This window comes from Arachis stenosperma, chromosome 7 (genome assembly GCF_014773155.1).
Source record: "Arachis stenosperma cultivar V10309 chromosome 7, arast.V10309.gnm1.PFL2, whole genome shotgun sequence".
Classification (NCBI taxonomy): Eukaryota; Viridiplantae; Streptophyta; class Magnoliopsida; order Fabales; family Fabaceae; genus Arachis; species Arachis stenosperma.
Window position 1 is genome coordinate 49,255,823 of NC_080383.1, and position 72,089 is coordinate 49,327,911.

A 72,089-nucleotide genomic window follows, 5' to 3' on the forward strand; every position below is an offset into this window, starting at 1 on the left:
GATTTTCCGGGCTCCGACCTCTTCGGCTAGCTTTAGACCTGCTAGTAGGGCTTCGTATTCGGCTTGGTTGTTTGAAGCTTGGAACTCGAATTTTAGGGATAGTTCTATCCGCGTTCCTTGGTCGCTTTCGAGAATAACCCCGGCTCCACTTCCAGTTTTGTTTGAGGACCCGTCGACATATAGGTTCCATGAGAGTGGGGTTCCAGGGGTCTCAGTGTATTCTGCGATGAAGTCGGCTAGATACTGAGACTTTATGGCAGTCCGGGTTTCATAGTGGAGGTCGAACTCGGACAGTTCCACCGCCCATTGCAGTATTCGTCCTGCCAGGTCTGTTTTTTGGAGGATGTGTCTCATGGGTTGGTTTGTCCGGACTTTGATGGTGTGGGCTTGAAAGTAGGGACGGAGCCTCCGAGCTGTGAACACTAGGGCGTAGGCGAACTTTTCTATCTTCTGATAGTTTAATTCGGCCCCTTGTAGTGCCTTGCTTACAAAGTATATGGGGTGTTGTCCTTGGTCATTTTCTCGTATTAATGCTGAAGCGACTGCTCGATGTCCGACCGAGAGGTATAGTACGAGTTCTTCTCCCTTTAGAGGTCGGGTTAGGATTGGTGGCTGCCCGAGGAATTCCTTGAATTCTTGGAAGGCCTTTTCGCATTCTGGGGTCCATGAGAAGGGTTTCCCTTTCTTTAGGAGTGAGTAGAGAGGCAGTGACTTTATTGCTGATCCTGCCAAGAATCTTGATAGTGCGGCTAGTCTTCCATTCAGTTGTTGTACTTCCTTGACACACGTCGGGCTCTTCATATTGAGTATCGCTTGGCATTTGCCCGGGTTCGCTTCGATGCCCCTTTGAGTCAGCATGAAGCCTAAGAACTTTCCGGCTTCTGCGGCGAAGGTGCACTTCGTCGGGTTAAGTCTCATGTTGTGTTTTCTGAGGGTGCCGAAGACGCTGGTGAGGTCGGTCAGTAAGTTTTTGTCCTCTTGTGTCTTTACCAGCATGTCGTCGACGTACACCTCTAGCTGTAGTCCGATGTGCTCTGAGAACACTTTGTTCATTAGCCTCTGGTAGGTTGCCCCTGCGTTCTTCAGCCCGAAGGGCATTACTACGTAGCAGTAGTTGCCCTTGGGGTTATGAACGAGGTTTTTCTTGGTCGGGTTCGTACATCGGGATTTGATTGTATCCCGAGTATGCATCCATGAAGGAGAGATATCTGTAGCCTGAGGCTGCGTCTACTAAAGCGTCGATGTTTGGTAGTGGATATGGGTCTTTGGGGCAGGCTTTGTTGAGATCTGTGTAATCGACGCACATCCTCCATTTTCCGTTGGGCTTTTTTACCAGGACCACGTTTGCAAGCCATAGGGGGTATTTTACTTCCCTAATGAATCCTGCATCTAGTAGTGCTTGTACTTGTTCTCCTATTGCTTGCATACGCTCGGGTCCGAGCTTCCGACGTCTTTGTTGGACAGGTCGGGATCCCGGGTAAACTGATAGCTTATGGCACATCAGGTCGGATTTATTCCTGGCATGTCGGAGGCTTTCCAGGCGAAGAGGTCGGAGTTTTCCTTTAAGAGGTTTATGAGTTCCTCTTTTAGACCCGTTTTGAGGTTCGCCCCTATGTTTGTGATTTTTTCAGGTGTGTTCCCAATTTGGACTTGTTCGGTTTTCCCTCTGGTTGTGGTCGAAGATCTTCTCGGGACTGAACTCGTCCGAGTTCTATCGTGTTGACCTCTTTCCCTTTCAGGCTCAGGCTTTCGTTATAGCATCGCCGCGCTAGTTTTTGGTCGCCTTTTAGAGTAGCGATTCCTTTTGCGGTAGGGAACTTCATACAGAGGTGTGGGGTCGAGACTATAGCCCCTAGCCTGTTTAGGGTTGGTCGCCCAATGAGGGCATTGTATGCCGAAGTGACGTCGACTATAATGTAGTCGATGCTTAATGTTTTAGATTGTTCGCCTTTTCCAAAGGTAGTGTGTAGCGAGATGTATCCTAAGGGATGGATCGGGGTATCCCCTAGCCCAAATAGGTCGGTAGGATAGGCCTTTAGTTCTTTTTCTTCAAGTCCGAGCTTGTCGAATGCCGATTTGAACAGGATATCTGCTGAGCTTCCCTGGTCAATCAGGGTTCGATGTAAGTTGGCGTTTGCTAGGATAATGGTGACTACCATCGGATCGTCGTGCCCGGGAATTATCCCTTGAGCATCTTCTCGGGTAAATGAGATGGTAGGTAACTCGGGCAGGGGACTGTCTTCTCGGACATGATAGACTTCCTTGAGGTGTCTTTTCGCGAGGATCTGGATGTTCCTCCGCCTGCAAAACCTCCATTTATCATGTGAACGTGTCTATCAGGAGTTCGTGGGTTTTGTTCGGCCCGACCTTCGTTATCTCCCCGCCTTCTCTTCCTGGTTTCTTCTCCTTTCTCTGCTATGTATTGTCGAGTTTTCCTTCTCTGGCCAGCTTTTCTATGACATTTTTTAGGTCGTAGCAGTCGTTAGTAGAATGTCCGTAGAGTTTGTGATATTCACAGTATTCGGACCGATCTCTTCCCGCTCTTGTGTTTTAGCGGTCGGGGCGGTGGGATCTTTTCGGTGTGGCATACTTCTCTATAGACATCTACCAGGGAGACTCGGAGGGGGGTGTAGTTGTGGTACTTCCGGGGCTTGTCCGAGTTGGATTCTTCTTTCTTTTTCTGTTCCCGATCTCGATCTCGGAGTGGGTAGGTTGCTTCCTTCCTAGAGGGGTCTCTTAGCTGGGAGGTTTCCTCCATGTTGATATATTTTTCTGCCCGCTCCTGCACCTCGTATAAGGAGGTCGGGTATCGTTTGGATAGGGATTGGCTAAACGGTCCCTCTTTTAGACCGTTTGCTAGTCCCATGATGGCTGCTTCAGTGGGCAAGTGTTGTATGTCCAGGCAGGCTTTGTTGAATCGCTCCATGTATTCTCGGAGAGTTTCTTGGTTACCCTGTTTGATCCCGAGTAGACTGGGGGCATGTTTTGCCTTGTCCTTTTGAATAGAGAACCTTGTTAGGAATTTTTTGGTTAGGTCTTCGAAGCTGGTGATTGATCTTGGTGGCAGGTTGTCGAACCACTTCATGGCCGACTTGGTGAGAGTGGTGGGGAAGGCTTTGCACCGAATTGCGTCGGAGGCGTCGACTAGGTACATTCGGCTCCTGAAGTTGCTGAGGTGGTGGCTTGGATCGGTGGTGCCGTCGTAGAGATCCATGTCGGGTGGTTTGAAGTTTCGCGGTACCTTCTCCTTCATGATCTCTTGCGTGAAGGGATCATGGTTGCCTTCGTGGGTGGTGCCGCGTTCTGTCCGGTCTTTCAGATTGGCCTCTATTTTCCGCAGTTTTTCTTCTAATTCTCTGCGCTTTCGAGTCTCCCTTCTCAGATCTTGTTCAGTTTCTTTCTGCTTCTTTATGTCCTCTTCAAGTTGTTTCAGCCGGTGTGTTGTTCCCGGACTGTTTCCAGGATTTCCGAGCTCTCCCCTTTTCGGGATTCGGTGGATCTTTGTTTGGGAGTGATGTCTTTGGGCGATTCTGTTTGTTTCCTCCTGGAGTGCGTGGTGATAGAGGGCTGTCCGGTCGTTCTCCGGTGTCAATTTCTTCCTCTTGTTCAGATGCGGCGCGATCATTGTCGTGAGGGTCGTCCGCCATGATAGAGGGATGACTTCCAGGGTCCCCGGCAACGGCGCCAATGTTCCGAGGGTTACCTGAAACGTGTAGCTCGGTCGTCTTGGAGAGGCCCGAGGTGAGGGTTCTGGGACTCGAGCTTGATGTGCCGGGCGGTTGGTGGTTGTACCTGCAATGACACTCCGATGCTTAAGTTAGCATGGGTCCAAGCAGATATGTGTAGAATATGGAATGAATCTCATACCTGGGTGTTCCAGTGTATTTATAGTAGTTGGCTGTGATCTTCCCTGGATAAGATATTCTTATCTTATCTTATCTTTCGGGAGTTTTATCCCTATCTTTGTGGAACCGCCTTCCTTAGGCCTTTTCGGCCTTCAGGTTTTGGGCTGCGCTCCTTCTGATGGGCCTTCCTTGCCTTTAATGTCCGAGGTCCGACCTTTAGGCGTGGGCCTTAGGACGAGGTCGGACCTTTCATGGATTTACCGAGTTGGGGGAGCCCGGTCAGGGTATGAACAGTATACAAACTTCTAAGTTTGGTGTCTTGCATGCATTGTTATTTGATTTTAGTTGCATTTTGATTATCCCTCATCATTAAAAATCCAAAAAAATCTTTTAATTTGTGTCTTTTCAAGTCAATAATACAGAGAATTGAAGATTCAGAACATACAGCAGAGGAATTACACAGAAAAAGCTGGGCGTTCAAAACGCACAGTGAGAAAGGAAAACTGGCGTTTAAACGCCAGCCAGGGTGCCTGGCTGGGCGTTTAACACCCAAAAGGGTAGTGTTTTGGGCGCTAAACGCCAGAATGGATACCATTCTGGGTGTTTAACGCCAAGATGGCACAAGAGGGAAGATTTTGTTTTTAATTCAAATTTTTTCAAGTTTTCAAAAAATTTTCAAAATCAAATCTTTTTCAAATCATATTTTCAATCATATATTTTCAAAACCAATTCTTTCCATTTTCAAAGATACTTGCTAATAATTAATGATTTGAGTCAACATTTCAAGTATGTTGCCTTTTCTGTTGAGAAAGGTTTAATGTTTGAATCATATCTTTTCTTGTTAGCCAAGTCATTAATTTTTAAAAATCAAATCTTTTTAATTGTTTTTCAAATCATATATTCTCAATCATATCTTTTAATCACATCTTTTTCAAAATAGTTTTCAATCATATCTTTTTGATTTCTAATTTCAAAATCTTTTTCAAAAATCACTTGATTTCTTTTCCACTCTTAGTTTTCGAAAATCAATCACTATTTTTCAAAATGTTTTTAAAATCTTTTTAATTTATTTTCAAAAATTTCTTCCCCTCTTCTCACATCCTTCTATTTATGGACTAACACTCCTCTTCAATGCACAATTCGAACTCTATCTTTCCTTGATAAGTTCGAATTTTCTACCTCTTCCTTCTATTTTTCTTTTCCTCTGACACCTCAAGGAATCTCTATACTGTGACATAGAGGATTCCATATTTTCTTGTTCTCTTCTCTTTCATATGAGCAGAAGCAAAGACAAAAGCATTCTTGTTGAGGCTGACCCTGAACCTGAAAGGACCTTGAAGCGAAAGCTAAGAGAAGCTAAGGCACAACTCTCTGTAGAGGACCTAACAGAAATCTTCAAAGAAGAAGAACCCATGGCAGCCGAAAACAACAACAATGCCAACAATGCAAGGAAGGTGCTGGGTGACTTTACTGCACCTACTCCCGACTTCTATGGGAGAAGCATCTCTATCCCTGCCATTGGAGCAAATAACTTTGAGCTTAAGCCTCAATTAGTTTCTCTAATACAACAGAATTGCAAGTTCCATGGACTTTCATTGGAAGATCCTCATCAGTTTTTAGCTGAATTCTTGCAAGTCTGTGACACTGTCAAGACCAATGGGGTTGACCCTGAGGTCTACAGACTTATGCTATTCCCTTTTGCTGTAAGAGACAGAGCTAGGACATGGTTGGACTCACAACCTAAAGAAAGCCTGAACTCTTGGGAAAAGCTAGTCAATGCCTTCTTGGCAAAGTTCATTCCACCTTAAAAATTGAGTAAACTTAGAGTGGAAGTCCAAACCTTCAGACAGAAGGAAGGTGAATCCCTCTATGAAGCTTGGGAAAGATACAAACAATTGATCAGAAAGTGTCCCTCTGACATGCTTTCTGAATAGAGCATCATAGGTATCTTCTATGATGGTATGTCTGAACTGTCTAAGATGTCATTGGACAGCTCTGCTGGAGGATCTCTTCATCTGAAGAAGACGCCTGCAGAAGCTAAAGAACTCATTGAAATGGTTGCAAATAACCAATTCATGTACACTTCTGAAAGGAATCCTGTGAACAATGGGACGAATCAGAAGAAAGGAGTTCTTGAGATTGATACTCTGAATGCCATATTAGCTCAGAACAAAATATTGACTCAGCAAGTCAATATGATTTCTCAAAGTCTGTCTGGAATGCAAGCTGCACCAGGCAGTACTAAGGACGCTTCATCTGAAGAAGAAGCTTATGATCCTGAGAACCCATCAATGGAAGAGGTGAATTACATGGGAGAACCCTATGGAAACACCTATAATTCTTCATGGAGAAATCATCCAAATCTCTCATGGAAGGATCTACAGAGACCTCAACACGGTTTCAACAATAATAATGGTGGAAGAAATAGGTTTAGCAATGGCAAGCCTTTTCCATCATCTTCTCAGCAGCAGATAGAGAATTCTAAGCAGAGCCACTCTGACTTAGCAACCATGGTCTCTGATCTAATCAAAACCACTCAAAGCTTCATGACTGAAACAGGGTCCTCCATTAGAAACTTGGAGGCACAAGTGGGTCAGCTGAGTAAGAAAGTTACTGAACTCCCTCCTAGTACTCTTCCAAGCAATACAGAAGAGAATCCAAAAGGAGAGTGTAAGGCCATCAACATGGCCGAAATTGGAAAGGAGGAAGAGGCAGTGATCGCCACTGAGGAAGACCTCAATGGACGTCCACTAGCCTCCAATGAGTTCCCTAATGAGGAACCATGGGAATCTGAGGCTCACACTGAGACCATAGAGATTCCATTGGATTTACTTCTGCCATTCATGAGCTCTGATGAGTATTCTTCCTCTGAAGAGGATGAAGATGTCACTGAAGAGCAACTTGCCAAGTACCTTGGAGCAATCATGAAGCTAAATGACAAGTTATTTGGTAATGAGACTTGGGAGATCGAACCTCCTTTGCTCACCAAAGAACTGGATGACTTGACTAGGCAGAGATTACCTCATAAGAGATAGGACCCTGGGAAGTTCTAAATACCTTGTACCATAGGCACCATGACCTTTAAGAAGGCTCTGTGTGACCTAGGGTCAAGCATAAACCTTATGCCTCTCTCTGTAATGGAGAAGCTAGGGATCTTTGAGGTACAAGCTGCAAGAATCTCACTAGAGATGGCAGACAATTCCAGAAAACAAGCTTATGGACTTGTAGAGGATGTTTTGGTGAAGGTTGAAGACCATTACATCCCTGCTGATTTCATAGTCCAAGAGACTGAGAATTGCATGGATGAATCCATCATCCTTGGCAGACCCTTCCTAGCCATAGCAAAGGCTGTGATTAATGTTGACAGAGGAGAATTGATCATTCAAGTGAATGAAAAATCCTTTGTGTTTAAGGCTCAAGGATATCCCTCTGTAACCATGGAGAGGAAGCATGAAGAGCTTCTCTCAAAACAGAGTCAAACAGAGCCCCCACAGTCAAACTCTAAGTTTGGTGTTGAACCCCCACATTCAAACTCTAAGTTTGGTGTTGGGAGGTTCCAATATTGCTCTGAACATCTGTGAGGCTCCATGAGAGCCCACTGTCAAGCTATTGACATTAAAGAAGTGCTTGTTGGGAGGCAACCCAATGTTATATTTATCTATTTTCCTTTGTTATTTTATGTTTTCTGTAGGTTGATGATCATGGAAAGTCAAAAAATCAATTGAAAAAGCAAAAACAGAATGAAAAACAGAAAGAAAAATAGCACACCCTGGAGGAAAACCTTGCTGGCGTTTAAACGCCAGTAAGGGCAGCAAATGGGCGTTTAACGCCCAGTCTGGCACCATTCTGGGTGTTTAACGCCAGAAAGGGGCACTAGACTGGCGTTAAACGCCAGGAAAGGGCAAGAAGCTGGCGTTAAATGCCAGAAATGGGCACCAGCCCGGCGTTTAACGCCAGAATTGGCATAAAGAGTATTTCTGCTCGCCACTTGGTGCAGGGATGAATTTTCCTTGACACCTCAGGATCTGTGGACCCCACAGGATCCCCACCTACCCCACCACTCTCTCTCTTCTTCACCCATTCACTAATCACCTCAACACCTCTTCCCTAAAAACCCCTCACCTATCAAATCCCACTATTCTCTTCACTACATACATCCATCCTTCATAAAACCCCACCTACCTCACCATTCAAATTCAAACCACTTTCCCTCCCAAACCCACCCATAATGGCCGAACCATACACCCCCTCTCCACTCCTATATAAACCCATCTTCACTCCTTTATTTTCACACAACCTAAACACTACTTCTCCCCCTTGGCCGAACCACAAAGCCACCTCCATCTCCTCTATTTCTTCTTCTTCTACTCTCTTCTTCCTTCTTTTGCTCGAGGACGAGCAAACCTTCTAAGTTTGGTGTGGTAAAAGCATTGCTTTTTGTTTTTTCCATAACCATTTATGGCATCTAAGGCCGGAGAAACCTCTAGAAAGAGGAAAGGGAAGGCAAAAGCTTCCACCTCCGAGTCATAGGAGATTGAGAGATTCATCTCAAGGGTGCATCAAGACCACTTCTATGAAGTTGTGGCCATGAAGAAGGTGATCCCCGAGGTCCCTTTCAAACTCAAAAAGAGTGAATATCCGGAGATCTGACATGAGATCCAAAGAAGAGGTTGGAAAGTTCTTACCAGCCCCATTCAACAAGTCAGAATCTTAATGGTTCAAGAATTCTATGCCAATGCATGGATCACCAAGAACCATGATCAAAGTGTGAACCCGGACCCAAAGAATTGGCTTACAATGGTTCGGGGGAAATGCTTAGATTTTAGTCCGGAAAATGTAAGGTTGGCATTCAACTTGCCCATGATGCAAGGAGATGAATACCCTTACACTAGAAGGGTCAACTTTGATCAAAGGTTGGGCCAAGTCCTCATAGACATTTGTGAAGAGGGCGCTCAATGGAAGAGAGATTCAAGAGGGAAGCCGGTTCAACTGAGAAGGCATGACCTCAAGCCCGTGGCTAGGGGACGGTTGGAGTTTATCCAATGCTCAATCATTCCCATTAGCAACCAGTCTGAAGTTACTATAGACCGGGCCATCATGATTCATAGCATCATGATTGGAGAGGAAGTAGAAGTTCATGAGGTTATAGCCCAAGAATTTTATAAGGTGGCGGACAAGTCCTCTACCTCGGCAAGGTTAGCCTTTCGTCATCTCATTTGTCACCTCTGTTATTCAGTTGGAATTGACATAGAGGGAGACATCCTCATTGATGAGGACAACCCATCACTAAGAAAAGGATGGAGCAAACAAGAGATCCCACTCATCATGAAATCCCTGAGATACCTCAAGGGATGCCCTTTCCTCCACAAAACTATTGGAGCAAATCAACACCTCCCTAGGAGAATTGAGTTCCAACATGGGACAACTAAGGGTGGAGCACCAAGAACATTCCATCCTCCTCCATGAAATTAGAGAAGATCAAAGAATCATGAGAGAGGAGCAACAAAGGCAAGGAAGAGACATTAAGGAGCTCAAGCACTCCATAAGATCTTCAAGAGGAAGAACAAGCCGCCATCACTAAGGTGGACCCGTTCTTTAATTTCCTTGTTCTTTATTTTCCCATTTTTTGAATTTTCATGCTTATGTTTATCTATGTTTGTGTCTTATGATCATTAGTGTCTTAGTGTCTATGCCTTAAAGTTATGAATGTCCTATGAATCCATCACCTTTCTTAAATGAAAAATGTTCTTAATTGAAAAAGAGAAGAATTGCATGAATTTTGAATTTTATAACAGATTAATTATTTTGATGTGGTGGCAATATTTTGACTTCTGAATGTATGCTTGAACAATGCATATGTCTTTTGAATTTGTTGTTCATGAATGTTGGCTCTTGAAAGAATGATGAAAAAGGAGACATGTTACTGAGGATCTGAAAAATCATAAAAATGATTCTTGAAGCAAGAAAAAGTAGTAAATACAAAAAAAAGAATAGAAAAACGAAAAAAGAGAGAAAAAGAAAAAGAAAAAAATAAAGTCGTGATCCAAGGCAAAAAGAGTGTGCTTAAGAACCCTGGACACCTCTAATTGGGGACTCTAGCAAAGCTGAGTCACAATCTGAAAAGGTTCACCCAGTTATGTGTCTGTGGCATGTATGTATCCAGTGGTAATACTGGAAGACAGAGTGCTTTGGGCCACGGCCAAGACTCATAAAGTAGCCGAGTTCAAGAATCATCATACTTAACTAGGAGAATCAATAACACTATGTGGATTCTGAGTTCCTATAGAAGCCAATCATTCTGAATTTCAAAGGATAGAGTGAGATGCCAAAACTGTTCAGAGGCAAAAAGCTAAAAGCCCCGCTCATCTAATTAATACTGATCTTCATTGATGTTTTAGGAATTCATTGCATATTCTCTTCTTTTTATCTTATTTGATTTTCAGTTTCTTGGGGACAAGAAATAATTTAAGTTTGGTGTTGTGATGAGCGGATAATTTACACGCTTTTTGGCATTGTTTTTAGTATATTTTAGTTAGTTTTTATTATGTTTTTATTAGTTTTTAGTTAAAATTCACTTTTCTGGACTTTACTATGAGTTTGTGTGTTTTTCTATGATTTCAGGTATTTTCTGGCTGAAATTGAGGGACCTGAGCAAAAATCTGATTCAGAGGCTGAAAAGGACTGCAGATGCTGTTGGATTCTGACCTCCCTGCACTCTAAGTGGATTTTCTTGAGCTACAGAAGCCCAATTGGCGCGCTCTCAACTGCGTTGAAAAGTAGACATCCTGGGCTTTCCAGCAATGTATAATATTCCATACTTTTCCCGAGATTTGATGGCCAAAATCGGCGTTCCAAATCAGCTCAAAACTGCCCGGCGTTAAACGCCGGAACTGGCACAAGAATGGGAGTTAAACGCCCAAACTGGCACAAAAGCTGGCGTTTAACTCCAAGAAAAGTCTCTACACATAGAAGCTTCAATGCTCAGCCCAAGCACACACCAAGTGGGCCCGGAAGTGGATTTTTATGTCATTTACTCATCTTTGTAAACCCTAGGCTACTAGCTCTCTACATATAGGATCTTTTACTATTGTATTTTCATCTGGGTAGCTATCTTTAGTCTTATGCTATCTTAGATCATGGGGCTGGCCTCACGGCCATGCCTAGACCTTGTTCTTATGTATTTTCAACAGTGGATTTTCTACACATCATAGATTAAGGTGTGGAGCTCTGCTGTACCTCGAGTATTAATGCAATTACTATTGTTCTTCTATTCAATTTAGCTTATTCTTGTTCTAAGATACTCATTCACACCCAAGAACATGATGAATGTGATGATTATGTGACGCTCATCATCATTCTCACCTATGAACGCATGCCTGACAACCACTCCCGTTCTACAAGCAAACAAGGCTTGAATGTTTATCTCTTGGATTCCTTAATCAGAATCTTCGTGGTATAAGCTAGAATTGATGGCGGCATTCAAGAGAATCCAGAAGGTCTAAACCTTGTATGTGGTATTCTGAGTAGGATTCAATGATTGAATGACTGTGACGAGCTTCAAACTCCTGAAGGCTGGGCGTTAGTGACAGACGCAAAAGAATCATTAGATTCTATTCCAACCTGATTGAGAACCGACAGATGATTAGCCGTGCTATGACAGAGCGCGTTGAACTTTTTCACTGAGAGGACGGCACTGTAGCCACTGACAATGATGATGCCCAACATACAGTTTGCCATGGAAAGGAGTAAGAAGGACTGGATGAAGACAGTAGGAAAGCAGAGAGACGGAAGGGACAAAACATCTCCATACGCTTATCTGAAATTCTCACCAATGAATTACATAAGTATCTCTATCTTTATTTTATGCTTTATTCATAAATCCTCCATAACCATTTGAATATGCCAGACTGAGATTTACAAGATGACCATAGCTTGCTTCATACCAACAATCTCCGTGGGATCGACCCTTACTTGCGTAAGGTTTATTACTTGGACGACCCAGTGCACTTGCTGGTTAGTTGTGCGAAGTTGTGGTAAAGAGTTGAGATTGCAATTGAGCGTACCATGTTGATGGCGCCATTGATGATCACAATTTCGTGCACCAGGCATCTAATGGAATCAAAAGTGAATTAAAATTACCAATTTTAAGGCCTAAAAAGCATGTTTTTACACTTAAGGACAAATTAAGAGAGAATTACAAAATCATGCTATTTCATTGAATAAATGTGGAAAAAAGTGATAAAACCCCGAAAATTAAGCATAAGATAAACCACAAAATTGGAGTTTATCAATGAGCCAAAAATTTAATACACTCGTAGATTGACAAGTGCACCAAATCGCTCTAAGTAATACCACGGTGAGTGGATATCGTTCCCACGAGGATTAAGGATTGAATCAAGTAACGTCTAATTAGATCATTGAAATGTTGGCAATAGAATTGTGGATTTTGAAGTAGAATCTTGAAATAGAAAAAAATAGTGAAGAGAGTGTTTGTTTGTGAATGAGAGAATGCTTTTGAATTTGAAAAAGTAGTCAGTGAGAGAGATGTTAAAGGCTTCAGAGATGTTTAACTTTTAGAAAACATAATGCTTATGTTTTCTTACTTTAACTCATGCAAAAATATTTTCATGACAAATAATATATAACCAAATTCTAATTTCTTGACAATTCAATTTCTCTTAACTTAATTAATTACCAATTTCTTGGTCAACTAATTATGAGAAGAGTTTAAGCACGGTTTCGATTTAAAACCGCACAACTTTCAAAATACTATTCCTAGTCAAGTTGAACATCATGACAAAGAATTTCAATCTAATTTCGATATTAAATTTTTCAAAGTAATAACAAAATCCAAAAAATAATTATAATATATGATACTCGTGATAGGTTTAGTTACTCATGATACTCTAAAACTACTTAGGAGCTAGATGAATCCAGTTATGACACGATGATTGATCACTAACTGATGATTTGTGAACCATACATTCACTTATTTATATTCTACTTTTAACCTAGAATTCAAATTCAAAAACTAAATCTAATATTATCTTCTGAAGTATAAGATAGGAAAAAAAACAATTCAAATCTAATCTAAAACTAAATCTTAACAGCCAAATCTTATCTTTCTAGAAGAAGATAATGCTAACTAATCATTTAAATCTTGAATCTTCGGTTGAATTTAGAGTTTTCTGGGAGCGGACATTGGATTTGATGCTAGGTTCAGGGATTAGCATTGGGCATTTTGATTAATTATGGATCCTTGAGAGTTGGAAAATCACTTGAAGTCTAGCTCTGAAATTGGATACTGGATAATTAGTGTGTTAAATTAAATTTGGGTGGCGCTGGGTGTCACTTTTCAAAGTTGGATACCAGCCTATTTTGGGCCCTTCTGGATTCACGAAGGCACCGGGCTTTGGGTGAGTGAAGTTTGGTGCACAACTGGGCACTGGGCTAGGAAGTTTGGGCACGCAGCTTGGTGTCCTAGAGCTAGACTTAAAATTTGTCTCGGGGCTTGGAGCACTGGAGCTAGGTGCCAGTACTAGGCGCTAGGCTTATTATTGCTGGCACTGGACTTAAATCCTTGAAGTCTGGGCCAACTTTTTTTCCTTTTTTGGGAGTGTATTTTTGTGTTTTTTTATTAATTTTATCCTGATTACTTTAAATTAAATTTTGAAAATACAATCATCCCAAAACACTCATAATTTTTATTTTCTTAAAATTTATATTTTTACTCAAAGTGATAGATTGACGTCGGGATTTTTGCCAGTAAAGAATTTCACAAAAATAGTCACGTTGTAGATATAGTTTCTAAACAGACAGAAATCCCTTCGTACAAACGTTTGGGTGTCACAAGTAACAAACCCCTTTAAAAATTGTTAACCGAGTATTCAACCTCGGGTCGTCTTCTCAAGGAACTGCAAGGGAGTATGTTCTTATTATTGGCTATAAAGGTTGTAATCGGGGTTTAGAAGATGAGAAGCAAGTGATTTAAATGACAATTAATTTAAATGGCGATTAAAAGTAATTAATAACTGTAAAAACAACTTTTGGCATGGTAAGAGAAGTTGGAAGTCCAACTTGGTGATCTCTCTCAACAATAATGAAAGTTGTATCTAAATTCCACTTGGTCAACTTTTACCAGGGCAAAGGAAAGTCAAGGGACTAATTAAATTGACCTTTGAATCCTAATTATTTCTTAAGAAAAGGTTGGGATTATTTAAGTTCAGCTCAATTAGCAAGATAACGATTATCAATTGTGTTGAGTTTAATAACTGTTGAGTTACTGAATTCTTAACCAGGACCAAAAGAGGAAAAAGTAAATTGCTAGAATAAAATATCTTCAAATCGTAAACAATGATAATCATAAATTAACAAGAGCAATAATAAACTGAAAATACCTCAATATCATTAATTCAAATAATAGTCTGTAACATGGAATAATTCATAAATTAAATTATAAAAGTAAATGATCAATTCAAATGCTGGAATAAATAATTATAGAACTAAAATAAAAGAACATTTAAACCTGGATCCAGAGTTACTCCTAAAACAAGAAGTCCTAAATCCTCAGAGAGAGAGAATCTCTCTCTAGACTAAATCTAAATCATAGAAAACTAAAAATTGGCGCGCTCCCCTTGAATGGATGCTTTCCCTCACTTCATAACCTCTGGTCTATGCTTTTTGGACTTGGATTTGGGCCAAAAAGGGCTTTAGAACTCGCTGGGGCGTGTTCTGTTATTTTCTGGTGCGTGGCCTCTGTCATGCGTCCGCGTGGGTCACGCGGTCGCATCATTCAGAGCTTTTCCTTGCCACGCGGTCGCGTCAGTCATGCGACCGCGTCATGTGCGTTCTGCTTAAGGCGCGCGGTCGCGTCAGTCATGCGGTCGCGTCGCTGAATCTTCGCTTCTGGCACGCGATCGCGTCGTCCATGCGATCGCGTGAACACCAGTTTCCTTAAAGCTCCGTTTTGCTTTCTCCTTCCATTTTTGTATGTTTCCTTTTCCATCCTCTATGTCATTCTGCCTTAAAAAATCTGAAACTACTCAACATACTAATCACGGCATCGAATGGAAATAAAGGTAATTAAAATAATTAATTTTTAAAGCTTAGGAAACATGTTTTTCACAATACGACATAATAAGGAAGGGAAAGTAAAACCATGCAATTAATGTGAATAAGTAGGTGAAGGATTATATAAATCACTCAAATTAAGCACAAAAGAACTCACGAAATATGGGTTTATCAACCTCCCCACACTTAAACACTAGCATGTCCTCATGCTAAATCCAAGGTAAATAAATGAGGTTATAGTGATGGAATGTCATGCAATGCAACCTAATTTAAATGCAACAACCTAATGGGTCATGCATCATGCAACTCTAATTTATTCACTCATATATAAAGCTTACTTGTAGCTAAGTTAATTCACATTCCCAAGGAGTTATGTGTGTATATAATAAAGCATTTTAGCAAATGAGATGGGGAAAGAAAACATTGTACAAACTCGCAAAACAATTAGTAAATTTTAAGCATAGATATATGTTGATGAGTGATTGAACCCTCACTGGATTTTGTGTTTACTCTCTAGTCACTCAGTGTTTATTGGGTTTATTCACTCTATTTTTTTATTTTTATTCTTACTTTCTTATAGCTTTGTTTTTCATCTAACCAATCGACAATTATAGAATATAGTCGCACCAAAAAAATCATGAGGTCTTAATTAAGGTTGTAATGGGGCCAAGGTAAAGGTAAGGATTTATGTATAGGGTCAAGTGAGCTAATAAGTGAATCCTTAATTAGACTAAGATCTCACCTAACATACATGTTCAGCAAGATAAAACTTCTTTACCTATTTTCCATATTATCTCACTTATTGTTTACATGCTCATGTTTCACTTTTTATTTTTATCCCATGTGCATTGTTTTCATTGGGGAATTTCTTTTTGTATCCCCTTTTATTTAGATGCTGAAATTTTTTTTTAATGCACATGGTAATTGAATAACTTTGATTTTCTCATGAGCATGCTTCCCAAATTTATTTTTAATTCTTTTTAATCTTCCTAACCCTTTGTTCCTATCACTCATGTTCCCACAAGGTTTCCCACATTTAACTCTATTCATGATTTTCTATCTTAAGCTAACCAAGGATTCACTTGGGGTTTTCTTTTGTTTTTCTGCTTAAGGCTAGTAATTTGGCTAAATAGAATAAAGGGGTTTTAAAAGGCTCAAGGGGGCTAACAAGGGTGATGTAAAAGGTAGGCTAATTTGGGGTAAGTGAGCTAAAATCAAATGATGGCCTCAATCATTCTCTTGGTATGTATCTATTCTATATTCTATAATTGGACATATAGATTAAAGCAAAGGAAAGAACATCAGAATAAAAAGAAATGTAACACACAGAAATAAAATTATGGTTTGAATGCAACCATACAATTAAGCTCAATACTCACAGGCTGTGTGTTCTCTAACTCAACATCATATATCATTTATATATTGTATGCAGGTTTAGTTAAAAATTCCCATTATTCTCATAAAAAAATTATTTAGGGTAGCTTTTAAAGTTTTAATGTTCCTCCTTGATGAAATGTTGTCAGCTTAACTACATCATGTAATGCTATATACAAGGTTTATGGATTTAAATCTGATATGTTCAATTTCCTAGCTTACTTCCTTTTTATATTTTTTTTCTATTTAAACTATACTATCTTATGCTAAAAAGGGTAAACTATACTAATTAATCCACTAATAAATCAGAATTGCAAACTAAACTAAATAACTAAAATAAACTAAATGGCTAAACTATGAACTAAAGATGCAAAATGCAGAAAATAGAGTAAAAATACATAAAAGCAATGTATAAGTACTCAGAGAATAACAGTAAAAAGAAAAATACAGAAAAATATCCAAAATAAAAGAAAAAGTATGTAGTGGTTCACCAAAATAAAAATGCCAGAGATGGCGACCTCCCCACACTTAAAATGAAGCATCGTCCCCGATGCACAATCAAGCCGGGTGTGAAAGGGTGTCATCACTGGTTGGGATGGCAGCTGGAGTCTCAGTGGTGGTGGGCTGGGAGTCTGGGTGCTGTAGAGGTGAGGCTGACTGTATCGGGATCTCTGGATCTGCAGCCTCTATCTGGGGCATAACCTCCTGATGCGGGGCAGCCTGCTCTGTGGCGGCCTGCTGATGGGTCTCCTCCTGGAAATGAGTCGCTACCTGGGAATGGGGCTCCTCCTCGTGCTCATCCTCCTCCTCCTCTGATTGCTCTGATGGAGTGTCGGGCTCGGAGGGGATGTCGGCACCCTGTCTGATCATCAGCTTCAGATGGGAATAGTGTCGCTTGCTGCGGCGCTCTAATCTCTCATACCGGCGCCTGTTACGGCGCTCCATCTGATCAAGCTGGCGGAATAGACGGTGCATGAGGCGATAAACTGGCTCAGAGGCGGGTGGAGGTACAGTGGTGGCAGCAGGGGCAGCTGTGGATGAAGAGGGTCCAGCAGACGGTGGGGCTGTCTCATCAGTAGCAGTGAAGGGTGGTGGTCTGTAGCCCAAAGCTAGGAAGTTCCTGCTGTGTGAAGTTCTTCTCCCGCCATGAGGAATCGTGCATTAGAGCAATGATGGACTGGGAGGAAGCTCCTCTCTTGCGCTTGCCAGTAGCCTTGTCTTTGCCTTTCCTTTGTGAGGCAGACATCTTGAAAAACAGAAAACCAGGGAATGGATAAAATAGGAAAGCAAATAGGCAATTTAAACAAAGGAAACTCAAAGCGCCAAGGGAGAATAAGGAAAATGAGGAAATGAAATGTGTTGGAATTTATGTTAAATGGATAAAAAATCAATATGCCATGGTTAGAAAGTTAGAGGAAAGTGAAAATAATCAGAAAAGAGATCAAAACGGTTAGTATGGTTAGAATTTTGAAAAAGAAATTAGTAAATTAAAATTAGTGAGTTAGTAAAGTGCGGGTTAAAGTAAGTGGCATGGAAAAATTCCATATAACAGTGATTCACAAGTAAGAATAGAAGTACTCATAATCGAACAAGAGAAACAGGGTGATGCTGATTCGAAAAGAAATAAAAAAAAGCAAAAGTTGGAATCAGTGAATCACAAATGCAGTTTATGAACCAGGAAATCAAAGAGGATAAGAAAGTGTGCCATAGCATTCATGAAATGGTCTGGGTAAAGCAGAGTAAAACAGAGTTCAGAAATGCCAAACCAAAACATGAATGAAAATAATTTTCAAAAAATTTGGGCAGCATTCCGGCTAAAATTGGATTGTCCCGGAAAATAAACAGCAATCATATCAGTTCATATGAATTAAAAGAAAGCAGGCTGCATGTACATAGATATAAAATAAACATAAAAACTCAATGTAAACAGCAGCAACATACAAGAAAGCAGCATATGAATCATGAATATAGCAGCAGCAGATTTGCACATAGGATAAAACAGAAGTAAGAACAGCGCAAGTAAACAGACCTAGATCCACGAACCACAGCCTAAGCTACCTAACAACCTAAAAATCCACTACAACATGCAAGTCTAGCTATCCTAATTATGAACATAAACAGAAAAGTGACGAATGGACAAAATGGGTGCGTGTTGCGGAACCTGGTAAGCGGAAGGAGTGGAACAGGGGAGAAGGTGACTGCGGCGGCGTCCGGCGCGGTGGTGGTGCACAGCGTCGCGGTGGCGGAGGAGGGGGTATTAGGGTTAGTGAGAGAGGAAGAGGATAGGTGAAGGGAGGGTGGTGGTTGTTGCTGGCTGAAGGGGGTAGGTGGCGGAGAGGGGGGCGCGGTGGGTTGGCCGGCGGTGGAGGGCGGTGGCTGCGGTTGGCAGTGGTGGAGAGGGGGGAAGAGAGGAAGAAGGAAGAAGAGAGAAGGGGAGGGGGTGGTATGGCGGTGGCGGCTGGGCGGCGGCGGCGTCGGGGTGGTGGCGTGCGGGAAGAAGAGGAGAGAAGGGGGAGAGGGTTAGGGGTGAAGGGAGGGTTGCGCGACTGATAGGGTTCGCGTGGCTGGGGGGGTTATATTATCGAATCCACGCGGCCGCGTGGAGCACGGGATCGCGTGGTTGGGATGAAAATGGGGATGATGCGATCGCGTGGGTCGCGCGATCGCATGAGAGGGGGAAAAGAGGAGTGACGCGATCGCGTGGGTCTCGCGATCGCATCGCTGGAATTTGTGCTAAACGCACGACTCCAGCGCCGTTTCAGCGCAACTCTCTGTCTCTATTTGGGGTGATATGTAATCTATGCGACGCGATCGCGTCGCTCACGCGGTCGCGTGGTATTGGGATTGGGTAAGTGACGCGATCGCATGGGGCATGCGATCGCGTGGGCCAATTTGTGCGAAACGCACAAGAGCCGCACGATTCCAGCCCAACTTTCTGTTCGTTGGATCCTTACGCCGATATGTATTTCATGCGGTCGCGTGGATCACGCGGTCGCATGGGTGGTGTTTTTCGCGATATGACGCGATCGCATGGGGAATGCGGTCGCGTCGTGCAACCCTTTTTATATATATATATATATGCATGAAAAATGCAGAATGCAATGATTAACATGAATGCTATGCATGATTCCAGGTTTAATAGATTAAAATGAAGAAGGAAAAAGGAAAGCAATCAACAAGAAATAAATTGAAAAAGAAGCGACCATACCATGGTGGGTTGTCTCCCACCTAGCACTTTTAGTTAAAGTCCTTAAGTTGGACATTCGAGGAGTATCCTGTTATGGTGGTTTATGTTTAAATTCGTCCAAAAATTTGCACCAGTGCTTGGAATGCCAATAGCCTCCGGGGTCCCAAACTAGGCATGTGAAGCTTCTGAGCAGCTTTAAATATATTGTTCGGCTCCCGGGACGACAAATGTCAGAATAAACTCCGGAAATCAAGCCTTGCTTTTAAATCCGCCTCCGTCTTGATCTACATGTCTCCATCCGGGCGGTTTAAAAAGTAGAATCTCACCGTGGTGACCAAACGTTCTCCGTGATCCATGCAATTGAGCATGATACCAATCCGTGTACTTCGAGGTGAAGCGTGAAACCTTATTGAACCTTGTGCACCAGCTCTGAGTACGAGCCATTTCCCTCTTACTCTTAAAGCCGCAGAGAGCTCTAAGCTAGCCATCTGTTTCGAGCAAACCATATTCAAGTGAATAAGTGAAGTTATAAGTTAAGGATTGTACCCACTTGAAGCTTGTATTAGGTGGTAATGGCCTTGGGATAGGTGTTTTTGGTGGTTTTGCAAGTTCTGTTTCCTTGTGCTCTTCTGTGAATTCCTCCACTTCTTTGCAAAGATCTTCAATTGTATCTGTATCCTGGTCAAATTTTTCTATGTCTTCCTCATCACTCAAGTCATAGATTGGAGGTTGAGAGAAATCTACCTCCGCATCATCTTCATATTCACTTGGGGAAGATTCTTCGATCTCAGAGAATTCACTTGCGGACACAAGTTCATCACCAAGAGAGCTAGACTTGTGAATATCATCATCAAGGGAATTTGCTTCTCGGATTATTCCATCTAATTCCTCATAAACGACTTGCCTTGGAGATTGTACAGTATCTTCCTTAGCATCAACTGTAGCATCCTGGACGGAGTTTTCCTCAATTCTGGATTCCCATGGAGGTTCAGCATCGCCTAGATCTTCAACCAACTCTTCTTTTTGAACAATGACAATTTCTTCTACTTGTTCTAGTACGAATTCATTCTCTGCCTTGTCCACTGGAGTCTCTAGTATTTCTTTCATGCTACGCTCTTCATCGGGTTGTCCACATGGAGCTGTGGTTGATCCTTGTATATTTGAGCGCTTAGTGGCCCATTGGATTAGTGCGTGCTCCAGTTGCTGAATGGTTGTTTGAAATTTAATTACTGTTTCTTTTAGGCGATCCTCTGCTTCACGGTTTGTTGGACTTAGACATGATACATAGGGAAGTGGTGATGACTGGGAACGATTGGATTGGTATTGAGGTAAGGAAGGATCATATGATGGCGAATGGTGAAGAGAAGCTTGTGAGTGTGGTGGTTCGAGGTTATGTTGAAGGGATGGTTCATATGCACGGGGTGGGGCTTGTTGGTAGTTACAAGGTTGTCCACCATGTCTTTCAGCTGGGTATGCGCGGTAGAATGGTCTTTGTCCAGGATATCTCGGAGGGTGTTGCTGCCAAAAGGGTTGATTAGATCCTCTTGGTTCCATCCATCCTTGATTGGTCTGACCTTGATGCACATTCCTGCTGTAACTTCTATTTCCTTTAACAATATTAGAACCAAACTCAAAGCGAGAGGGGTGAGAGTTCATAGTAGCAAATAAAGAAAAAAAAGGAAAAACGAAAATAAATAAACAAGCAAAAGAAAGAAAAAAAATATTTACAATAGCCAATAATAAGGCACACGTTAGTAGTTCCCCGGCAACGGCGCCATTTTGACGTCGGGATTTTTGCCAGTAAAGAATTTCATAAAAACAGTCGCGTTGTAGATATAGTTTCTAAACCGACAGAAATCCCTTCGTACAAACGTTTGGGTGTCACAAGTAACAAACCCCTTTAAAAATTGTTAACCGAGTATTCAATCTCGGGTCGTCTTCTCAAGGAACTGCAAGGGAGTATGTTCTTATTATTGGCTATAAAGGTTGTAATCGGGGTTTAGAAGATGAGAAGCAAGTGATTTAAATGACAATTAATTTAAATGGCGATTAAAAGTAATTAATAACTGTAAAAACAACTTTTGGCAAGGTAAGAGAAATTGGAAGTCTAACTTGGTGATCTCTCTCAACAATAATGAAAGTTGTATCTAAATTCCACTTGGTCAACCTTTACCAGGGCAAAGGAAAGTCAAGGGACTAATTAAATTGACCTTTGAATCCTAATTATTTCTTAAGAAAAGGTTGGGATTATTTAAGTTCAGCTCAATTAGCAAGATAACGATTATCAATTGTATTGAGTTTAATAACTGTTGAGTTACTGAATTCTTAACCAGGACCAAAAGAGGAAAAAGTAAATTGCTAGAATAAAATATCTTCAAATCGTAAACAATGATAATCATAAATTAACAAGAGCAATAATAAACTGAAAATACCTCAATATCATTAATTCAAATAATAATCTGTAACATGAAATAATTCATAAATTAAATTATAAAAGTAAATGATCAATTCAAATGCTGGAATAAATAATTATAGAACTAAAATAAAAGAACATTTAAACCTGGATCCAGAGTTACTCCCAAAACAAGAAGAAGTCCTAAATCCTCAGAGAGAGAGAATCTCTCTCTAGACTAAATCTAAATCATAGAAAACTAAAAATTGGCGAGCTCCCCTTGAATGGATGCTTTCCCTCACTTCATAACCTCTGGTCTATGCTTTCTGGACTTGGATTTGGGCCAAAAAGGGCTTTAGAACTCGTTGGGGCGTGTTCTGTAATTTTCTAGTGCGTGGCCTCTGTCACGCGTCTGTGTGGGTCACGCGGTCGCGTCATTCGGAGCTTTTCCTTGCCACGTGGTCGCATCAGTCATGTGCGTTCTGCTTAAGGCGCGCGGTCGCGTCAGTCATGCGGCCGCGTCGCTGAATCTTCACTTCTGGCACGCGATCGCGTCGTCTATGCGATCGCATGAACACCAGTTTCCTTAAAGCTCCGTTTTGCTTTCTCCTTCCATTTTTGTATGTTTCCTTTTCTATCCTCTAAGTCATTCTGCCTTAGAAAATCTGAAACTACTCAACATACTAATCACGGCATCGAATGGAAATAAAGGTAATTAAAATAATTAATTTTTAAAGCTTAGGAAACATGTTTTTCACAATACGACATAATAAGGAAGGGAAAGTAAAACCATGCAATTAATGTGGTTAAGTAGGTGAAGGATTATATAAATCACTCAAATTAAGCACAAAAGAACTCACGAAATATAACTTTATTATAGATAAAAGTAAATAACAAAGAAGAAAACTCTAACCATTGTGGCCAAAAGAATAACCAACAAAATTATTAATAATAACATTATGACCTTATGGCTACTGTTTGAAAATATTCAATTTTCAATTAAATTTCTTATGAATCATTTTATTCATATCGTGCGATGTTTTTCAAAAGTATTTTATTTCAAAATAAAATTAAAAGAAAATTCATTATTCATTCGAAATCAATATGAGAATAAATGCTTTCTTCTTTGACAATCAAAGGAAGATTCCTTCCAATAAAGTGTAAAACCGATTGTGATACACAAAATGCTCATTTAGTAATCTATAATCTCTCAACTCTCATTATATTGCAAATCCGTCCAATTTTGCATATATAAATATGTCCCACCATTAGTAAAGATTGACCAGACCTCACTTAATAAGCCAATTAAACCAATACACGATTTTTAAATTGGTGGTAAAATCTACTATAAGACAACACAAATCTACATGATTAAGACAATTCATGCCTTCTGTATTCCTCTCTTAGATACTTATTCGAGTTCTTATTAATCAATGATTTGGTAACTGTCCATTTATCTATTAATCTATATACAACCATTAAGTCTTATCACCTCTATGGGATTTGGTGCTAGCCAGAAAGTAGTGAAAAAGAAACATAACTTTAGAATATCGATCGACCGAGTGACAATATATATATTTCTTAGAATATAGATAAATAATATATATACTTCCACTAGTTTTAAAAAGTTGAAAATATTAATGATTATTTGTTTGCACATTAATTAAACACAAAAATCCAAGGCTTTGTTTTTATCTCTAAAATTTTGAAGTGGATTCATTCTTTTCTAGTATTGTCCTTGGTTTATAAAATTTTTAATCTTAATTAGTTCTTTAGTTTTGATTAAAAAACGAAATGAAAAAATATCAACGTAAAATTATGATGTTTATGGTGTTCGATTAGTAGAGATTATTTGTGTTGCGATTCTTCAAAAAAACTTCTGTATAGATTAGACCTTAAAAGGAAAAGATTAATTGAGCTCAGAGGATTTAAACTAAAGAGAAAAATCTGATTTTTTCGACCACAAAATATGAATGAACACTACAAAAAAACATTCATTTAGGTACACTTGAAAAGTATAGTCAATAGTGAAAAAAAAAATGATGTCTTAGACTAAGGTTATGCTTTTCAGGCTACGGAGATGCTTTAGTGAAGGATGTCTATTTGGCCCTTGCCTATTCTCAAAGGTTACGCTTTTCTACACCAAGGGCTATGTTTTTGGCGTTTGGGAATAGGGTGCGTGATGAGCGGATAATTTATACGTTTTTTGGCATTGTTTTTAGGTAGTTTTTAGTATGTTTTAGTTACTTTTTAGTATATTTTTATTAGTTTTTTATGCAAAAATCAAATTTCTGGACTTTACTATGAGTTTGTGTGTTTTTCTGTGATTTCAGATATTTTCTGGCTGAAATTGAGGGACCTGAGCAAAAATCTGATTCAAAGGCTGAGAAAGGACTGCAAATGCTGTTGGATTCTGACCTCCCTGCACTCGAAATGGATTTTCTGGATCTACAAAAGCCCAATTGGCGCGCTCTCAATTGATTTGGAAAGTCGATATCTTGGGCTTTCCAGCAATGTGTAATAGTCTATACTTTGTCCGAGACTTGATGGCCCAAACTGGCGTCCAAACGCCCACCATAGACCTTTTTCTGGAGTAAAACGCCAGAACTGGCACCAAAGCTGGAGTTAAACACCCAAACTGGCACCCAAGCTGGCATTTAACTCCAAGGATGGCCTATGCACGTGAAAGCTTCAAAGCTCAGCCCAAACACACACCAAGTGGGCCCCGAAAGTGGATTTCTGCACTATCTACTCATTTTCTGTAAATCTAGGTTACTAGTCTAATATAAATAGCACTTTTTACTATTGTATTTGTGGTCTTCTTTGGAACCCTTGAGCTTTATGATCATCTTTGGGGAGGCTGGCCATTCGGCCATGCCTAGACCTTTTTCTCTTATGTATTTTCAACGGTGGAGTTTCTACACCTCATAGATTAAGGTGAGGAGCTCTGCTGTTTCTCATGAATTAATGCAAGTACTATTGTTTTTCCTTCAATTCACACCTACTTCTTCTCCAAGATATACTCTTGTACTTAATTCAGTTAAGTCAGACTGAAGGGGTGACCTGTGACAATCACCCACTATCTTCAATACTCGCTTAGCCAAGATTCGCGTGCCTGACAACCACAAAGCGGTCTACATGATGTTCAATGTAGTCATTGGACGCCAGCCGGAGTATATTCTCTTGGGTCTCTAATCCATGGATTCGCATCGTCTCTCCTGACAACAGAGCATCCAACCCCGTGATTAGGATCTTCGTGGTATAGGCTAGAATCAATAGACAACATTCCTAAGATCCGAAAAGTCTAAACCTTGTCTGTGGTATTCCGAGTAGGATCTGGGAAGGGATGACTGTGAGGAGCTTCAAACTCGCGAATGTTGGGCGCAGTGACAGTGTGCAAAAGGATCAATGGATCTTATTTCGACACAAGTGAGAACTGATAGATGATTAGCCCTACGGTAGCTATGCCTGGTATTTTTTATCCGAGACGAAAAATCCGACAGTTGATTAGCCGTACAGAGACCATAGCTGGACCATTTTCACTGAGAGGATCATACAGCTTGCCATGGAAAGGAGGATGCATGATTGGATGAAGACAATAAGAAAGTAGAGGTTCAGAAGCAATAAAGCATCTCCAAACGCTTATCTGAAATTTCCACCAATGAATTACATAAGTATCTCTATGTTATTTTCCGCTTTATTTATCTTTTAATTATCAAATCCTCATAACCATTTGAATTCGCCTGATTAAGATTTACAAGATGACCATAACTTGCTTCAAGCCGTCAATCTCCGTGGGATCGACCCTTACTCACGTAAGGTATTACTTGGACGACCCAGTGCACTTGCTGGTTAGTTGTGCGGAGTTGTGAAAAGTGTGATCACAATTTCGTGCACCAGTGAACTTTTCAAGTGATGCTGTCTAGGATCAAAGGCTACGCTTTTCAATGCTACTGCATCACCTTTGAAGCGTAGCCACATTTTATACCATGGCAACCGTTTATAAGAGTAGCCGTATATATATATATATATATATATATATATATATATATATATATATATATATACCAATAATTATTAATACAACATAATATTTGGTAATATGATTACATGTATAATAATTCTACATTTTTAATTAAATGAATTAAATATTATAAAATAAAAATAAATACCTAATTTTACTAAATAATTTTTTAAATAATAAAAATTATCTCTAACCAAAATATATTTATAATAATGATCCAAAAGTACTAGAATGAAGTTAATTGTGAGTATTCATATTTACATAAGTATCTTCTAATAAAAAACATTAGTTGTCAACCATACATGTATCCATTTCCAATATTACTCTATCTTAGCCAATAAATCACAATAATAATCAGCTTAATCTTCATTATCATCCCCAACATTATCCTGCATAATTATATGGAAAATTAATTATTAAAAAAATATTTATAATGACATTTACAATTATAGAAATTAACAAATCAAACTCAAAACTATCAATGACTGATATCATTAATTCACATCTGCCTTCTTTGTTCTTTACTAAATGCTGGTCACACTTGCAAAGATATATAAGAACATGGTAATTGAAGAACGGAAGATTGTTGGTTGAGAAGTTAAAATAAATTCTCGTTGCAAGTATAGTTTCTAAACCAAGCAATCAACCTTTTTTACAAACGTTTTGGTTGTCACAAGTAACAAACCCAGTAAAATTTATAAACTGAAGTATTCAAACCTCGGGTCGTCTTCTCAAGAAATTGCAGGGAAGTATGAATTATTATGGGTTGTGCAAAACAGTGTTTTTGGGTTTTGAAAAAGGTTTTAAACAAGAGAAATAAATTGCAGGAATTAATAAATTAATAACTAATAAAACTCTTGGCAAGGTATGAAAACTGGAAGTCTTATCCTAGTTACCCTTATCAATGGTGATGAGAATTATATTTCTGCTACCACTAAGTCAACCTCTAACTATGAAAGTCAGTTAAGTGGATAAATTAATTTAACACCTAAAGTCCTAGTCAACTACTTAAGGAAAGACTAGTTATAGGAATCTAAATTAATCAACAAGAATAATAATTATCAATCACGATGAGTTTGATAACTCAAGAGTTACCAATTAATCAACCAAAGCCAATAGTAAATAATCTAAATTAAAAAATAAGGAAAAGCAATCATGAATCTGAAATACCTCAATTTATATCAAATAAAGAAAATCCTAACATGAATGGTTTATAGGCCAAATAAGCAAAATAAGTAATACAAGCATTAAAGTATCTGAAGTAAAAGAGAAATATAAAGTAAAAAGAATATTGAACCTGATGAAGAGTAGAAATCCTAAATCCTTTAAGAGGAATCCTAATCCTAGAACCTAAGAGAGAGGAGAGAGCCTCTCTTTCTAAAAACTACATCTAAATTATGAAAAGTGAATAACTGGAGATCTCAAGTGATGTCTTGAGTCTCTGCATGTTTCCTGACTTTAATCTGTGTTTCTGGGCCAAAAATTGGGTTGAAATGCGGCCCAGAATCTGTGCTAGCGACTTCTGTAATTTTGGAGATTGTGCACATCATGCGGCCGCGTCGTCCATGCATTCGCGTCACTCAGCGTTTCTCGTACCACGCGTGCGCGTCGTCCACACATTCGCGTCATTCGTGCAGCTTCCAATCCGCACGGTCGCGTTAGACACGCGAGCGCGTCACTGTGATTTCTTCCATTTCGCGCGGTCGCGTGAGCCATGCGACCGCGTGACTTCTCGCTGGTCATCTCCTCAATTCTTTGTGTTCCTTCCACTTTTGCACGCTTCCTCTATATTCCTTATGCCATTCCTGCCCTATGAAGCCTGAAACACTTAGCACACAGATCACGGTATTGAATTGTAATAAGAGAGGATTATGACTAGCTAAATTAAGACCAAAGAAGCATGTTTTCAATCATAGAACTAAACTAGGAAAGAATTGTAAAATCATGCAAATCATATGAATAAGTGGGTGAAAAGCTTGATAAAACCACTCAATTAAATACAATATAAACCATAAAATAGTGGTTCATCAGTAATCAAATCACACAAATCAGAATCAAGAATTGCACCATCCAAACTATCTATGCTAGCGAATGTTCTATATCTTCTAATTTTTGATTTTTCAAAATTTCAATAAATTTTCCTTTGGAGATATGAGAGTTAAGAGTTAACCTTCATAAGAGGGATTTATCAGTGCTTCATATATTAAATTAACAATGTCATCCAAATGAATCCAGGAAAACCTGTACAAAAAGAAAGAAAAATAACTTAATTATGGCGCCTTTCTAAAATTAAGACATAGCCGGGAACCAATCAATAACAACTAGAAGATGCGGGACATACCATTATTTTCCAGAGCCTATAGGTCCACCAGTAAACATCTTGAAGAGAGGTATCATTTTAGCTATAAAAGATTAAACACACAAAAATATAATGAATTTTAGGAACTTCAGATAATATTTGATGTTGAATCATAAATTCAAGCAGTTACAAGCTAATACCTAGTGCTCCACCATCTTTACCAAGAACAACACCAATGCGAATTAGAGCTACTCTAACATCCCCGTTTACTTTTAAAGCTGTTGATTCCCATTCTCGACATACCTGAAAAGATAAGACAGCATCCATCAATGTGACCTACAACACAAGAGATGGTATATATAGCGAAATGCTTCATTAATTTGAATAACAACTGATGTGCTGATCAGTTAGTATTCAAGTTTAATAGCATTTCAGGTGAAAATGTAAATGACAGTATATCTTCATAAAACCTGCTGAGTAACACTCAGAATATTCTTTTGAGGTTCTATAATTTTAATATCTTGCATTCTCTACAATAGTATCAACAAACATCTGTTCTTACCTCGGCCAAGTAATAATTTCCTGATGGACTTTGTTCATCAAACACGTGTTTCACTGGTGCCTGAACAGTGAAAAAAAGTGAAAGACATTTTATATGTAAAATCATGCATACTTCTCTATCAATTCAAGTGATTCTAAAGAGTGCACCAAAGAAGTTAACAACCAATAATCAAGAAAATAATCGACCAGTGGAGAAGAAGATTTGGCATATGAACATACCATAGTAATCAATAGCTGTTGCACTAACGAAAACTTTAGGTTGAATATCCTCTGGCGCACTATTTATCAATTCTACAACCTTTGCTATTGAATGGATAGGTCAGAGGAAGAATAAGCAATTTCTTGTAAGTAAAACTTGCTTAACTTGATGTTCCTATATTTGTCATATGCTTACTTTTGATGTTACTCTAATCTTGCTCTGCTTGATTTCTGTTTTTATCTGCAGAATTAAAATGAGCGTTGAGAAGATGTCTATTATCTCTTAATAACCAAAACTCTATGAATCTTTTAAGTTAATACAATCCAATAATGACAGTGATAGGAACAAGGCAATAACCTCCGAAGACCATCTGGTACTTATGGGCATTCCAGCCAAGTTAACCACCCCTGTTGAGCCCTGAATGCTATTTTTTCATTCCGACTCCTCCGCAATCTTAATTCTTGGAAAGTCTTTCACTGGAAGGACAAGGCAAAGTTAACCAATGAATCCAAAGTGCATGATCTGTCTATCTTTTATATTTATTTAAAAGGAGGATAAATGTAGACTTTCAATAGTGAAGGGATCTGAATTAGGTATGAATTTAAACCAAATGCAGCATAATAAGCTTAAGAATGATTATGATTTATGAAATAGCACTTCACATGGTAGAGTTATATAACTTATATCTAATGGGAAGTCAACCCCAACCCCAACCCCAACTTGTTATGATACTATTAATCAAATCTCAATAAAGTCCAAATTACTGTCTGCATTCTCACATCAAAACATGGAATTGATTTATCACGTTATATTCCTTTTGGTTAAAGGTTGTCACACTTAAATTTACAAATTTAGTCCCCAAATTGAGCTTACGGCATTACCACCAAATTCTTAAAAGTTTACAAGCTGAGTTTTACTATTCAAATTTACAAAATTTATCCTCCAAGACAGAAACTTGTATTTTCTTGCACTTCCAAAAAGTGAGGCTAGGAAATATCCTATTCTTTCTCTATCTCTATAGAAAAAATTCCTAACAGTGTTTAAGCGTTCCATTAAAATCCAATACTTAGTTTCAAATTATTGAAGTTAGTTCATATTTTACTATAACCATCATTACATGCCAATTTTTTTCTTGAGCTTTTTGATATCTAACTGAAAAAGATTTTAACTGAGAACCCTAAAATACTACACATCTTCATCAACAATAGCATGCATGTTATCAAATCACAGTTCACAAACCTATAGTTTCGCAGATTAAAACTCCCAAATTAAAATCCCTAAAATCGGAACCCTAAACCTTTGAAAATTCAGAACCAAATAGAAATCAATACATACATATTCAACGATGTGAGCACAGAGAAGACGATGATGAGAAGCACAGAGATGACGATGGTGACGGTGGCGCAGCAACGGCAATGGTCAGAACAGTGATGGTCATCAGTGTTTAGGGCACGGAGAAGACGATTAGTGTAGACCGGAGAAGAAGAGCGATGGTCAGTGCAGCAACAGCGACGGTTATCAGCGACAGTGAGAATGGCGAAGGTGAGGGTTGTGCGCGACAGGGTTGTCGAAGGTGAGAAGCGCAGAGATGAGGGCGAACAGGAGTGATGGTCTGTGGTGAGTGGTGATGAGTGGGTTTTTTCGTGATGGTGAGAAGGTTTCTGCACGATGGTGAGTGGTCAGTGGTAATGGTGAGTGGTGAGAGGGTTTCTTCACGATCAGTGCAGGGATGAAAGCGCTTTGGAAGTGAGTGATGACTTTGGAGGGAATTTACAAAAATTTCACTAAGGGTAAGTTTTCTTTCGGGAAAAAGAGGAAAAAAAGTTACCAAGTCTCATGTTTTTGTCTCTAGATACATTAGACTTCACTTTTTAAGTGTACCTACAACTTAACAAATAGGCTACCTTCTAAAAGCATTTTCTTTGATACGAAAAGTGAACCCGTAGATATCAATCTAGGACTACGCTTTATAAGTGATTTCTATAATACCTAAGACTACACTTTTTAAATGATGCCACAAATTGTGTATCCTTTTCTCTCATAAAAGGGCAACATGGAGAAAAGCACAGTCTATTCATAGATTAGGTTACGCTTTGCAAATGTAGTTTAAAAAAAGTCTGACTGAATGGATATTTTTCTTGTACTGGAAAACGTTTAATTACCCAATGACCACAATTTGACATTCATAAAGTGTTTCTTGTTTTATTTTATGAACAAAACATAAAAGGAAAGCAAGTGATTGTAGAGAGAAAAATTACAATACCAACAAGGCTTTGTTCCATTAGGTGGGATTTGATTATATGAATCAAATGATACTATTATATTCTATTATATATCATGTCTATAATCAAGTTATTGATATATAAATTCTTTTTAACTATTTTATGTACGTTCTTTTTAAGTCTGAGTTAATACTCAAAATCATCCCTAAAAGATACCCCGATCTCCATATTAGTCCCCGGAAGATAAAGTTAATCAAAAGAGTCCCCGAAAGTTACACGAGTTAGTCACGTTTGTCCTTCCGTTAACTCTGTTGGTGACCTGGCTAACTGTTGCTGATGTGTGTGGTTAGCTTGCAACGTGGAAGAGGCCCACGTGTCATGACCTATTGCTGACAAGGAGAGTTTGAGAAAACAGTTCAAATAGGTCGCCTTCATCAATCAGATGGCCATATGCCTGGGTTCGTGTTCGAATTGGTGGTTTTGGGTGACGATGGAGGCCGGAAATGGAAATGGAGGCCGTGGTGGAGGTGTGTCGTTGTTCTCGAATGGCAGTAATGGTTCCAGCGCCTCAATGCGAAGCAGGAGGAAACCCCATGAGGAATCATGTTTCTGTGGGTTGAAGGCTGCAATAAGAAAGTCTGGGACAGCGGAGAACCCAGATAGACTATTCCGTGCATGTCCAAGGTACCGGGTGCGTGTTGTGTAAGATTTTAATGGTTTTTGATGTTGTTTTGTGTGTTGGGATTGTGTTTAATTTTTTATTTTCTGATTTCTGAATTTTCAGAAGGGCAGTCACTGCAACTACTTTAAGTGGGTTGAGGATGATGAGTATGAAGGGATGGGCCAAGGTGGAACGAAGAAAGATTATGGGGCTGAGCTGCAGGTTGATAGTGACTGTGATGAATGGAGGTTGAAGGTGGCATGGAGACTGGCCGACTTGGAAGCTGAAGTAAAAGCACTGAAAATGTTAATAGTTTTCCTGTTTGTGGTAGTTGTGCTTAATGTGATTGTTTGTAGTTTGTTGTGTCGTTCCAAGTAAAGCAAATTCCAAACACTTGATGATGTAATGAGATGAATCCATTGAATGAGAATAGATGTTTCATTTGGTTTTTTTTTATATGAAGACAACACAATCTAATTGAAAGGTTCCAAACCAACTCAGATGACTATTAAAGTAAGATGTACCAAGGAATGGACATAATCAGTAGTGAAAGTAGTGTTAAACATTGAGTAGTCAAAGCACTATTAAATATTGAGTTGCCATAGAAGGCTAGATGTCACATTTTCTTAAGGAGCAACAAAAGGTTTAACATAGGAAACAGACCACATCAAAGTCATAAGCTTTTACATGAGGATACGTAACCTAAAAAGTATCATAGACCAAAATAAAAGGGCAAATTACAAGTTTCAATGACATAGATAACCAAAATGTAGATAATGTAACTCCAATTGCCCTGTGCAAAAAAACAGAAAGTATCCTCACACAAAAAACAAATTCAACCACAATACATTACAACACTAATCAAAGTCATTTATCAGTCTTTCTTGGGGGCTTGAAGGTGGGAGTAGGAACGAAGGTCATAAAGTCGGCCAGTTTTTTAGCAGTGGCTGAACTAGTCCCCTTGATTGTCTCAGCAGAGATAGCGACTGGTGCGGCTACAGTAGCTTTAGGAGACGACTGAATTCTGGCTTTCCCTTTAATGACCTTTAACTTGGATGGCCTAGCAGCGACTTGTTCCTAAACAAATTAATGGTACATCTAGTTTTAGATTTAGCTTAGTAAAGAAATGAGATTTATGAAATAACAAATGTTTAAAATGAATCACATATGGCAGATTACCTGTTGTGTTTCCTGGGTTGGTGGTATACTGTCACACTGGCTAATATCAATTACTGTCAGAGTCTGTGTTGGTGATGGAGCTGGATTAGGTTCAGCTGGGACAGTGGTTGCTTCAGGGGCAGCCCCTTCTGCAGCAGGGGCAACCAGAGCTAGTTGTAGCTGCAGCTGCCTAGCATGCTCCTCAGCTTCGGTAGCTTTCTTCTTTGCACAGCTTCGCTTGTTGTGTCCTATCTCACTGCAATACATGCATCTGATAGGGTTATACTTCCTCTTCATCTTTGTTTTTGACCTAGTGGGTTGTTCCTCTTTGTCTCTTCTCCTCTTCTTCATTGGTCTACCAAACTTTGCCTTAAATGGTGGTGGGACGGGAGCTGGGTGTGGAGTTTTTTCCCACAGATCCTGACCTTTCACTGGATTCACATTGAAGCAATAAGTCTTCCTGTACACTTCCATCTTCAACCAGTCGTGACAATAGTCTTCAGCACGTTTGTCATTCTTATCCTGTATAGCTGAGATCGCATGCATACACGGCATCCCTTGCATAGAGAAACCAATCATTATTTTAAAGTCGTGCATAAAAGTAAATTATGATGAGTAAATGTTGAATTTTTTACCTGTTAGTTGCCAAAAACGACAGCTGCATGTATGCTTTCCCAGGTCAACCACCATATTGGTTGGCCAGCCATGAACTTCATACAGTTCTTCTTTTTATCACCAGACCATTGAGGAGCCCAGTGGCTAGACAACGCTGTCATGGCTTCAAGTCTGCTCTGCTGAACAGGGGGGAGAATCCCTTGATAATTCTCTAGCTTCTTCCGATTGTCAACTATACCCTTCATGATGATTCTTCTTACTTCCTCAGCTAATGTCAGAATCGGCTTGCCCCTATCATGCTTGATTTTTGCGTTGAAAGACTCGCAAGCATTGTTGCATATGTTATCCACCTTTGGCAGTTCACTGAAGTGGGCCTTTGTCCATGCATCTTTTGGCCACTTATCGAGATATTCCCATGCTTTTTGATTAATGAGCTTCACTCTGTTCATGTTTCTGTTGAATTCAACTGTTGTCCTAGACCGAGCACATTCCCAAACCATATCCTTCAGTTCAGTACTAGACCATTGTTTTGAGAAATTGCGCCATAAATGCCAGATGCAGAATCGATGGTGTACCCTGGGAAATACTTCCTGAACAGCTGGTATTAACCCCTGCAAGTTAAAACAGACACGACAAGATAACATGTCAAATTCGTCCCTACGATAACTTCATTAAATCAAATACATCCCTCAATGTTACTTCATTAAATCAAAATAGTCCCAGTATTGTCTTATCAGAATCAATAAAGTGCTCACCTTCTGCATGTCTGAAATGAAGCACCATTTGTTCTCCCTGTAGTCTCCCAGGTCATTGTGCAGTAACTCAAGGAACCACTTCCAGTTGTCCTTGTTTTCAACACTGACTATGGCATAAGCAATCACAAGTATGTGATTGTTAGCATCCTGCCCACAAGCTGTTAAAATCTGACACCCATGTAGTGTTTTTAGAAACGCCCCATCCAGACCAATTAAGGGTCTGCAACCAGCCTTAAAACCTCTCTTGCAGGCATCAAGGCAAACATAAAAGCGATCAAACAGGGGAGGATTCTCAGGCATGGGGATAACAGACACTTGAACTGTGGAGCCGGGGTTACTAGTCAGCAACTCATTCGCATAGTCCCACACCAACCCATATTGAGCTATCTCATCACCTTCAACTATTTTCCTAGCCGCTTTCAAAGCTCTTGTAATGCATGTGCTATTGAGATAGACGTTGCACTTTCTAACAAACCAGTCATAAACCTCTCGGTGCTTCATGGTTGGGTGTTTTCTAAGCTTAGGTACTAGTTTACTTAGAGTCTAGGTTTGGGTTGCAGCTCTGTTTTTCCTCCTTCTTGGACAAGTGTGATTATCTACTAGTGTCTTAATTTGCCAAGAACCATCTTGCTTATTACATGCACAGTAAACTACCCAGGGACAATCTTCAGACTTACAGACAGCCCTAACTCTAACTTTGTCATTTTTTGAAAACAGAATATTTCTACCCCACTGGATTGTATAATCCCTAGTTGCTTGCATGAATTCAGACTTGGATTTAAATACCATACTGACCTCGAATTTCAACTCTCCAAACTTTGTTTTTTCATTGAACTGTGGGTACACAGCTGGTGATTCTTCATCAGACTCCAACACCTTATCAGAATCCTCTGAATGCCAGGAGTCAGCATCTGAGGCAGCATCACTATCATCTAAATCTGGTAACAAAAAATTTTAACACATTACAAAGGCTAACATTTGCATAATAAAAACCCTTAACAACTAACCCTAATGGAATTAACATACCAGACTCAGAACTTTCTTCATCTTTAGACCCCTCATAGTTGGAATCATCAGTGTCTATCTCTTTATCAGCTAGTCTTTTCTTAGGGGGCTTGTGCTTTTCTCTGACTTCAGACCTGCTGTCCCTTTTTCCACTTCTTTTTCCCTTCCCAGAGTTAGTATCACTCTCACTGCTATAGAGGTTGTCTCCTACAACCTTTGGAGGCCTATACAGTTCATCTTCAGTACTCTCATAAGAGTCATGAGAGTCAGTGTCATCTTCCTGGAGGGGAGCATCCTTCACTTGTCTTCCAGATCTTGTGACTCTGCAGCCACTGCTATTTTGTTTGTCCTTTTCCCCTTGTGAGTTATTGCCTGCCTCTGATGACGAATTTGATTGAGGTGGGACTGATTTGGCCTAATAACTGGTCTTCTTTGCCTGAGGAACAGGCTTCATGGGCTGAGCAGCTGTCTTCTTGGGCTGAGATGTTGTCTTGTTGGGCTGGTGGGCTGCTTTATTGGGCTGAGACATGGGCTTCACCTTTGGTTGATTGGGCTCAGATATGGGCTTCATTGTAGGATTGGGCTGTGACTTGCGCTGTGAGGTTGTTCTCTTGGGGTGAGAGGTTTGCTTCTGGGACTGAGGATCAATTGTTGTGGGTTTCTTCACAGGTTGGGAGCTGCAGTTCCCCTGTTTCAACCCTTCTGCTTCCACATTCACTACTTCATCTTCAATCTCCTCTACTATACAAGGCTGAGATATACAATGCTCCAGGTAGATATTGATCAGATTGTGGTTTCTCCTGCAATCCTTGCACATGGCAACCAAGTCTGCGTCTGTTACTAAGCTTCTCAACCCTGATGAAAGAGAAACTCCAGGATCTTTCCACCACCAATTTCCAGCTTCAATGTAACCCAACTCCCTATAATAACCCCTTACAAAGAAGACGTCAAGCGTGTCTCCTTCAACCCCCATCAGCACCTCTGTATTATCGGGTTCGTATACCATATCTCCTTCCTCATTCTTCTTAAACAGTCCCCCATGGTGAAATACAAAGGTCATCGGAGGACCTTCCATCTACAAGCAGAAACAAGAAAACCTCCTTAGCCCACACAGATTGCAACTGCCTATTCTCAATCATAACATAAGAAACCCTAACCCCAAAACAAACATGCAACAACGAAAACTAACTCCCATTAACATCAAACACCCATAACACAATATCATCACAACGGCATTCAAAGCAATGCATTCTGACCTTAAACAACAGTCACAGAAACCCCTACCCCTAACTAGACACAGATATACATAACGACACCCCTAGGACATCAGGCTACAAACTGACTTCAAAAAAAAAGGAAAAAACTTTACTGCTTACCTCTAACCGTCAAGCTTGCTTCTTCCACAATCAATGTTGCTAACCGCTGACGACCGCTTTTCTCAGTACTAACAGCTGCTCGGCTTTGATCGTCAACCAACGACGACAAACGTGGATGGCGATGTTCGAATGCAACGTGAAGGGGTTAGGGCATGGCTTGACGGAGACGAAACAATTTGGAGGCAAACGTGGAGATACTCGTTATGGAAGAGGGTGAATCCACTCTGCAACGTTTTGAATCCACTATCTCCACAAAACGACGCCGATTCATGTCTATCTGGACATTCCATCAAAACGGCGTCGTATTCCTTCTTTGCCAGCATGGCAGTTAACGTGCCACGTGAGCAGACGTTAGCCATGTCATCAAGCAAATTGACGGAAGGACGAACCTGATTAACTCGTGTAACTTTCGGGGACTCTTTTGATTAACTTTATCTTCCGGAGACTAATATGGAGATCGGGGTATCTTTCAGGGACGATTTTGAGTATTAACTCTTTTAAGTCTTTATCTACCATTCGTTACTTGTCTATCTTCTATCCTATCTTTTTTTCTAATTGCATATTCTGCTGAATTTCTTCCTACATATTTAAATCATCTAAGACGAGATTCTACCATATTCTTTATAATAGCTTTAATTTAACTCTAACTTTCTCTTTTATATCTGCATTTATTATTTTGTCTATATGTGTATAGCCACCCGTCGATCTGAACATCCTCATTTGTACCACATTTAGCCTATGTTCATGTTCACTTTTTGCTGGATAATACTCTATTTCATATAATATTGACAGTCTCCTGGTACTGCCATAATCTTTTTTTTTTTAGTTTTAAATTTACTTTTTTGTAACACATAAAACTAAACGCATTCCATCACATTGATTAGTCTACTTGTATTTGATGTTTTATATCTATTTTAATTTTTTTATTATTTTATATGATACACTTAAGATACTTTAAACACTTTACTTATGGTTGAATAATTTTTCAATTTTTACTTTTATATTATTATTTTTATAATATACTTTTCTAAATTAATAAACATTATGTATAAATTTTTTTGTTAGAAATTATTTGTGAAAATTTTATTTTTATTATGCTAAGAATTAAATTTTATTAGGTGAACAAGAAATGGAAAATATTTAATAATTTATTTTAAAATTAGTTTAAAATTTTTTAAAATTAATCCAACTCAACCTGTAACGAACACGTATAAATTAAACAATCAACCCGCCTCCCTCCCCAAAATTAAATAATCTACTTTAATTAATTAGTTTGTCTCTTCTTCTTGAGAGTACTAATTAAAATAGCATGATTGCTATATATCCCTTTGTGATTTAACGAAGCAAAGCAAAGAGCCTCTCACCTCACTTTTTGCTCATCCACCGTGTTTAAAAGTTAGAACTCGGTGGAAAAAGTGGGGCTCGGTTTAGAAGTTTAAATTAAGTGTTCTAAGTCTAAGGCCCTGTTTGCTTGAGTTTCAAGCATCTTTTTTATGGGCTACAAAACTGAATATATTCCTTTATATGAATATATTCTCCTTTGAAGGTGGCCCCACCTTAACATAACGTTAAATAACAATACTTTTTACAAAGCTTTTGCTACTCTATATCCCTCTTCCCATTCCACACATATATCATACTCCGGTAAGGATTGAGAGCCATGAGACTTTGGATTGCATTTAGAGGGTTGGATAACATGTTCCTGCTACACTTTAATTAATTTTATTTATTTTTCATAAATATTCGTATATATCTCTTTGTTTTCATCATTGTGAATTTATGTTAGCATTGACTATTGATTTTAAACAGCACTACTTGTGCTTTTGATTCAATACAAGTATCGAAGTTCAAACGTACTTGACGAATAGTACCTCTGGTACGGATACGTTAAATATTTCCATTAGTTGTTCGACTAAAAATAAATCGAGTTCCTTTTTTTTATTAATTGTCCGTCCGGTATTTAAGGAGTTAATACTCAAAATGAATTTTTAAATTTGATTTCTGGTATAATTTAATTATTTAATTTTTAATTGATTTAAATTGTATCTTAAAATTTTAAAACATGACTTAAATTGGTCTTTTCTCCATTTTCGTCACAAAAAAATGACATAACACGATTAATTGACACGTGACATAAGAAAAACTACGTCATGTTGTGGTTGGCACCTAAAGTTTGGCAAAACGACGTCGTGCATCAATTCTATGCTGAGATACGCCAAATTTTGTCAAAAATTTCACTACAAGAAAATTAGTTTTTTACCATATTTTTTGAGTTATCGGCATGCTTTTAAAAGGGTCATATCCACAAGTGTATCCGTTGCTCTATCTATTGACACGCTTTATTTTTTGGTACGCTTTCATCTATTGTCACATTTAAAAGTGTAGCCACATATAACTCTATAGTCACACTTTAAAAACGTGCCAAAAAGTGGACATACAGCTACGCTTTTAGAAGCGTGTGCAGTGAGTTGATTTTGGCTACGTTTCAAAAGCGTATCGATAAGAGATATACAACTAGACTTTCTTAAATGTACCTCGATGTGAACTTATTATCACGTTTTAGAAGCGTGCCTATATCATTCTCAAATTAAAAGGAAAAATCCTGGTATGTTGCGCTTCAAAAATAATAAAAAACATTAACAAAAATCTATAAATACTATTTAAAAAAATTAATCAATAAAAATTAGTTTTACATTAGTAAAATTTAAACCAAATTAAAATAATTATGTACAATTAAGATAGTTAAGTACGGTTGATTAACAATAACATCGTTATATAAGTACAACTTATAACAATTAGATAGCTTGAATTTCAAAAACTTTATCTCTGCATTATCATAGCATAAGATGCAATCATTATTATTTATTATTATTTAAACTATCATCAAACGAACTTATATTTTGATTCATTCCCATATTTTAGTAGTGATATGATCATTATTAAATATGATACTTCCTTGTCACTTGAATATAATTTCAGCCCATTCTTTTCTTGAGAACCTGTTCCATTGGGTCTTTGACACATATTGAAGTAATGAATAATGTTAAGAAGGAGAAAGAGTTAATGGACCACATTCTCCATTCTAATGCTCTCAAGAGTTGAGTCCTTCCATTCTTTGCATTATTGTGTCTCAAAAATGATGCCATCATCATTGATGAGAAGCGCCTTATTAATAAAATCATCACGAGAATTGAAAGAAGGATCCACGGATAAACTGATGAGAAAGGCCTTATTAATAAAATCATCTCAAAAATGATGCCATCATCAAATAAAAGAGCCTTAAAAAAAGGACAAACTGTAGTTATGATTAAAAAATGTAGTGCCATCATTCAATAAGAATTGCCAAAAAAAAAGAAAGATTCAGAAAGTTTTCAAATTTTCTGTATTATTGACAACCTAACATTTGAAAGAGCATTATGTGATCTTGGAGCAAGCATCAATTTCATGTCTCTCTCAGTGATAAAACTCCAAATCCATGAAATAAAACCAACAAAAATAGTTCTTCAATTGACTGATAGATCCATGAAGCAAGCATATGGAGTTGTGGAAAATATTTTAGTGGAAGTGGAAAAATTCTTCCTCCTAGCTGATTTTGTCATTCTTGATATGGAAGAAGATTGCAACAGTCCCATCATTTTAAGGAGGCCTTTTTAGCCACTGGCAAGGCTATGATAGAAGTTGAAAAGGTAGAATTGATGCTAAGAGTGCGTGATAAATATCTAGTGTTCCATGTTTTCAAAACCATGTATGATTCCAATCATGAGGAGAACTGAATGAATATTGAGTTCAAGGATCCAAATTTGAAAGAGGCACCCAATGAATCACCTCCAAAGCCTCCACCCCCATGCTTGACACAAAGAGAAGAAGTAGAAGTGAAGCAACAAGCTAAAGGAACCACTAAAGCCAAAGAGAATTTGCAACCAAAGCCTCCATTTTTGACAACTAATAATATCCCTCATGACATTAAGCAAGAATTTGATGTTAAGTGTGAACCACCACCTAAAAGAGAGAAGAATCTCAAGAAGAACGTACCTAGAGGTTGGAGAAATAAAAAGATCCCCACTGAAGACTTTTCATCAGGGGATAAAGTGATGTTAGTCTACCAACCAATGGAGCCATCTTTACACTTTCCTGAACACTACATAGTGAACAAAATCCTCTTTCTTGAGCATGTTGAGATCATTGGTGCATGAAACGGACTCCGCACGTTTCGCATAGATAGACTGGAAAGTATTCCAGGTCGTCCAAGTAATACCTCAGATGAGTAAGGGTCGATCCCACGGAGATTGTTGGTTTGAGCAAGCAGTGGTTACCTTGCAGATCTTAGTCAGGCGGATAGAAAATATAGTTGTCATGCATGAGAAAACGCATAAAATAGATAAATAAATAAAACGTTACTAGATAAGTGTGAATTCTATAGTATTAGAATGATTGAGGCTTCAGAGATGTTTCTTCCTTCTAGATCAACTTTTCTCACCATCTACTCCAACATCTGATTGATTCATCCTATGGCTGGCTATATATGATTTAACGCCGGGACAGCGGTCATTAATCTCCTCTACTTCAGATCAAATGCTGAGTCAGCAGTCATCCAGAACGGCGGTGAAGCTCTAGCAGTCCATTCCCTTGGTGATCCTACTCAGAACGCCACAGACAAGGTTGGATCTTCCGGATCAAAGAACGCTACTCCTTTGGTTCTAGCCTATACCACAAAGGCCCTAATCGTCCCGCACCTCGGTTGCATTGATGTCTCAAGAAGTACCCAACGAAGTCATGGATTAGCCATCTAAGAGATGTATAATCAAGCTAGTGGTTCAATACTATCCCATCAAGGACTCGCAAGAACCCATGTAAATAGGGATGACGGTCAAGTTACACTCCCAATTCATTAGGATGAAGAACAAAGATACATATTAGAATGGAATCAAGCATAGATTGAAATAGAATAGTGATATTATTAATTCATAAGAATCGGCAGAGCTCCTAACCTTAACCTTAGGAGGTTAGTGACTCATACTATATAAAGAAACAATGTAATTCAAAAATATAGCATAAAGGTGATACCTAGGCATTTTAGGCTAGTTTCACAAGCCTTTTTCATTAATTTTTTTACTTGGTTTTCATGTATTTCTTGGGCAATAAGCAAGTATTTGGATGAATAATATATTCATGCCTTGATTCAGTCAAACATTGTTATTTATGAGCATTTTCATGAGATTAATGCAAGAATTACTTAATGCAATGAATGGTGAATTATCTTGTGATTATAGCAAAGCTTTGATGCATTCTGTTTGGTTGATGATAGGTGAGGAGAAATAGAGGAAGGGCAAGGAAGAAGTAGAGAAGGCAACATTGGTGGCCAAAGTTGGCTCACCAACGTTGCCATAAACGTTGCCTATGGAGGAAGAAGCAATGTTGGTGGCCAAAGTTGCCTCACCAATGTTGCCACAAACATTACCAAAGAAGAAAGGGAGCAACGTTAGTGGCCAAAGTTGGCTCACCAATGTTGCCACAAACGTTGCTCCTGATAGCCTGACTGTGTCTTCTTCAAATAAGAATAATTTGAGCTACAAAGATCCAAATGTGGTGATTCCAATGGCATTGGAAAGTAGGAATCTAGAGCTTTCCAAGCATATATGGCACTACATGGTGGACACTAAATTTGAGGGAGAAAACTTGCCCCAAAAGTGCAAAGATGAACATAGTATCAACCTATAGTAAGGACGGCTAACCTCTTCCCCTTCAAAGGAGCATAACATGAGTTACAGATATCCAAGTGAGGTGCTTTTAGTTGGGTTAAAAAGCTGACATTTAGAGCTTTCCAACGATGTATAATAGTCTATAATGGGCATGAAATTGGCAACGTTGACAAGGAGAGAGTGAGCAACGTTGGTGGCCAAAGTTGGCTCACCAACGATGCCAACCAAGGTGCCAAGCATAAGAAGCAACGTTAGTGGCAAAAGTTGGCACACCAACGTTGCTCACCAATGTTTCAAGCTTGACATGCAACGTTGGTGGCAAAAGTTGGCTCACCAACGTTGCTGGCAACGCTGCAAACAAAGAGAGTGCCAATGTTGCCACAAACGTTGCACACCAACGTCTTCGATAAATCCTTAAGTTGGAGCTGCAAAAACTGCTAGTGTGTGTACGCATGAGTCATTATGCGCACGAACAAAGAGAAAAATTACAAGTGTGCACACGCACAAGGCATGATGCATACGCACAATGGAGAACGTTGGTGCACCAACGTTAGTGAGCAAATGCCAGTGGCAACATTCGTAAAGAATTTTAAATGGCACGTTAGCCACCGTTTTTGCACAAACTTGGTCACCAACGCCAGCACCAACTTTCATTCCAAATGGCACCCATGCAAGCTCGTGAATGTTAGTGAACTAACGTCCTTGTCAACGTCACAAAGAGTCATTCCAAACTTGCTTCAACCAAGGCCGAAAGCCCACATCCATATGCTTGAAGACCCATTTTGAAGATGAGAAGAAGAGTATAAATATGAAGACTTTTGAAGTAAGAAGAAGGCTCTGAAGGCTGGAGGATTAGAGACTCCTGAGCTCTCTTGGAGGATTAGAGACTCCAGAGAGTGTAGCATAGTAAAGATACAATTTTCCTTTCAACAAATTTACATTTTTGTTTGTATTGAATTTAGTTTATGTTTATGTGATTTCAATTTCTTACACTTCTTCTCTTCTTTGCAATTTTACATTTCAGTTCATATTGAGTTCAATTTATTTTAATGCAATTCCAATTCCTTGCACTTGTTCTTAGAGCGACGATTAACTAAACCCCAATCATTAGGGGGAGGAGCTCTATTGTAATTCACATGATTGAATGAACTTCTTCTTCTTCTCAATCCGCTTGTTGTAGCTAAAGGATATCTTCTATGTTGATTGAGATTCACTCACTCCGGAAGAGGGTTTGAATCTATTGAATGCTTACGTGAGCCTCAGAAGGGGAATCATAAGCATTAGACTTGAAGCTCTATCCTTCACAATTCTCTTGACCAACACCATTTGGGAGGAATTGAGGTCTTGAGAATTAGTGTGGCTAATGGATAAGAGACATGCACTTAACCTCTTCTCATGACAATCAGATCAAGGAAATGGCAAATTGATTGTGACTAGAGAAATTGGGTTGCCAAGGAATTGGGACTCAATTAATTCCAATCTGCTATAGATCTACTTCATATGATTGAGAAGGGAGTTGAAACCCATTGATTCATGATGGATTATGATATCTCCAATCCCTACTAAATCTTTCTCTTTGTTGTTCTTACTTTTCTTACTTTGAGTTCCATTTAATTGTTTTGATTTACTACTTTCTTTTAATTCCATGCACCCAAAGCCCCTTTACAATTCATGCAATTTACTTTCTGTGGTCATTTATATTCTTGCCTTTACTTTCATGCTCTTTATGTTTCAAGCTCATTTAAATTTCTTTCCATTTAAGTTTCCACAATTTACATTCTGCACTTTACTTTCAGCATTTTAATTTCTTGCAATTTATATATTGTTCATTCAATTTCACTCAATTCACTAATATTCGCTTGACTTGACTAATAACCTTACTATAGTTGCTTGATCCATCAATCCCTGTGGGATCGATCTCACTCTCAGTGAGTTTTATTACTAGATACAACTCGGTATACTTACCGGTAGTTAATGCAGATTCAATTTTTCTGTCATCAAGTTTTTGGCGCTGTTGCCGGGGATTGAATTAGATTGACAATGATTAAGTGGGTGATAAGTCTCGATTAAGCATTTTTCTTTTGTTTTCTTTCAAGCATATTAACTATTTGACACATTGTGTCACCTAACTCTCTAACCACACTCTAGCACTAGAATGTCCAGTGCATGAGGAAGGAGTGGCTAACAACAATGCCCAACCTACTAGGAGGGTGTTGGCATCTTACACCATCCCTAATTCTAGACAATATGGAAGCAGCATCCTGGTGGACGAAATTGTGACCCTCTTTGTATTTGCATGAGATTTATTTAATGGCTATTGGCTATGTGTGGACACAACTCTGTTCAACTTAACTAGCAAGTGTACTGGGTCATCCAAGTAATACCTTATGTGAGTAAGGGTCGATCCCACAGAGATTGTTGGTATGAAGCAAGCTATGGTCACCTTGCAAATCCCAGTTAAGTGGACTCATAAAGTCAAATGTGATTAGATTGGATAAATAAAGATAAATAAAATAAAAAGGCATAGAAATACTTATGTAAATGAATAGTGGGAATTTCAGATAGGCGTATGGAGATGCTGTGCTCCTCTTGTATTTCTACTTTCTTATTACATTCATCCAATCCTTCTTACTCCTTTCCATGGCAAGCTGTATGTAGGGCATCACCGTCGTCAATGGCTACTTTTCATCCTCTCGGGAAAATGGTCCTATGCGCTGTCACTACATGGCTAATCGTCTGGAGGCATCACCCTTGTCGATGGCTACATCCCATCCTCTCAGTGAAAATGGTCCAAATGCTCTGTCACAGCACGGCTAATCATCTGTTGGTTCTCAATCAGGTTGGAATAGAATCCCTTGATTCTTTTGCGTCTGTCACTAACGCCCACCCTTCAGGAGTTTGAAGCTCGTCACAGTCATTCAATATCGAAATCCTACTCGGAATACCACAGACAAGGTTAGACTTTCAGAATTTCCATGAATGCCGCCATCTATCTAGCTTATACCATGAAGATTCTGTTGGGGAATCTAAGAGATATGCGCCCGGCCTAAGGTAGAACGGAAGTGGTTGTCAGTCACGCGCGTTCATAGGTGAGAATGATGATGAGTGTTGATGTGCGGAAAACGATCCGACACAAAACTCACCGGCAAGTATACCGGGTCGCATCAAGTAATAATAACTCACATGAGTGAGGTCGATCCCACAGGGATTGAAGGATTGAGTAATTTTAGTTTAGTGGTTGATTTAGTCAAGCGAATTAAGTTTTGGTTGAGTGGTTTGTATTTAACAGAAGCTAAATTGCTTGGAATGTAAAGGGAGAGGGGAGAATTGCAGTAAATTAAAGAGCAGGAAAGTAAACTTGCTGAATCTTAAAGAACAAGAAAGTAAATGACTGAAACTTAAAGTGCAAGAAATGTAAATTGCAGTAACTTAAAATGCAAGGAATATAACTTGGTGCGTCTGTGCGTGCCACAACAAAATGCTGCCCTGCCCTCGCGGAGGGCAGGGCAGTGTTTCTAAATTGAAGTCCCGTGTTCGAGACTTGGCCGATGCACACGCTACTATTTTTCCTTGGCTTTCTTGGCACCATAATGAGGCCTAGTTCCTTGCTTCCTCATTGTGCCGTGTTTGATTCTTGTGGCAAGCATTGGTAGGCTTTTTCCTTTGATTTATTTTCCATGAAGGCCCGATATTGCCCTTGAGGAGGGCAGGGCAGTGTTGCCTCTCAAGGCTTGTTTCCTTATGTTGCCCTCCTAGAGGGCAGTGTGCCCTTGTGGAGGGTAATGCTTGCACTCCTCCTTTATGCGCCACGCCTTTTTCTCCTTGGGCCACGCTTTCTTAAGCCACGCTTCCTTTTTTCTTCTTTTCTTCACCTACAATAAACCAAAACAACCACTCAAAGTATCACTAAATTCACAAGGCTTATAAATCAATTAAAAATCAATTAAATTCAGCTTAAACCTTATGAGTTAACATTAATTTCATGGTGGTTGTTTGATTTAAAGAAGTTATGCATTTTCACTCTAAATCACTTACTTAGGATGCAAGAAAGTGCATAAAGACTAGTAAAACAAGTGAAATTAGCTTGAAAAATGGGTATATGATGACTTGTCATCACAACACCAAACTTAAATCTTGTTTGTCCCCAAGCAAGCATCAAGACTAAGAGAAAATGAAATGAACAAGAAAAGAAACATATCCTTATTAGGCATATAGCAGAATGTGATTCATGGGGTTTTTATGCAGATAATGATAACTCAATTATTGTTGCTGTTACATAATATACATTCTTCCTCAAAGGCTTGCTAAACTTGTTGTTATAAGGTTTATTCTTTCTTTGCTCCCTTGCTAACTTTTCTTTTCTCATGTTGCTTATCAAGCTTATTATTCTTTGAAGGCTTGGTGTCTAATGTTGTAGTAGTAGCCTTTGGCTTTATTTTTTACTCAACATCTTCCACCACAGACACATAGCTCACTACTTCTTCCTAGGATCATTGATGCCCAGCATCTCTTTGGATAACTAAATGTTCTGTATCTAGGTTGCTCTTTATTGTGGACTTTCAATTGGTCATCCCAAATCAGTTGATCTAAGTGACCGGGTTTTAAAATACCCCTTAGAATTTACTTATCCAAGCATATCCTAGTACAAGAACACCACAGGCATGTGTCCTAGGGTCCAAGCTATTGGTGCCCAGCCTTTATTCTTTGTTTTTCTTGCCACATTGGCTTTTTCTTCTTCCTTTTCTCTTTGTTTTGATTTTGTTCTCAAGGGCTTTTTCTTTATTGATAGGGACCTTCATGACAGCAAGCTAGTTCACACTTCAATGAAAATGATATTATGCAGCACTTATTTCATGAGTTATTCATTTAATCAAACACATATACCACCATTGACTTCCATTCTACTTATGCAACATTGGATTTTTACTTTTCAATTCAAACAAAATCTCTTTTATTCAAGCATGTGGGAAACAAAACAAAATTCAGCTAGGTGATGGATAACAAGCATTATGCAGATTTAGCATACTTAATCAAACAACTTCACTTGTAACTAGATAAACACTTTAGCAGGATATATAATGGTTTCCATGTTCAAAACAATTCACAGCAGCAAGGATTAAGTTTAGATACAACCTTTAAAGTTGCAGCCCGTTGATTTTTCCTTCTGCTGTGTTTTCTTTGAGTTAAGATGCACAATATCTTCAATTGTTGACTCATGTCCTGCTTTATTCTCAAAGTTGCTTGCTTCTCAAGCCCTTAAGTGTATGGTTAGTATGCATAAATTGAGTGTGGCTCTTGGATTTGTTTTGGTGTGTGAACACCAAACTTAATTGTTTGCCACAGTCTCAGATGCAACAAGTTAACCATATTTGAAACCTTGTGTCCTTGCTAAAGGTTATGGAATCAAAGCTAGAAAGCAGTTAAATAGTTGAATAATTTGTCTGATTGCTTGGAGCTAGCATTATGCAAGAAGTGAGAATGTGCTTTTAAGTGAGATTTTTGGTGGAACACCAAACTTAGAATCTTTCATTCTCCCTTAAATTGTTTTGGTATGCAACACCAAACTTAGCTCCTTGCAATGCATACCAATTATTCAATATTTTTATTGAAAAAGCTATGAAAAGAAAACTACCTCAGGTTGGGTTGCCTCCCAACAAGCGCTCTTTTATTGTCACTAGCTTGACATCTTCTGTTCTGCTGATCATGGAGGTTGAAAATCACAGTGCCTCAGCTTTTCACCTCTTATTGTGAACTTCCTTCCAGTCTCATCTTTGATGATCTCTAGGTGTTCAAGTGAAAGGACCCGGTTCACAGTGTAGTATTCAGATAATTGTGGAGTCACCTTTATTGGTTGGGTGTTTAACACCACTTTATCCCCTGGTGAAAAGCCTTCAGTAGGGGTTTTCTTGTTTCTCCACCATCTTGGCCTTTTCTTCTTTTCTTTCTCAGGAGATAATTCATGCCTTGGTGGTTCTTTATCTGGAGTGTTGAGGCTCCCATTTGGGGGTTTTGGATCTAGTTCCTCCTTGATTTCTTTGGTCTGTTGCACCATCTCTACTTCTTTGAAGCATGGATTTGGAAGTCTTGGAGTTAACTCATTGAATGCCTCTTTCAAGCTTTGATCCCTGGCTTTATCCTCTGTACAATCTTCTTCTTGAGTGGGTTCATACAAGGTTTTAAAAACATGGAATGCTAAATGTTCATCATGCACTCTCAGCAACAATTCCCCTTTTTCCACATCTATCAATGCTCTGCCCGTAGCTAGGAAAGGCCTTCCCAGGATGATGGGAGTGTTAGGGTCCTCTTCTATATCTGAGATAACAAAGTCAGCAGGGAGAAAGAATTTTCCCACTTTTACTAACACATTCTCCACAACTCCCAGTGCTTGCTTAGTGGATTTGTCAGCCAATTGGAGAACTATTTGTGTGGACTTCAGCTCAGAAATTTGAAGTTTCCTCATTAGAGACAAAGGCATCAAGTTTATGCTTGCACCGAGGTCACAGAATGACTTCTCAATTGTTATGTTTCCTATGGTGCAAGGTATGTAAAAAGTCCCAGGATCATCTTTCTTCTCTGGCAACTCTCTTTGGAGGATAGCACTACATTCCTTTGTCATCTCAACAATCTGTCCTTCTTTTAGGGATCTTTTCCTTGTCAGCACTTCCTTCATGAATTTGGCATATAGTGGCATCTGTTCAAGTGCTTCCAAGAAAGGAATATTGATGCTGAGTGTTTTGAATATGTCTAGGAATTTTGAGTATTGCTTATTCTCATTTTCTTTTTTAAACCTCTGAGGGTATGGAAGTTTGGGGACACAAGGATTCACTCCTTCCCTCTTCTCTTGTAGTTGTGATTCAAGGGTGTTCTTGTATCCCTTTGAAATTCGTACATTTTTGGTTTCTTGATCCTCTTTACTTTTCCCCTCTGTCTCTTCTTGTGGAACTTCTCTGTTGTGTTTGTCCTGATTGATGGCTTCCTTCTTCATAGCCTTCTCACTTCCCACTGTGATTACTTTGCACTCTTCCCATTTTGTGGATTTTCCTTTGTCCCTTGGGTGTTCTTCAGTGACATTGGGGAAGGCATTTGCTCTCTTCTCATCCATTTCTGAAATTTGCTTAGCCATTTGCCCCATGTGTCTCTCAAGGTTTCTGATTGAGGTTTCTTGGTTTTTGAATGCCAGGGTCTGATCTTTCCTTGCAGCTTCCTGATCTTGTCTTGCCATCTCTTGATTTTTCATGAGTTTCTCCATCATTTTCTCTAGACTTGAGATTCTTTGAGAGTCTGAATTTGGTTGTGGTTGTGTGAAATGAGATGGTTGTTTGAATTAATTGTGGGGGTACTTTGTGGTTGGGATGTGGATGTGGAAAAGTTATTCTGGTGGTTTTGTGAGTTATTATGGGGTTGGTGATATGTGTTTTGTGAATTTTTGAATTGGTTAGTATTATTGGATGAATGGTTATGGTTGCTTGTGTTGCTGAGGCTGCCAGAGTTGAAGTCCCTTTGTCCTTGATTCTGATGCTCAACCCACCTTGAATTAGAATGAGTCTTCCAGGGTGTCTTGTGTGCATCACCATGAAAATTGTGTTGAAATGAACTTGAAGTGTTGTTCATGCATTGCACCTGCTCAGGGCTTTGTTGCTCAAAATTGAATGTCCCAAAACTTTCTTCAGATTGATTCCACCCATGTGAGGTTTGAGATTGGCGTTGTGTGTTTACTGCAACACCTTGCAGTCCATCAATTTTCTTCGCCATCATTTCTATTTGTTGCTGAAGTTGTTGATGCATCTGTTTGTTTTGTGCCAAGAGAACGTCAACACCTTCAAGCTCCATCACATCCCTTCTCTGGGCTGGTTGGCGTTGTCTTTGATGAGCAAAGAAATATTGATTGTTTGCCACCATCTCTATGAGGTTTTGGGCTTCCTCTGCTGTCTTCATTAGCTGCAATGAGCCTCCTGCTGAATGATCTAATGCTTCTTGAGCTTTCTGGGTCAACCCTTCATAGAAGTTTTGGAGTCTATCCCACTCACTAAACATTTCTGGGGGACATTTCCTGATTAAGGCCTTGTATCTCTCCCAGGCATCATACAGCGACTCTCCATCCATTTGAATGAATGTTTGTACCTCTGTTTTCAGCTTGATAATCCTTTGGGGGGGATAGAACTTGGCTAGGAATTTGCTCACTAAGTCTTTCCAATTATTGATGCTTTCTTTGGGAAATGTCTCTAGCCATTGAGTGGCCTTATCCTTCAGAGAGAATAGAAACAACAGTAGCTTGTAGATGTCTGGATGCACACCACTTGTTTTGACAGTTTCACAAATCCTGAGGAAGATGGATAAGTGTTGGTTTGGATCTTCAAATGGACTTCCTCCATAGGAGCAATTGTTATGCACCAGGGTGATAAGTTGAGGCTTCAACTCAAAATTATTTGCATGAACATTAGGAGTGAGTATGCTACTCCCGCAGTTTCTTGCATTGGGGATAGTGTAAGAGGCCAACACCTTTCTTGCAGGCTGGGTATTGTTGCTCACTCCCTCTTCACGCACCTCAGCCTCCATGACTTGCAAGAATCACAAACAAACCAAATGAAACATGGACATTCTAATGCTATAATGTGGTTAGAGGGTTAGGTGACACAATGTGTCAAACAGTTAATATGCTTAGTTAAAAAGAAAAAATGCTTAATCTAGACCACCACCTTACTTAATCATTGTCAATCTAATTCAATCCCCGGTAACGGCGCCAAAAACTTGATGTGCGGAAAACGATCCGACACAAAACTCACCGGCAAGTATACCGGGTCGCATCAAGTAATAATAACTCACATGAGTGAGGTCGATCCCACAGGGATTGAAGGATTGAGCAATTTTAGTTTAGTGGTTGATTTAGTCAAGCGAATTAAGTTTTGGTTGAGTGGTTTGTATTTAACAGAAGCTAAATTGCTTGGAATGTAAAGAGAGAGGGGAGAATTGCAGTAAATTAAAGAGCAGGAAAGTAAACTTGCTGAATCTTAAAGAACAAGAAAGTAAATGACTGAAACTTAAAGTGCAAGAAATGTAAATTGCAGTAACTTAAAATGCAAGGAATATAAATTGCTTGAATGTAAAAGGGATTTGAGGACTGGGATTTTAGAATCTAAACAAAGAGAAATTGAATTGCAACAATTAATAGAGCAGAAATTGAATTAGAAGCAATTGGAACTCAAACAGTAAGGAAATTAAGTGCAGCAAAGGTTCACAGAAGAACCAAAAGGAAATTGGGATCTCAGGACTCCAGAGACGAGGTAGCAAAGCCTAGATCTCAATTGCCTTCCCAGATCCAAGTTCTCAAAGCAATTGACAAGAAATTGAAGAAGAAGCAGCAAAGGGAATGTAAATGAATTCAATTATGCAAAAGAGAAATTAAAGAGCTCTTGAGTGGAGATTGAGATAGAATTTCCTCAATTCTTAACACCCAAGACTCAAACAAGAAAAGTAGAAAATGCCCAAGCAAGAACGAGGAAGAAGAGAGATCAATTCTCCTCCCTAATTCTCTGAAATCTCGGTCAAGTCTCTCAAAGAAAAGTTGCAAAATTCAAAGCTCCAAAGAAAGTGCAAAATTCAAAAGTCCAGTAAAAGGTTCTAATTACATCAAACTAGCTCCTATTTATACACTTTATATTCTTGGATCTTGGGATTTGGATGGGCTTTTGATTTGGTGAAAAATGAATTAAATTGGATTTTTAATCCAATTTTCAGCCCAAGAACAATTGCTTCCAAGAGGCTGCCCTGCCCTTGTGGAGGGCTGATGAGCGGATAATTTGTATGCTTTTTGGCATTGTTTTTAGTATGTTTTTGGTATGATCTAGTTAGATTTTAGTATATTTTTATTAGTTTTTAGTTAAAATTCACTTTTCTGGACTTCACTATGAGTTTGTGTATTTTTCTGTGATTTCAGGTATTTTCTGGCTGAAATTGAAGGACCTGAGCAAAAATCTGATTCAGAGACCAAAAAAAGGACTGCAGATGCTGTTGGATTCTGACCTCCCTGCACTCAAAGTGGATTTTCTGGAGCTACAGAAGCCCAATTGGCGCGCTCTCAACGGCGTTAGAAAGTAGACATTCTGGGCTTTCCAGCAATATATAATAGTCCATACTTTGCCCAAGATTTGATGGCCCAAACCGGCGTTCAAAGTCACCTCAAGAAATTCCAGCGTTAAACGCCGGAACTGGCACCCAAATGGGAGTTAAACGCCCAAACTGGCATAAAAGCTGGCGTTTAACTCCAAGACAAGTCTCTACACGAAATTGCTTCATTGCTCAGCCCAAGCACACACCAAGTGGGCCCGGAAGTGGATTTTTATGTCATTTACTCATTTCTGTACACCCTAGGCTACTAGTTTTCTATAAGTAGGACCTTGTACTATTGTATTTGACATCTTGGTAGCTATCTTTGAGTTTTATGCTATCTTAGATCATTTGGGAGGCTGGCCATTCGGCCATGCCTAGACCTTATGCTTATGTATTTTCAACGGTGGAGTTTCTACACACCATTGATTAAGGTGTGGAGCTCTGCTGTACCTCGAGTATTAATGCAATTACTATTGTTCTTCTATTCAATTCCGCTTGTTCTTTGTCCAAGATATCACTTGTTCTTCAACATGATGAAGGTGATGATTGACGCCCATCACCATTCTCACTCATGAACAAAGTGACTGACAACCACTCTTGTTCTACACGCATCTGAGGCTTAGTGAATATCTCTTGGATTCTTTAATCAGAGTCTTCGTGGTATAGGAAGGACCCGATGGCAGCATTCAAGAGAATCCGGAAGGTCTAACCTTGTCTGTGGTATTCTGAGTAGGATTCAATGACTGAATGACTGTGACGTGCTTCAAACTCCTGAGGGCGGGGCGTTAGTGACAGACGCAAAAGAATCACTGGATTCTATTCCGGCCTGATTGAGAACCGACAGATGAATTCCGCTATGACCGTGACAGGGGCATATGCAATCGCTTTCAATGAGAGGATGGGAGGTAGCCACTGACAATGGTGAAACCCTACACGAGCTTGCCATGGAAAGGAGTAAGAAGGATTGGATGAAGGCAGTAGGAAAGCAGAGAGACGGAAGGGAAGGCATCTTCATGCGCTTATCTGAAGTTCCTACCAATGAATTACATAAGTATCACTATCTTTATCTTTTATGTTATTTTCGTTCATCATCATATACATTTGAGTTTGCCTGACTAAGATTTACAAGATGACCATAGCTTGCTTCATACCACCAATCTCCGTGGGATCGACCCTTACTCGCGTAAGGTTTATTACTTGGACGACCCAGTGCACTTGCTGGTTAGTTGTGCGAAGTTGTAGTGATCACAATTTCGTGCACCAAGTTTTTGGCGCCGTTGCCGGGGATTGTTTGTGTATGGACAACTGACGGTTCATCTTGTTGCTTAGATTAGGTATTTTTCTTCAGAGTTCTTAAGAATGAATTCTAGTGTTTCAAGGTGATGTTCTTATCATCACCAAAGCTGATTGATTCTCATCAATTTAGCTCTTGAATGCAATGTCCTGCTGAAGCTTGGCCGGCCATGTCTAATTTCTTTAGACTAAAGCTTTAGACTAACATTGCATGATTCCTGGAATTCTCATTAAGAATTTTGATACCTTTATTTTCTTTTCTTAATTTTCGAAAAAAAAAAACCAAAAAAATTACAAAATCATAAAACCAAAAAATATTTCTTGTTTGAGTCTAGTGTCTCATTTTAAGTTTGGTGTCAATTGCATGTTTTTGTTCTTCTTGCATTTTTCGAATTCATGCATGTGTCTTTATTAATCTTCAAGTTGTTCTTGATGATTTCCTTGTTTTGATCTTTGAATTCTATTGACTTGAGTGTTTTGTTGTTTGTCATATGCATTCTCATTTTGTTAGTGTCAGTAGTGTACAAACTGCTAAGTTTGGTGTCTTGCATGCATTGTTATTTGATTTTAGTGCATTTTGATTATTCTTCATTATTAAAAATCCAAAAATATTTTTAATTTGTGTCTTTTCAAGTCAATAATACAGAGAATTGAAGATTCAGAACATACAGCAGAGGAATCACACAGAAAAAGCTGGGCATTCAAAAATGCCCAGTGAAGAAGACAGACTGGCGTTTAAACGCCAGCCAGGGTGCCTGGTTGGGCGTTTAACGCCCAAAAAGGGTGCATTTTGGGCGTTAAACGCCAGAATGGATACCATTCTGGGCGTTTAACGCCAGGATGGCAAAGGGGGAAGATTTTGTTTTCAAAATCAATTTTTTTTTAAGTTTTCAAAATCTTTTCAAAATCAAATCTTTTTCAAATCAATTTTTCAATCAAATCTTTGTCAAAATCAATTTCTTTCCTTTTTCAAAGATACTTACTAACAATTAATGAGTTGATTGAACATTTTTTGCCTTTTCTGTTGAGACAGGTTTTATGTTTGAATCATATCTTTTCTTGTTAGGCAAGTCATTAATTTCTAAAATCATATCTTTTCAAATTGTTTTCAAATCATATCTTTTAAAATTGTTTTCAAATCATATCTTCTCAATCACATCTTTTTCAAAAATAAGTTTTCAATCAAATCTTTTTAATTTCTAATTCCAAAATCTTTTTCAAAAATCACTTGATTTCTTTTCCACTCTTATTTTCGAAAATCAATTAAGTGTTTTTCAAAATGTTTTCAAAATCTTTTACTTAAATTTTCGAAAATTACTTCCCTTCTTCTCACATCCTTCTATTTATGGACTAACACTATTCCTTAATGCAAAATTCGAACTCCATCTTCTTTGATAAGTTCGAATTTTCTACCTCTGTCTTCCATTTTTCTTCCTCTGACACTTCAAGGAATCTCTATACTGTGACATAGAGGATTCCATATTTTCTTGTTCTCTTCTCTTTCATATGAGCAGGAACAAAGACAAAGGCATTCTTGTTGAAGCTGACCCTGAACCTGAAAGGACCTTGAAGCGAAAGCTAAGAGAAGCTAAGGCACAACTCTCTGTTGAGGACCTGACCGAATTCTTCAAAGAAGAAGAAGCCATGGCAGCCGAAAATAACAACAATGCCAATAATGCAAGGAAGGTGCTGGGTGACTTTACTGCACCTACTCCCGACTTCTATGGGAGAAGCATCTCTATCCCTGCCATTAGAGCAAACAACTTTGAGCTTAAGCCTCAATTAGTTTCTCTAATGCAACAGAATTGCAAGTTTCATGGACTTCCATTGGAAGATCCTCATCAGTTCTTAGCTGAGTTCCTGCAAATCTGTGACACAGTCAAGACTAATGGGGTAGACCCTGAGGTCTATAGACTGATGCTATTCCCTTTTGCTGTAAGAGACAGAGCTAGAATATGGTTGGATTCTCAACCTAAAGAAAGCCTGGACTCTTGGGAAAAGCTAGTCAATGCCTTCTTGGCAAAGTTCTTTCCACCACAAAGATGGAGTAAGCTTAGAGTGGAAGTCCAAACCTTCAGACAGAAGGATGGAGAATCCCTCTATGAAGCTTGGGAAAGATACAAACAATTAATCAGAAGATGTCCCTCAGACATGCTTTCTGAATGGAGCATCATAGGTATTTTCTATGATGGTCTCTCTGAACTATCCAAGATGTCTTTGGATAGCTCTGCTGGAGGATCTCTTCATCTGAAGAAGATGCCTACAGAGGCTCAGGAACTAATTGAAATGGTTGCAAATAACCAATTCATGTACACTTCTGAAAGGAATCCTGTGAACAATGGGACTAGTCAGAAGAAAGGAGTTCTTGAGATTGACACTCTGAATGCCATACTGGCTCAGAACAAGATATTGACTCAACAAGTCAATTTGATTTCTCAAAGTCTGTCTGGAATGCAAAATGCACCTGGCAGTACTAAGGAAGCTTCATCTGAGGAAGAAGCTTATGATCCTGAGAATCCTTCAATGGAAGAGGTGAATTACCTAGGAGAACCCTATGGAAACACCTACAATTCTTCATGGAGAAATCACCCAAATTTCTCATGGAAGAATCAAGAGAGACCTCAACAAGGTTTCAATAATAATAATGGTGGAAGAAACATGCTTGGCAATAACAAGCCTTTTCCATCATCTTCTCAGCAACAGACAGAGAGTTCTAAGCAGAATACCTCTGACTTAGCAATAATGGTCTCTGATCTAATAAAGACCACTCAAAGTTTCATGAATGAAACAAGGTCCTCCATTAGGAATTTGGAAGGACAAGTGGGTCAGCTGAGCAAGAAAATTACTGAACTCCCTCCTAATACTCTCCCAAGTAATACAGAAGAAAATCCAAAAGGAGAGTGCAAAGCCATAACCATGGCCAAATTCTGGGAGGAAGGAGAGGAGGTGGACGCCACTGAGGAAGACCTCAGTGGGCGTGCACCAACCTCCTCTGAGTTCCCCAATAAGGAACCATGGGAATCTGAGGCTCAAAATGAGACCATAGAGATTCCATTGGACTTACTTCTGCCATTCATGAGCTCTGATGAGTATTCTTCCTCTGAAGAGGATGAGTATGTCACTGAAGAGCAAGTTGCTAAATATCTTGGAGCAATCATGAAGCTAAATGACAAGTTATTTGGAAATGAGACTTGGGAAGATGAATCTCCTTTGCTCACCAAAGAACTGGATGACTTGTCTAGGCAGAAACTGCCTCAAAAGAGGCAGGATCCTGGGAAGTTTTCTATACCTTGTACCATAGGCACCATGACCTTCAAGAAGGCCTTGTGTGACTTAGGGTCAAGTGTAAACCTCATGCCCCTCTCTGTAATGGAGAAATTAGGGATCCTTGAGGTGCAAGCTGCAAGAATCTCATTGGAGATGGCAGACAACTCAAGAAAACAAGCTCATGGACTTGTAGAGAACGTTTTGGTTGAGATTGAAGACCATTACATCCCTACTGATTTCATAGTCCTAGAGACTGGGGAGTGCATGGATGAAACCATCATCCTTGGCAGACCCTTCCTAGCCACAGCAAAGGCTGTGATTGATGTTGATAGAGGAAAGTTGATCATTCAAGTGAATGAAGAATCCTTGGTGTTTAAGGCTCAAGGACATCCCTCTATCATCATGGAGAAGAAGCATGAAGAGCTTCTCTCAAAACAGAGCCAAGCAGAGCCCCCACAGTCAAACTCTAAGTTTGGTGTTGGGAGGCCACAACCAAACTCTAAGTTTGGTGTTGAACCCCCACATTCAAACTCTAAGTTTGGTGTTGGGAGGTTCCAACACGGTTCTGAGCATTTCTGAGGCTCCATGAGAGTCCTTTGTCAAGCTAATGACATTAAAGAAGCGCTTGTTGGGAGGCAACCCAATGTTTTATAGTTAACTACTTTCTTTTGTTATTTTATCTTTTTTGTAGGTTGATGATCATAAGAAGTCACAAAAACAATGAAAAAAGCAAAAACAGAATGAAAAAACAGGAAGAAAAACAGCACACCCTGGAGGAAGAAGCTGCTGGCGTTTAAACGCCAGTAAGCCTAGCAGTTGGGCGTTTAACGCCCAGTCTGGCACCATTCTGGGCGTTTAACGCCAGAAAGGGGCACCAGACTGGCGTTAAACGCCAGAAAAGGGCTAGAACCTGGCGTTAAACGCCAGGAATGGGCACCAGCCCGGCGTTTAATGCCAGAAATGCCTCAAAACGTGATTTTGAGTGACATTTGGTGCAGGGATGACTTTTCCTTGACACCTCAGGATCTGTGGACCCCACAGGATCCCCACCAACCCAACCACTCTCTCTTCTTCTTTACCCATTCACCAATCACTTCAACATCTCTTTCTCTTCACCACTCACATCCATCCTTCATCAAACACCACTTCTCCCCCTCTTTTGGCCGAACCACAAAGCCATCTCCCTCTCCTCCATTTCTTCTTCTTCTACTCTCTTCTTTCTTCTTTTGCTCGAGGACGAGCAAACCTTTTAAGTTTGGTGTGGTAAAAGCATTGCTTTTTGTTTTTCCATAACCATTTATGGCATCCAAAGCCGGTTCAACTGAGAAGGCATGACCTCAAGCCCATCACTAAGAAGAAGATGGAGCAAACAAGAGACCCCTCTCATCAAGAGATCCCTGAGATACCTCAAGGGATGCACTTTCCTCCACAAGACTATTGGGAGCAAATTAACACCTCCCTAGGAGAATTGAGTTCCAACATGGGACAACTAAGGGTGGAGCACCAAGAACACTCCATTCTCCTCCATGAAATTAGAGAAGATCAAAGAATCATGAGAAAGGAGCAACAAAGACAAGGAAGAGACATTGAGGAGCTCAAGCACTCCATAGGATCTTCAAGAGGAAGAACAAGCCGCCATCACTAAGGTGGACCCGTTCTTTAATCTCCTTGTTCTTTGCTTTTTGTTTTTCGAAAATTATGCTTTATGTTTATCTATGTTTGTGTCTTATGATCATTAGTGTCTTAGTGTCTATGCCTTAAAGCTATCAATATGAATCCATCACCTTTCTTAAATGAAAACTGTTTTTATCACAAAAGAACAAGAAGTACAGGATTTCAAATTCATCTTTAAAACTAGCTTAATTAGTTTGATGTGGTGACAATACTTTTTGTTTTCTGAATGTATGCTTGAACAGTGCATATGTCTTTTGAATTTGTTGTTCATGAATGTTAAAATTGTTGGCTCTTGAAAGAATGATGAAAAAGGAGACATGTTACTGAGGATCTGAAAAATCATAAAAATGATCCTTGAAGCAAGAAAAAGCAGTGAATACAAAAAAAAAAAAAAAAACCGAAAAAAAAAAGGAAAGAAAAAAGAAAAAGAAAGAAAAAGAAAGAAAAAGAAAGAAATAAAGTTGTGATCCAAGGCAATAAGAGTGTGCTTAAGAACCCTGGACACCTCTAATTGGGGACTTTAGCAAAGCTGAGTCACAATCTGAAAAGGTTCACCCAACTATGTGTCTGTGGCATGTATGTATCCGGTGGTAATACTGGAAGACAGAGTGCTTTGGGCCACGGCCAAGACTCAATAAGTAGCTGTGTTCAAGAATCATCATACTTAACTAGGAGAATCAATAACACTATCTGGATTCGGAGTTCCTAAAGAAGCCAATCATTCTGAATTTCAAAGGATAAAGTGAGATGCCAAAACTGTTCGGAGGCAAAAAGCTACTAGTCCCGCTCATCTAATTTGGAGCTTAGTTTCATTGATAATTTGGAGTCTATAGTATATTCTCTTCTTTTTATCTTATTTGATTTTCAGTTGCTTGAGGACAAGCAACAATTTAAGTTTGGTGTTGTGATGAGCGGATAATTTGTATGCCTTTTGTCATTGTTTTTAGTATGTTTTTGGTATGATCTAGTTAGATTTTAGTATATTTTATTAGTTTTAGTTAAAATTCACTTTTCTGGACTTCACTATGAGTTTGTGTGTTTTTCTGTGATTTCAGGTATTTTCTGGCTGAAATTGAGGGACCTGAGCAAAATCTGATTCAGAGACCAAAAAAAGGACTGCAGATGCTGTTGGATTCTGACCTCCCTGCACTCAAAGTGGATTTTCTGGAGCTACAGAAGCCCAATTGGCGCGCTCTCAACGGCGTTGGAAAGTAGACATCCTGGGCTTTCCAGCAATATATAATAGTCCATACTTTGCCCAAGATTTGATGGCCCAAATCGGCGTTCAAAGTCACCTCAAGAAATTCCAGCGTTAAACGCCGGAACTGGCACCCAAATGGGAGTTAAACGCCCAAACTGGCATAAAAGCTGGCGTTTAACTCCAAGACAAGTCTCTACACGAAATTGCTTCATTGCTCAGCCCAAGCACACACCAAGTGGGCCCGGAAGTGGATTTTTATGTCATTTACTCATTTCTGTACACCCTAGGCTACTAGTTTTCTATAAGTAGGACCTTGTACTATTGTATTTGACATCTTGGTAGCTATCTTTGAGTTTTATGCTATCTTAGATCATTTGGGAGGCTGGCCATTCGGCCATGCCTAGACCTTATGCTTATGTATTTTCAACGGTGGAGTTTCTACACACCATAGATTAAGGTGTGGAGCTCTGCTGTACCTCGAGTATTAATGCAATTACTATTGTTCTTCTATTCAATTCCGCTTGTTCTTTGTCCAAGATATCACTTGTTCTTCAACATGATGAAGGTGATGATTGACGCCCATCACCATTCTCACTCATGAACAAAGTGACTGACAACCACTCTTGTTCTACACGCATCTGAGGCTTAGTGAATATCTCTTGGATTCTTTAATCAGAGTCTTCGTGGTATAGGCAGGACCCGATGGCAGCATTCAAGAGAATCCGGAAGGTCTAACCTTGTCTGTGGTATTCTGAGTAGGATTCAATGACTGAATGACTGTGACGTGCTTCAAACTCCTGAGGGCGGGGCGTTAGTGACAGACGCAAAAGAATCACTGGATTCTATTCCGGCCTGATTGAGAACCGACAGATGAATTCCGCTATGACCGTGACAGGGGCATATGCAATCGCTTTCAATGAGAGGATGGGAGGTAGCCACTGACAATGGTGAAACCCTACACGAGCTTGCCATGGAAAGGAGTAAGAAGGATTGGATGAAGGCAGTAGGAAAGCAGAGAGACGGAAGGGAAGGCATCTTCATGCGCTTATCTGAAGTTCCTACCAATGAATTACATAAGTATCACTATCTTTATCTTTTATGTTATTTTCGTTCATCATCATATACATTTGAGTTTGCCTGACTAAGATTTACAAGATGACCATAGCTTGCTTCATACCACCAATCTCCGTGGGATCGACCCTTACTCGCGTAAGGTTTATTACTTGGACGACCTAGTGCACTTGCTGGTTAGTTGTGCGAAGTTGTAGTGATCACAATTTCGTGCACCAAGGGCAGGGCAGAAAATTGATGCGTGCGGCCTTGGTGCGAGCGTGGTGTGCGAGTTTGGTGCGCAGGATGCTGCCCTGCCCTCGCGGAGGGCAGGGCAGGAATTTCTGGTGCGCTAGTTTGGTGCCTGTGCGTGCTGCTGGTGCTGCCGAACCGTCCCTTGGTGCGCCAGTTTGGTGCGTCTGTGCGTGCCACAACAAAATGCTGCCCTGCCCTCGCGGGGGGCAGGGCAGTGTTTCTAAATTGAAGTCCCGTGTTCGAGACTTGGCCGATGCACACGCTACTATTTTTTCTTGGCTTTCTTGGCACCATAATGAGGCCTAGTTCCTTGCTTCCTCATTGTGCCGTGTTCGATTCTTGTGGCAAGCATTGGTAGGCTTTTTCCTTTGATTTATTTTCCATGAAGGCCCGATATTGCCCTTGAGGAGGGCAGGGCAGTGTTGCCTCTCAAGGCTTGTTTCCTTATGTTGCCCTCCTAGAGGGCAGTGTGCCCTTGTGGAGGGTAACGCTTGCACTCCTCCTTTATGCGCCACGCCTTTTTCTCCTTGGGCCACGCTTTCTTAAGCCACGCTTCCTCTTTTCTTCTTTTCTTCACCTACAATAAACCAAAACAACCACTCAAAGTATCACTAAATTCACAAGGCTTATAAATCAATTAAAAATCAATTAAATTCAGCTTAAACCTTATGAGTTAACATTAATTTCATGGTGGTTGTTTGATTTAAAGAAGTTATGCATTTTCACTCCAAATCACTTACTTAGGATGCAAGAAAGTGCATAAAGACTAGTAAAACAAGTGAAATTAGCTTGAAAAATGGGTATATGATGACTTGTCATCAAGTGTCATGGATCATCACATTCATCAAGTTGAAGTGCAACGTATATCTTGGAATAAGAATAAAAGAGAATTGAATAGAAAATAATGGTAATTGTATTGAAACTTGAGGTACAGCAGAGCTTCACACCCTTAATCTATGGTGTGTAGAAACTCCACCGTTGAAAATACATAAGTGAAAAGTTCAGGCATGGCCGAATGGCCAGCCCCCTGAATGATCAAAAGACCGAATGGCCAAAACATCCCTATTACACTAGTAAAAAGTCCTATTTATAATAAACTAGTTACTAGGGTTTACATGAGTAAGTAATTGATGCATAAATCTACTTCCGGGGCCCACTTGGTGTATGCTTGGGCTGAGCTTGATCTATCCACGAGCTGAGGCTTTTCTTGGAGTTGAACGCCGAGTTATAGCGTGTTTCTGGCGTTCAACTCCGGGTTATGACGTGTTTCTGGCGTTTAACTCCAGACAACAGCATGTACTTGGCGTTGAGCGCCACTTTACGTCATCAATTCCCGAATAAAGTATGAACTATTATATATTGCTGGAAAGCTATGGATGTCTACTTTCCAAAGTCGTTGAGAGCGCGCCATTTGGAGTTTTGTAGCTCCAGAAAATGTATTTTGAGTGCAGGGAGGTCAGAATCCAACAGCATCAGCAGTCCTTTTGTCAGCCTTTTTCAGAGTTTTGCTCAAGTCCCTCAATTTCAGCCATAAATTACCTGAAATTATAGAAAAACATACAAACTCATAGTAAAGTCCAGAAATATGAATTTAACATAAAAACTAATGAAAATATCCCTAAAAGTAGCTTGAACTTACTAAAAACTACCTAAAAATAATGCCAAAAAGCGTATAAATTATCCGCTCATCACAACACCAAATTTAAATTGTTGCTTGTCCCCAAGCAACTGAAAATCAATTAGGATAAAAAGAAGAGAATATACTATAAATTTCAGAATATCAATGAATATTAATTATAATTAGATGAGCGGGACTTGTAGCTTTTTGCTCTGAACAGTTTTGGCATCTCACTTTTTCCTTTGAAGTTCAGAATGATTGGCTTCTCTAGGAACTTAGAATTTTGGATAGTGTTATTGACTTTCCTAGTTAAGCATGTTGATTCTTGAACACAGCTACTTATGAGTCTTGGACGTGGCCCTAAGCACTTTGTTTTCCAGTATTACCACCGGATACATAAATGCCACAGACGCATAACTGGGTGAACCTTTTCAGATTGTGACTCAGCTTTGCTAGAGCCCCCAGTTAGTGGTGTCCAGAGCTCTTAAGCACACTCTTTTGCTTTGGATCACGACTTTAACCACTCAGTCTCAAGTTTTTCACTTGGACCTGCATGACACAAGCACATGGTTAGGGACAGCTTGATTTAGCCGCTTAGGCCTGGATTTTATTTCCTTGGGCCCTCCTATCCATTGATGCTCAAAGCCTTGGATCCTTTTTACCCTTGCCTTTTGGTTTTAAGGGCTATTGGCTTTTTCTGCTTGCTTTTTCTTTTTCTTTCTATTTTTTTGCCATTTTTTTTCGCAAGCTTTTATTTTATACTACTTTTTCTTGCTTCAAGAATCAATTTCATAATTTTTCAGATCATCAATAACATTTCTCTTTGTTCATCATTCTTTCAAGAGCCAACAATTTTAACATTCATAAACAACAAGATCAAAAATATGCACTGTTAAGCATTCATTCAGAAAACAAAAAGTATTGTCACCACATCAATATAATTAAACTAAATTCAAAGATAAATTCGAAATTCATGTACTTCTTGTTCTTTTGAATTAAAACATTTTTTCATTTAAGAGAGGTGAAGGATTCATGGAATTTATTCATAGCTTTAAGACATAGTTACTACATACTAATGATCATGAAGTAGAGACACAAAATATAGATAAACATAACATAGAAACCGAAAAACAGAAAGAAATAAGAACAAGGAATGAATTCACCTTAGTGGCGTCTTCTTCTTGAAGGACCAACAATGTCCTTAAGCTCTTCTATGTCCCTTCCTTGCCTTTGTTGCTCCTCCCTCATTGCTCTTTGATCTTCTCTTATTTCATGAAGAATGATGGAGTGCTCATGATGTTCCACCCTTAATTGTTCCACATTGTGGCTCAAATCTTCTAAGGAATTGTTGAGTTGTTCCCAATAGTTGTTGGGAGGAAAGTGCATCCCTTGAGGCATCTCAGGAATTTCTTGATGATGAGCTTCCTCATGCATCTCTTGAGATCCGTGGAGGGTTTCTCTTGCTTGCTCCATCCTCTTCTTGGTGATGGGCTTATCCTCTTCAATGGAGATGTCTCCTTCTATGATAACTCCAGCTGAGTAACATAGATGGCAAATAAGGTGAGGAAAAGCTAGCCTTGCCATGGTGGAAGGCTTTTCGGCTATTTTGTAGAATTCATTGGAGATGACTTCATGAACTTCTACTTCCTCTCTAATCATGATGCTATGAATCATGATGGCCCGATCCATAGTAACTTCAGATCGGTTGCTAGTGGGAATGATGGAGCGTTGAATAAACTCCAACCATCCTCTAGCCACAGGCTTGAGGTCCAATCTTCTTAGTTGAACTGGCTTACCTTTGGAGTCTCTTTTCCATTGAGCTCCTTCCACACATATGTCCATAAGGACTTGGTCCAACCTTTGATTAAAGTTGACCCTTCTAGTGTAGGGGCGTACATCTTCTTGCATCATGGGCAAGTGGAACACCAACCTTACATTTTTCGGACTAAAATCTAAGTATTTCCCCCGAACCATTGTGAGATAATTCTTTGGATTCGGGTTCATACTTTGATCATGGTTCCTAGTGATCCATGCATTGGCATAGAACTCTTGAACCATTAAGATTCCGACTTGTTGCATGGGATTGGTTAGGACTTCCCAACCTCTTCTTCGGATCTCATGTCGGATCTCCGGATACTCATTTTTCTTGAGCTTGAAAGGGACCTCAGGGATCACCTTCTTCTTTGCCACAACATCATAGAAGTGGTCTTGATGGCTTTTGGAGATGAATCTTTCCATCTCCCATGACGCGGAGGTGGAAGCTTTTGTCTTCTCTTTTCCTTTTCTAGAGGATTCTCCGGCCTTAGGTGCCATTGATGGTAATGGAAAAACAAAAGCTTATGCTTTTACCACACCAAACTTAGAATATTGCTCGCCCTCAAGCAAGAGAAGAAAGAAGAGAAGAAGAAGAAGAAGAAAATATCGAGGAGAAGGGGGAGTGTGGGTTTCGGCCAAGGTATAGAAGAGGGGGTTGTGTTGTGTGAAAATGAAGTGGAATGGAGGGGTTTATATAGGGAAAGGGGAGAGGGTAGGTTCGGCCATTTTAGGGTGGGTTTGGGTGGGAAAGTGTTTTTGAATTTTGAAGGTAGGTGGGGTTTATGGGGAAGAGTGGATGGATGTGAGTGGTGAAGAGGTGATGGGGAAGAGAGATTGAGGTGATTGGTGAAGGAATTTGGGAAAGAGTGTTTATTGGGAGGAGAGATTCAGAGATTGAGGTTGTTGGGAAGTGTGACATGGGGAAGAGTGTTATAGGATTAGGAGGTAAAGTGGGAATATGTTAGGTGGGGATCCTGTGGGGTCCACAGATCCTAAGGTGATCCTGTAGGGTCCAAAGATCCTGAGGTGTCAAGGAATTCCATCCCTGCACCAAATAGGCATGTAAAATGCCTTTGCATACCATTCTGGCGTTTAAACGCCAAGGTGATGCACGTTCTGGGCATTCAACGCCCATGTGAAGCATGTTATGGGTGTTCAGCGCCAGCTTTTCTCAAGGTACATTCCTGGCATTCAAACGCCAGAATGTTGCTCGTTTCTGGCGTTCAGCGCCAGATTCATGCTCTGTTCTGGTGTTGAACGCCAGCCAGATGCTCCTTACTGGCGTTGAACGCCAGTCTGTCCTTCCTCCAGGGTGTGATTTTTCTTCTGCTGTTTTTGATTCTGTTTTTAATTTTTATATTTTTTTTTTGTGAATCCACATGATCATGTACCTAATAAAACACAAAATAACAATAAAATAAAATAAAAATTAGATAAATAAAATTGGGTTGCCTCCCAACAAGCGCTCTTTTAATGTCATTAGCTTGACAGTGGGCTCTCATGGAGCCTCAAAGGTGATCAGGTCAATGTTGTATAGTCCCAACACCAAACTTAGAGTTTGGACATGGGGTCTTAACACCAAACTTAGTGTTTGGTTGTGGCCTCCCAACACCAAACTTAGAGTTTGACTGTGGGGGCTCTTCTTGACTCTGAATTGAGAGAAGCTCTTTATGCTTACTCTCTTTTGTCACAGAGGGATGGCCATGTACCTTAAACACAAGGTAGTCCCCATTCAATTGAAGGACTAATTCACCTCTGTTGACATCTATCACAGCTCCTACTGTAGCTAGGAAAGGTCTTCCAAGAATGATGCATTCATCCTCTTCCTTCCTAGTGTCTAAGATTATGAAATCAGCAGGGATGTAAAGGCCTTCAACCTTTACTAACACGTCCTCTACTATTCCATAAGCTTATCTCAATGACTTGTCTGCCAATTGTAGTGAAAACAAGGCAGGTTGTACCTCAATGATCCCCAGCTTCTCCATTACAGAGAGTGGCATAAGATTTATCCCTGACCCTAGATCACATAGAGCTTTTTCAAAGGTCATGGTGCCTATGGTACAAGGTATTAAGAACTTGCCAGGATCTTGTTTTTTTTTAGGTAAAATTTGCTGAATCCAAGTATCTAGTTCATTAATGAGCAAGGGAGGTTCACTTTCTCAAGTCTCATTACCAAACAACTTGGCATTCAGCTTCATGATAGCTCCTAAATATTGAGCAACTTGCTCTCCAGTCACATCTTCATCCTCTTCAGAGGAAGAATAGTCTTCAGAGCTCATGAATGGCAGAAGGAGATTTAATGGAATCTCTATGGTCTCTATATGAGCCTCAGATTCTTTTGGATCCTTAATAGGAAACTCCTTCTTGCTTGAGAGACGTCCCAGGAGGTCTACCTCACCAGGATTTTTGTCCTTTTCCTCCCTTGTGCATTCGACCATAGTGATTACATCAATGGCTTTGCACTCTCCTTTTGGATTCTCTTCTGTATTGCTTGGGAGAATACTGGGAGGAGTTTCAATGACTTTCTTACTCAGCTGGCCCACTTGTGCCTCCAGATTTCTGATGGAGGATCTTGTTTCACTCATGAAACTGAAAGTGGCTTTTGACAGATCAAAGACTAGATTGGCTAAATTAGAAGTGCTTTGTTCATAATTCTTTGTCTGTTGCTGAGAAGATGATGGAAAAGGCTTGCTATTGCTCAGCCTATTGCATCCACCATTGTTAAAGCCTTGTTGAGGCTTTTGTTGATCCTTCCATGAGAAATTTGGATGATTTCTCCATGATGAATTATAGGTGTTTCCATAAGGTTCACCCATGTAATTTACCTCTGCTATTGTAGGGTTCTCAGGATCATAAGCTTCTTCAGAAGCTGCCTCTTTAGTACTGTTGGATGCGTTTTGCCATCCATTCAGACTTTGAGAGACCATGTTGACTTGCTGAGTCAACACTTTATTCAGAGCCAATATAGTATTCAGAGCATCAATTTCAAGAACTCCCTTCCTCTGAGGTGTCCCATTATTCACGGAATTCCTCTCAGAAGTGTACATGAATTGGTTATTTGCAACCATGTCAATGAGTTCTTGAGCTTCTGCAGGTGTTTTCTTTAGGTGGATGGATCCACCTGCAGAATGGTCCAATGATATTTTCGAAAACTCAGATAGACCATAATAGAATATATCTAATATGGTCCATTTTGAAAACATGTCAGATGGACACCTTTTGGTCAACTGCTTGTATCTTTCCCAAGCTTCATAGAGGGATTCACCATCTTTTTGTTTGAAGGTCTGAACATCCACTCTAAGCTTGCTCAGCTTTTGAGGAGGAAGTAATTTATCCAAGAAGGCCGTGACCAGCTTATCCCAGGAGTCCAAGCTATCCTTAGGTTGTGAATCTAACCATATTCTAGCTCTGCCTCTTACAGCAAAAGGGAAAAGCATGAGTCTGTAGACTTCAGGATCAACTCCATTCGTCTTTACAGTCTCACAGATCTGCAAGAACTCAGTTAAAAACTGGTAAGGATCTTCAGATGGAAGTCCATAAAACTTGCAGTTCTGTTGCATTAAAGCAACTAGTTGAGGTTTAAGCTCAAAATTGTTGGCTCCAATGGCAGGAATGGAGATACTTCTTCCATCAAATTTGGACGTGGGTTTGGTAAAGTCACCAAGCATCCTTCTTGCATTATCATTATTGGGTTCGGCTGCCATCTTCTTCTCTTGTTCGAAAATTTCTGAAAGGTTACTTCTGGATTGTTGCAATTTAGCTTCTCTTAGTTTTCTCTTCAAAGTCCTTTCAGGTTCAGGATCAGCTTCAACAAGAGTACTTTTGTCCTTGTTCCTGCTCATATGAAGGAGAAGAAAATAAGAAAAGAAAGAGGAATCCTCTATGTCACAGTATAGAGATTCCTTTATGTTAGTAGAAAAAGAAAGGGGAGAAGAGTGAAGAAGAATGAATAGTCTGTATAAAGAGTAAGGATAGGGGAGGTGAAGAGAAGTGTTAGTAAATAAATAATTAAATAGAATAAGAAAAGAGAGGGAAAATTTCGAAAATAATTTTGAAAAAGAGGTTAGTATTTTCGAAAATTAAAGATAAGATAAGATTAAAATTAAAATTTAAAACAGAAAAAAAGAATTTTTGAAAAAGAGATGAGATATTTTCGAAAATTAGAGAGGAAAAAGTAGTTAGGTGGTTTTGAAAAAGATAAGAAACAAACACAAAGTCAAAGAGTTAGTTGAAAAAGATATTAAACTCAAATTTGAAAAGATTAGAAGATAAGAAGTTAGATAAGATATTTTGAAATCAAATTTTGAAAAAGATAAATTTTTTTGAAAAAGATATGATAAAAGATAAAAAGATTTAATTCAAAAATTTAAAATTATTTACTTCACTAACAAGAAACTACAAGATAAGATTCTAGAATTTAAAGATTGAATCTTTCTTAACAAGAAAGTAAAAAACTTCAAATTTTTGAACCAATCACATTAATTGTTAGCCTATTTTCGAAAATATGATATAAAAGATAAGAAAAAGATTTTGAAAATATTTTGAAAAAGATTTTTGAAATTTTCGAAAAAGAGGAAAAGATATGATTTTTGAAAAAGATTTTGAAAAGATAAGATTTTCAAATTTTTGAAAATTTGACTTGACTTGTAAGAAACAACTAATTTTGAAAATTTTTGACTAAGTCAACTCAAATTTTCGAAAATTATGAGAAAAATAAGGAAAAGATATTTTTTTGATTTTTGAATTTTTAATTATGAGAGAGAAAAACACAAAAATGACCCAAAACATGAAAATTTTGGATCAAAACATATGATGCATGCAAGAACACTATGAATGTCAAGATGAACACCAAGAACACTTTGAAGATCATGATGAACATCAAGAACATAATTTTGAAAAATTTTTGATGCAAAGAAAATATGCAATACACCAAACTTAGAAATCTTTAATGCATGGACTCTAACAAACGAAAAATGCATATGAAAAACAACAAACAACACAAAACAAGAAAACATCAAGATCAAACAAGAAGACTTACCAAGAACAACTTGAAGATCATGAAGAACATTATGAATGCAAGAATATTTTCGAAAAATGCAAGAAAAATTTTAAAGCATGCAATTGACACCAAACTTAAAGATTGACTCAAGACTCAAACAAGAAACACAAAATAATTTTTTTATTTTTATGATTTTATTAATTTTTTGGATTTTTCTTAATTTTTTTCGAAAATAAAGTTTGGAAAAACGAAAAATAAAAGAAAAATTTTGAAAAAGATTTTTGAAAAATTTTTGAAAAGAAAATTACCTAATCTGAGCAACAAGATGAACCGTCAGTTGTCCATACTCGAACAATCCCCGGCAACGGCACCAAAAACTTGGTGGACAAAATTGTGACCCTCTTTGTATTTGCATGAGATTTATTTAATGGCTATTGGCTATGTGTGGACACAACTCCGTTCAACTTAACCAGCAAGTGTACTGGGTCATCCAAGTAATACCTTACGTGAGTAAGGGTCGATCCCACAGAGATTGTTGGTATGAAGCAAGCTATGGTTACCTTGCAAATCCCAGTTAAGTGGAATCATAAAGTCAAATATGATTAGATTGGATAAATAAAGATAAATAAAATAAAAAGGGATAGAAATACTTATGTAAATCAATAGTGGGAATTTCAGATAGGCGTATGGAGATGCTGTGCTCCTCTTGTATTTCTACTTTCTTATTACGTTCATCCAATCATTCTTACTCCTTTCCATGGCAAGCTGTATGTAGGGCATCACTGTCGTCAATGGCTACTTTTCATCCTCTCGGAAAAATGGTCCTATGCGCTGTCACTGCATGGCTAATCGTCTGGAGGCATCACCCTTGTCGATGGCTACATCCCATCCTCTCAGTGAAAATGGTCCAAATGCTCTGTCACAGCACGGCTAATCATCTGTCGGTTCTCAATCAGGTTGGAATAGAATCCCTTGATTCTTTTACGTTTGTCACTAACGCCCAGCCTTCAGGAGTTTGAAGCTCGTCACAGTCATTCAATACCGGAATCCTACTCGGAATACCACAGACAAGGTTAGACTTTCCGGATTCCCATGAATGCCGCCATCTATCTAGCTTATACCACGAAGATTCTGTTGGGGAATCTAAGAGATATGCGCCCGGCCTAAGATAGAACGGAAGTGGTTGTCAGTCACGCGCGTTCATAGGTGAGAATGATGATGAGTGTCACGGATCATGACATTCATCAAGTTGAAGTGCAACGTATATCTTGGAATAAGAATAAAAGAGAATTGAATAGAAAATAATGGTAATTGTATTGAAACTTAAGGTACAGCAGAGCTCCACACCCTTAATCTATGGTGTGTAGAAACTCCACCGTTGAAAATACATAAGTGAAAGGTTTAGACATGGCCGAATGGCCAGCCCCCTGAATGATCAAAAGACCGAATGGCCAAAAGATCCCTATTACACTAGTAAAAAGTCCTATTTATAATAAACTAGTTACTAGGGTTTACATGAGTAAGTAATTGATGCATAAATCTACTTCCCGGGCCCACTTGGTGTATGCTTGGGCTGAGCTTGATCTATCCACGAGCTGAGGCTTTTCTTGGAGTTGAACGCCGAGTTATAGCATGTTTCTGGCGTTCAACTCCGGGTTATGACGTGTTTCTGGCGTTTAACTCCAGACAGCAGCATGTACTTGGCGTTGAGCGCCACTTTACGTCGTCAATTACCGAATAAAGTATGGACTATTATATATTGCTGGAAAGCTCTGGATATCGACTTTCCAACGCCGTTGAGAGCGCGCCATTTGGAGTTTTGTAGCTCCAGAAAATCCATTTCGAGTGCAGGAAGGTCAGAATCCAACAGCATCAGCAGTCCTTTTGTCAGCCTTTTTCAGAGTTTTGCTCAAGTCCCTCAATTTCAGCCAGAAATTACCTGAAATTACAGAAAAATATACAAACTCATAGTAAAGTCCAAAAATGTGAATTTAACATAAAAACTAATGAAAACATCCCTAAAAGTAGCTTGAACTTACTAAAAACTACCTAAAAACAATGCCAAAAAGCGTATAAATTATCCGCTCATCACATCCTCACCCCAAATGTTCATGCAAATGACTTCGAGTTGAAGCCTCAACTCATCACTTTGGTGCAGAACAATTGTGCTTATAAAGGAGGCCTTCCTGAAGTCCCCAACCAACATTTGTCTCTTTTCTTGAGGATCTGTGAAACTGTAAAGACAAATGGGGTACATCCTGACATCTACAAGTTACTTCTATTCCCATTCTCCTTGAGGGGCAATGCGTCCCAATGGCTGGAAACCTTTCCCAAGGAGAGCATCAACAATTGGGATGAATTGGTGAGA

At 39.3% G+C, this 72,089-nt stretch overlaps 1 protein-coding gene, 2 non-coding genes and 1 pseudogene across 3 annotated transcripts; 2 read left to right on the forward strand and 2 right to left on the reverse strand.

Annotated features, from left to right (window-relative positions):
- Positions 1-17,949: 17,949 nt before the first annotated feature.
- LOC130939772 (glycine-rich RNA-binding protein 7-like) lies at positions 17,950-18,839 on the forward strand. The gene is made up of 3 exons (XM_057867850.1): positions 17,950-18,018; positions 18,411-18,543; positions 18,610-18,839. The coding sequence occupies exons 1-3, from the start codon at positions 17,950-17,952 to the stop codon at positions 18,837-18,839; spliced, it is 432 nt and encodes a 143-aa protein (XP_057723833.1).
- A 9,218-nt stretch (positions 18,840-28,057) lies between these two features.
- Positions 28,058-29,440, reverse strand: LOC130939773 (epimerase family protein SDR39U1 homolog, chloroplastic-like; annotated as a pseudogene).
- Positions 29,441-55,891: 26,451 nt separating this feature from the next.
- On the reverse strand, positions 55,892-55,999 carry LOC130942556 (small nucleolar RNA R71). The gene has a single exon (XR_009071124.1). It is a non-coding gene; the product is annotated as a small nucleolar RNA R71 (small nucleolar RNA).
- An 11,924-nt stretch (positions 56,000-67,923) lies between these two features.
- Positions 67,924-68,027, forward strand: LOC130943212 (small nucleolar RNA R71). The gene has a single exon (XR_009071740.1). It is a non-coding gene; the product is annotated as a small nucleolar RNA R71 (small nucleolar RNA).
- The last annotated feature ends 4,062 nt before the right edge of the window (positions 68,028-72,089 follow it).

What these genes read in the sequence shown, in the direction of transcription:
- LOC130939772 (XM_057867850.1), top strand. Translation starts at nt 17,950, where the DNA reads ATGCAGTTTATGAACCAGGAAATCAAAGAGGATAAGAAAGTGTGCCAT. An exon ending in GCATTCATGAAATGGTCTGG is followed by an intron (nt 18,019 to 18,410) that starts GTAAAGCAGAGT and finishes GAACATAAACAG; the next exon opens with AAAAGTGACGAATGGACAAA. An exon ending in TCGCGGTGGCGGAGGAGGGG is followed by an intron (nt 18,544 to 18,609) that starts GTATTAGGGTTA and finishes TGCTGGCTGAAG; the next exon opens with GGGGTAGGTGGCGGAGAGGG.